Source organism: Perognathus longimembris, chromosome 24, assembly GCF_023159225.1.
Source record: "Perognathus longimembris pacificus isolate PPM17 chromosome 24, ASM2315922v1, whole genome shotgun sequence".
Lineage (NCBI taxonomy): Eukaryota > Metazoa > Chordata > Mammalia > Rodentia > Heteromyidae > Perognathus > Perognathus longimembris.
The window spans coordinates 34,463,318-34,534,755 of record NC_063184.1 but is presented as its reverse complement, the minus strand read 5'-3'; the positions used below and the strand labels follow the sequence as shown (position 1 = coordinate 34,534,755).

At 51.9% G+C, this 71,438-nt stretch overlaps 1 protein-coding gene across 1 annotated transcript; it reads left to right on the top strand.

Moving 5' to 3' along the window:
• The first annotated feature begins 15,008 nt into the window (after nt 1-15,008).
• Nucleotides 15,009-62,477, top strand: Pcdh10 (protocadherin 10). Its single transcript, XM_048333561.1, is given in 8 exon segments — nt 15,009-15,224; nt 15,226-15,810; nt 15,812-17,140; nt 17,143-17,772; nt 19,287-19,345; nt 19,851-19,957; nt 26,899-27,204; nt 62,348-62,477. Coding segments are annotated over 8 exon segments (3,306 nt in total). The 3' UTR covers nt 62,422-62,477.
• The last annotated feature ends 8,961 nt before the right edge of the window (nt 62,478-71,438 follow it).

The following is a 71,438-nucleotide window of genomic DNA, read 5'->3' as shown; positions in this document are numbered from 1 at the left end:
CCCACGGGACAATGCGGGCATATTCATTCTACTTCCCACCTCTGTCTGAGGAGGAGAACACACACTGGAAAGCGGCCGTGAGTTCCAGAACAGGACCGGGCAGCGCACATCTGAGAGCCGATTCCCATTCCAAAGCAAGGAGACCGATTTGGAGACGCGCATGCATTTCAAATCCAAGAGCTACTGGAATGTTCAAAACGAGAAACAACGCTAAGAAGGAAACCATCCTAGCATGGGCAGGAGGGAGCATCCTGCTCATGCGTTTACAAATTAAGCCTTCCCGGATTTACACCTTAAGTCTTAGCTGAACATCCAAACATCCACTAAGATTCCTTCTATGGATGCCATCATTTCCAAGACTTAATTACACAATACATTGTCTTAGGCAAAAAACACAAACAGGAACTGGAAAAATCTCAGTTTTTGCCAGCAATCAGCGTCTTACACCAATAACAGCCTAGCTACTTGGGAGACTGAGATACAGATTCTGGCTTGTGGTCTACGGTTCAAAGCCACGCAAGGGAGAAACACTGATGACACTCATCTGCAAAATAACCCCCAAAATAAAAAACAAAAAATGTAAAAAGCCAGGCTGGCGTTGTGGCTCAGGGGAAGTTCAGCAGCCAAGCAAACAAACCAAGAATACACAAGGCCCCAAGTTCAGACCTTCAGCTAAAAATACCCATTAGTAAGTATGAAACTTGACTAAATACAAACTTCTTTCATTCATTTTGTTCTGCTCTTTCATAACAACAGAGTTGACATTGACGCCAGATGTGGTGAGTCGCACAGGCTTCCATAAAATATGACAGAGAGAGAGAGAGAGAGAGAGAGAGAGAGAGAGAGGAAGGCTGCGTTGGTGAGTCGTTCTGGGGTGAAGAGAACTGAATCAAGAGCGAAGGGAGAAATGCAAATGAGAAAAGGAAATTCTCTGGGTCAATTAGCACAGGGCAGACTCCCTCACACTTTTACGAGTAAGAATTCTTCTGAGGATACAAATGGGCTAATTAAATAGGTAACCCTGTGTTTCTTAATTACTTCACTTCTCCCATTAAGATACTATATTAAATTTAACAATCTTTTTACGGAAACCGAGGCGCACAGCCTAAATTTACATGATGAAACTAAGTCAGCAGCACAATGCTTACATAATTCTACATGCTTTCTACATGTGTGTAGAACTCGTGATGTACAGAGGTAAAATGGGCCACGTGTGATTTCTTTCAAACATTCAGAAGCATTATAATATAGTTACCAATGCATTCATCCACTCATTGAAAACCTATAGATAATAACATTTAAAATACAGGCTAGTGGCAAAGCAGGTATGGTAAAAACTCTAGATTTAATAAATGGGTAAATTAAAACATTAAATTGAATATAATTTGTAGCCCTGTAATATACCTAGCAACAACTGAAAATGAGATAGTGCCTACCGAATAATTTTCTTCGCGAAACAACTTCCAAACTAATTAATCACGGCCATCACCCGTCACCTCTCGTGCCGTGGCCGCGCGTGCGTGTGGTCAGCCACGTGTGAGTGGGTGGAGATGGTCCTCGGGGGCTCACGGGGCCCCCAGGCTCCACGGAGTCACCTCGAGCGCCGTGGCCGCGCGTGCGTGTGGTCAGCCACGTGTGAGTGGGTGGAGATGGTCCTCGGGGGCTCACGAGGTCTCCAGGCTCCACGGAGTCACCTCGCGAGTCGTGGCCGCGCGTGCGTGTGGTCAGCCACGTGTGAGTGGGTGGAGATGGTCCTCGGGGGCTCACGAGGTCCCAGGCTCCACGGAGTCACCTCGAGCGCCGTGGCCGCGCGTGCGTGTGGTCAGCCACGTGTGAGTGGGTGGAGATGGTCCTCGGGGGCTCACGGGGCCCCTAGGCTCCACGGAGTCACCTCGCCGACGGCCAGGGCTCCAGCGCTACCCAGGCAGCCCCGAACTGCGCTTCGCCCTCTCAACACTTGCCGTAACCTATCCCGGCCTCGCCCTGCTTCCCGTCTGAGCCGGGGTCTACCGCTGCACCTGCAGGGACGGACACAGGGGCAGGCCTGGCCCCCGGTCCCCGGGACCAGAGAATACTTCTATCCAGACACCCACCCACGAGAGACTCACACAGCCTCTCAGATACCTTATTCCCTGTCTTTCCCTGATAATACGCGAGCTAATAAATGCATGAAGAAGGTAAGTAAGCAAATAAGCGGGCGGGGGGGGAGGGGGAGAAGGGGGGCAGCTGACATGAGTGAAACTTGAGCAGGACAGCGTTTCAGAGAGCCTGCAGCGAGCACTGAGCACCGAGGCGGCTCCCCCGGCCCTGCGTAGACATGGCTCGCCCCCTCGCAAATCGGTTTCCTGGCCCCCGGTGGATAGTAAGGTTTGTTAGGTGGACTAGGAATCCGGGACAGAGCCCCCAGGCCCCGGCCTCCCTCCCCCCCCACCAAGAACCCGCACACTTCCTCTCCCTGGGAGAGAGCATCCTTCCTTATCGTTCTATTTGCTTGGATCTATAAAGCCCGGTGAGTCAGAGGGACTTCCGTGTCCTGCAAAAGAGGGACGTCTCAGCAAGCTGATTTTAATACATTTGGTGGGGGGGGGGGGCTGACCTTTCCTGTGGAAATGGGGCGGCCAGAAGCACAGCACCTGCTTCAGGCCAGAGAGGCTCACTCTCCCCAGACCGCGGACTCGGGAGCTACAACGTGTAAATCACCTGCCAAGAGAACCATTAAGCAGGGCTTCACACAGTCCTCCTCCGCCCAAGAGGCCGGGGCAGGATCCATCCTAGCCGATTTCCAGCTTGAGTTTAAAGAAACGCAGCATCTATTCACCTGAACCCAACAAAACACAGTAGCCACTCGCCTGTAGTCCCCAAGGGCCTGGGGCTAGGGAGGCCATTCAGGATTTCCAGTGGCTAGAGAGCCCTAGCTTATCAAATAAAACAACAAAGTTCATTCAAAAGTGCTTATAAGACAAACACACCTTGAGAGTCTGTCTTTAGTTGCCTCAGGAGAAAAAGTGAAAAAAGGAGCTTGGAGGCATAATGGCAATCTGGACTTAAGTCTGTTTTTCTTTTTCTGTTAGAATCAGTCATGTTTATGCATCCACTAGTGTTAATAACCAAATGGCCCAAAGCAATTGGCCAGCATGTATGGGAACTTCCACAAGAGTACTGAGTAATTCAGAAAGCTGGAAGAAAGGAATCTGCAGGCTTCCAACACAGAGAAATGATCATTGTTTGGGGAGTTGGATATATTTATCCCAATTTACACATCATGCTATGTAAATATGTGACATGGTACCTCACCCATCTTTATGATTTTTTTTATGCCTTTAGGTTCTGCTAAAACTAAATTTCAATGAAAAATGCAAATAAAGGAATATCTGTTTCAAAGTTGCACGTTGCAGATGAGCTAGTAGCTGAATACAGTGTTTCCAGAGAACTTTGAGATGCGAGAAGTCCCCTAAGCCGGCGCCGTGGGCCGTCCATGCCTGGGCTGGCCCCGCGGTGGCCTCTCTCCGGTGTTCCCTCATCCAGAGTGGAGGTGGGCAGACCCCAGAGTCTCTGACAGTCACTGCCTTGAACAAATTCCCTCTTGAACAAACTCACATCTTAATAGTAACCGGTCAGTGACTGTAGCGCTCTTTCTAATATATCTATACCCAGCGATGCTCTCATCATGTTTTCAAAATAAGCAGGAGATGAAAACGCCTCTCAAGAGCACACTCTCCGCGGAGTGGGCGTTTTTGCCTCCCTGGTGCTAACACTCCCGGGATAGGTTTGAAAAGGGCTGGAATGGAAGTTAGCTCAAAGAGCTGTGCCCCAAATTCTCACCAGCTAGAGAAGTAACTCGGCGGTGGGCCAGGGGTCCAATCCTCAGGACCAGAAGATCAAATCATGGATAAAAGGAATGGAAGCACTGAGCAACAAAGATCTCTTTCCGCTACCTGCAGTAAACACACAGGATTTAGCTGTGTATACTGCCACCTACAACCCAGAGAAATATCACACCTTCCTCTGAGAGCAGAGAAAGGAACTCGCAGCCGTCCCTGCACACAGAAAGAATGCAGCAGCTGGAGAACACACGCCCACTACTGAACACACATCCTTAAAGCAAGAGCCTCTACTTTTACTTTATTGATTTTATTCACAGTTATCAGACTCTAAAAGAATTGGATAACTGATTACGTTTTGGTTTTTCCATTAAAAATTGCATAACATGCGTATTTGAAGAATATATATATAATATAGAATGTATATATATATATATATTTGAAAACTCTTTGTATGCAAATGCATGCATATATCGATTAGCCCTGTATATTACTTAATTTAAGTGCAAAAAATAAATTGAATTGTCATTTCAACCTGCAACCTAATAACTAAATCAGATCTCAGGCTGCGAAGCAGACTCTTATTTAAATCTGAAAATATTATGTGAACCATAAATACGCTAGCTAAGCTGAGGACACGAACTTCAAAAGGGAAAGGATTGAAACCTTTCTTTCTTTTATAGAGAGCCATCCTTCCAAAACAATAATGAATTTCTCCGCTCAGAGGAGCATAACTCAGCTGTATCACAGAAAATAGTGATAAGGGTTCAAGCTCCAGAAAAACCACGCTAAAGATCAACAGACTTCCTTTTAAATAAAGTCGAGTGTCGAAAGTTCCATATCCACTCATCTTTCACCTTCCTGAGATAAATGTATGTATATATGTATAAGTTCTAGAATAAATATACCAAATCAGGAAAAAAACTAATGTAGTAATACAAAAATGAAACATTGTAAGAAAATTCCAATGTGAATTTTTGTAAAAAAAAAAAGTTTCAAAATAGTTTTTTCAGTTTACAAACAAACTTGTCAAGGCCAGGTCACATTTTGGTAACAACAGATATCAGAGTAAAAAAAAAAACAACAAAAAACAATTCACTTAACTCCACTGTGACCATGAGAATCCGCTCACGATGGACCAACTCTGACGTGCGTAAAGCTCTTTCTGGCTTTCCTAGTGTCTCAACACGAAGAACTAGGGTTTGAATCAGTTCTCTCAGTGAACATACCTTGAAACAATGACAGTCATCCTTCCTCCTCCACTCCCCACAGCGTCAGAGAGGACTTACGTTCTAAGACAGGTGGTCTGCCAAGTGCCGTCTTTGCATTTCCTCTCCGGAGCCCCACCACAAACAGCAGCACCACAGCTGGAGGAGCCACCTCGAGTCTCTCTCGCTGGAGACCCAGGGCAGGCTGCCCTCCCTTGTAGTGCAGGCGTCTGTCGGGGGTGAAGCTGAGCGGCTGAGCTTGTCCACCCGCCGTCCCCGGGGGAGAGGAGGTGGAGAGGCGCCGGGCGGAGACTACAGGCAGCAGAGGCGGGTGGTGGGCGGACGCTGGGCGCTGGTTGACAGTTGCCAGCACTGCTGGGCCGGCTCTCTTCTCTCAGCCCCAGGGACGGCAGCTCCGCCCCCGCCCCCCGCCCCCCTGGCTGGCTCCCAGCTCTGAGCGTGCTCGCCTTGGGGCGTGCTCAGTCCTCCCACTGCGAGGTGGCCTTGGAGAGCCTGGCAGGCCTGTGCTACGCCTTCTGTGTTCATATTTCAAGAGTCGTCAAATGCTGGGCCGCCTCGGAGCAGGAGTCTGGAGAGACATTCTTTTCCCCCCTAACTAGTTGCGAGGGGGGTGGGTGTCTCTTAAGACGCGTGTAATGATCTCTGCGGAACTTTCCACATCGGGTTGGAGTTTCTTCTACGTAACCGCAATGCAAAGACAAATGCACATTATGAACCCCATAGCTGGAAGAGGTGAGCAGAGCAGCACAGAGTCCCTCCAAGTACTGACGATGGTAGACAAGGCCGGGCCCCGGGCACATGGTTACTAAGGCCTGGGACACCGGCAAGCACCCCGCGTTCTGAGAACCAACAGCCCACCGACAACTCTCACGCCACTGAACGCGGTTAGACAGCGCAGCCACCTGCCGCCCGCCCCCCCCCCCCCCCGAAAGGCCACCGGGATCTGGTTAAAGTGCACAGCATTGGGTAGGTAGACGGTTGGTGTTGTCAGCCTCATGAGAATAAGTCGAGCTCCGTGTCTTGAGGAATTTCCCCAGCCTTTGAGTAAAGACGCCTCCTCTATCGGGCGGGTTGTGAAACGGTGGCGGTCTCGTCCGGGATTCACATCTGTTTTCCACTCTCTCCCTGGGCCTCTCACCCGGGGGTGCCGGTTACCCACACCAGGGACCAGGGCGGCTCTGTCTCTCTCTCCCCCCCGCCCCCTCCCCCACTTGTGCGAGATGCTGATGACAATGTGGGTGCCAGCCGCCCCACCCCGCACCCCAAGCTCAGGCCCGGAGAGTCCAACCAAGTCCCCCTATCCCAAGCAATGGAGGTCCCGCACTACTTATTCCTCAAATTGCCAACGTCAGCGCCCGTCAGATTGGATGGAGGAATATCTCATGACAAGTATTATATGAAGGAATTGGAAGAAAAGAAAAGAAAATGAAAGTACTTTTTTTGTACTTTATTCCTGAAATGTTCTCATTCCTGTCACCCCAGCTACTCAGGAGGCCGAGGCCTGGAGGATACGAACCCCGACAGAGCAGCTCACACCCGGCTGCCTTCCCACCACCAGCAACACGGGGCTGGAGGCCTAGCTCACGTGGAAGAACATCAGCAGAGCCTGCCTGAGGCCCTGAGTTCAAACCAGGAAAAGGAAAACGGAAACACAAAGCGCGTAAGCAAATCAAAGAACTACCCTCCCATGTCCTCCTATCAGAATGACTTATCAATGAGCTTTATCTGATTAATTAGTGTAACCAACAAAGCTTTCACATTAGGTACAAGAATAAAATATCCAAACAATATGATTAGGCAAAGAGTACAATACTCATCATTCTGGTGTGTAGCTTACACTCAATTAGTTCGGTTTGGTTCACTTCCCACTTGCATCTAGCCTTCAAAATCACATTCCAGTTTCTCATGAAGAGAGGACAATGCAGTATTATTTTTTGTATCTCTTGGTAAATAGTTTGTGCTGGACAAAGGAAATATGATTATCAGGAGCGATGAGTCAAGGGTTTCTCAGTCGATAGCCGTCTAACCTCTTTATTTGACGTGGGTACATTAGAAACATCCTGACGTGTGTGTGGCCAGTCAACATTGAGTGAGACTCCCCGCCCATCCCCGGCATTTTAGTTTGCGACTCACAATCACTGGCTGGAGGTAAATCACTGCAGCCTAACAGGTGTGCAAATCTATGCCACAGCTTCAAAGAAATGCAGTGGTTTCTCCCACCACAAAGATCCAGAGAAACACAACTGCTTATTCCAGTTCTGCATGCTCCCCAAGTTTCTGTTCCTCATCATGTTTGCTTCATCTCCAGCTACAGCTGAGTGACACTGGACATGGGACCAGAATGTACGGATTAACCTCGGACTTCGTGGAGGTTTACCGTATACCACTCCTTATATTCCTGAGGGCCATGGGATTTTTCTTGTCGCTCATTAACCACGGAGGCACTAATGAAAAGTTTGCTTGTATTACCTAAATAGGACGACACGATCATATTCCTTCAGTGACCTGTTCTCAAAGTCACAACTCGGTTGTCCGGGGCCTCCTTCCGTTTCCATCCCACCGGGAACCCAACCCCCTCCCCCCAATAAAAATCCAACACTGCAAACACACCTCGAATCCCTAAGTAAACTACTTGGCTCCCGAGGAACAGTGAAGGAGAGATCGGTATGACACACGAATTCCACGTAACAAAATACGTTTTCTCTTTTAAAGTAAGACCGATTCAGAAAAGGGATTAACAATAGCATGGTTCTCTGTTAAAAGGGGGCACAAGGGTTTTCCCCTTGCTCTTCAGCTCTGATAAAAATAAATAAAACACGACATTGCAGCTGCAGGCCCCCCCTCCCCAGTGGGTCCCCCACCCCCGCTGCGGGCTTGGGGGGTGGAGGAGGTCGACTGTGGTCCTGGGTGTGAGACTCACGTGTTCTAGGGACTTCCACGCTCCCTTGGGAAAGTCTACGCGCCAGGTCCGCTCCTCCAGCCCAAGGAAGAGACGGCTGCTCAGAGCGGCACGGCTAATTGTGCTCACACGTGTGTCCACACTTGCCTAACCACCCAGCGCATTCACGGAGGAGTGTGTGAGCTAGATCTAGCAGGGGGAAGCACTCCTCCTTTGTCTCTCGGGCCCTGGCGTGCGTCACTTGATAGAAGTTCCCCCCAGCCTTTCCATTTCTTCACAAAGGGTACAAATCGCTCTTCCTGACACACGAGTGAAATTCCACCCTGTGTACATACCACATTTCCTTGATCTGCTTGTCCGTCTGTGCTGTCTCCACACATGGTGAACAGTGCCGGGACACGGTCACCTTTCCTTCAAGTCTTTGTCCCCCATAAAGTTCCACCGTGGCTCAGTTCAAAATAACATGCCACCCGATTTTAGGAAGAACGAACCCAGTGCTTCTGCAGGTCCTAAATGGACTGACCAGCAGGCATAGATAAACCCCATGGTCTAAGCTCCTCCGATGGTCCACTGAATGGATGGATACGCGAAGTCTCACAGTGAGCAGAGGGGCGCACGGAGAATACCGAAGGACCCGCGTTTCAGCTCGGAGGAAGCCCAGTTGGTGATGCCCGTCAGCTGTGGCCACGGTTTTGCTGTCCCGTCTACCATGTGGGGATAATGTTTACAGAGATGCAAAGGTCAAATGTCACAGCAGGGATTCGCTGCCAGCACACAAGAGCTGCGGATGCTATTAGTGTGGCTTTACTAAAATAGGTTCGAATTGTGACGAAAGAAGAGATCTTAGAGTACGGCAACGCGACCTACGTGGATGAACACCGCGGGCGCCCCGTTTCCTGAAGGAAGCAGTGTCAGCCACAGGCGGAGAGTAGGCTCACAGGAGGGTGTGTCTCCTGGGCCCCCATCGATCCCAGTCACCCCGCCAATGCAGTTCTAGCACTAAGGGCCGCTCTAAAGCCCCATCTGACATTCTGTTCCTTAGTGACCATCTCCAATAATAATGTGTCCAGACGCTGTAGACTAGAGCTGCCTGGTTTGTCACCTCAGTCACAATTTGGGTAATCTCATTCTGTTTATGAAACCAAAGGAGCTTCCCCCAAGAAAACAATTTACGCTTGACTGACAAACACTCGCGCCACCCTGATTTCGTAGTACTGACAAGAACTCAAGGGCTGGGGATATGGCCTAGTGGCAAGAGTGCTTGCCTTGTATACATGCGGCCCTGGGTTCGATTCCCCAGCGCCACATATACAGAAAACGGCCAGAAGTGGCGCTGTGGCTCAAGTGGTAGAGTGCTAGCCTTGAGCAAAAAGAAGCCAGGCACAGTGCTCAGGCCCTGAGTCCAAGGCCCAGGACTGGCCAAAAAAAAAAAAAAAGAACTCAAGCCACTAAGGGATCAAAGAGAGAGAGGGAGGATCGAGAGAAAATTATGTGGAAGGGAAAGAGTGGGAGAGAGGAGGGGGGAAAGAAGGGGGAAAGAGAGAGAGAGCGAGCTCTTTCTGGACAACTTCTCCATTACTCATATAAACGTGGTCAGGAGTTGTCATTAATTCGGAACTCGTTCTCCATCGACCACAGCGTCTGAATCTTCACTTTCTGCCCGGGGTCTCAACACTGAATCCCACATACCCCCAATAGCAGGGCAGCTGGCTTCTCCAATGCTTGCCGTTCTCATTTACTATCCCAATCACAGCTCTGATTTCAGCAATCCTACCCGCCACACTTCCAAAGCAGAAGCCCGATGCAGCGCATGTTTGTCGATTTCCTTTCCTATGAAAAGGGAGAACGAAGATGAGGTCTAATAATGTGACTCCGGAGGCCTCTGGGTGACAAGCGTGTGCCTGTGGCTGAGTACGCAACACTGACTCCATCCAGAAGTGTGTGCGACACCAAAAGGGCCCCCTGAAAATGTGGCACATCCGAAGGAGGGGAATGACAGAGGTGACCAGCTGTCCTAACACAGGGAACAATTTTTTTTTTCCTAACTCAAAACACAAGCATTGCCTGAATCTCTGAATTATTTTCCTGTGATTTCAGAGAGCCATGGATCCGTTTTGGTCTCCTAAGCCCTCCCTAAGACCCAAAATGCATGGTCTTTGTAGTTACCTAAGTGTAGCTCAAGTACACTGTGGAATACAATAATGTCCTGAAAAACACAAGCCAAAGCAAGTAAGAAGAGGTAAAGGGTCAGACTTTGCTGCTTCCAATGTAGTGGAAGGAAGGTAGTTTTGATCTTCACAGAGGCCATGAAACCAAATATATATATATACATACATATATATATATATTTGCACAGCATAAGATGGCATGGAACTTCTGAGGGAGAAAAGGCTCAGTCTGTAGCACCCCGGAGCTCCTGTGTTCACGCAAGGCCAGGACCACTGCTCTACCTGTGCACAGCAGGCAGAGGCTTGGCCTAATTTTGAAACATTCCTGGACCTCTTATTGATCAAAGTCACTTATGGAAAGGAGGAGCGCTTCGTATCTGAACCGAAACGGTATTATTAGAAAATGATACCGTGAGCATCGCGATGTATAATTCATGCTGCTTTCATTTGCTCAGACCATTGTAAAAATCCATAAATCACTTTCTTGTTCACGTACTGCTTAAGTGCAGTTTGTCATTTTATATTAGAGGGGTTGCTTCGGCCCAAGGAGGGCTTTTAATTCGCTGTTTAGAGTTTAACAAAACCCTGGCCCTGCCGCATCCCTGGAAAGACGCGGGAGCAGGGCTGGGTCCGCCAGCCAGCAGTGGCTGAACCAGAGAGGAGGACGTTTCTACTGCTGTGTGCAGACAGGGATGCTTGGAGGCACAGTAAGTACTGGAACCAGGACAGGCTACTCTCTGAGTGCTTGGAGGCACAGTAAGTACTGGAACCAGGACAGGCTACTCTCTGAGTGCTTGGAGGCACAGTCCTAGCACCAGGACCGGCTGTTGGGTGGGAGGTTCAAAGCATTGGGGGGAGTAGAGCCAGTCACCGGTCTCCCTCCCTGTGGCATGGGTCCAAGGCTCCCCGAAGCCGGGTTACCCCAGCGCAGGGCTAAGCCCTCTCCTGGGCCCCGGAGGATGCGCCCCTCTGGTCCTCAGCCTGCAGGGTTGGCCAGGAGGCGGAGCCCTCCGCCCAGGGCCAGGCCAAGGCTGGGATGTGAAACATTCCCTGTGGAGAAATGAAGGTTTCCTGCCGTGCTTCACACCACAACTCACTTCCCGTCCAGGCACGCCACGCGGCAGCAGGAGAAGGGTCCACAGACGGCGGGCTCCGGAGTCACGTCAAGTCACTGCCAACACTCATCTGTCCAAAGGCCGGCCGGCCAACTTTCCCCTCTGGCCCTTTCCAGAAAGGCGCGGGGGAGAGGGGCACCCCCACACCAGCTTTGTAAAACACAGGGGGGCCTTGGCGCCCCCCAATCCTGCTGATACCCCAGTTCGCACCCCTCCTGGGCTGGGGCAGGAGAGGGGCGAGCATGGCTGAGCCTAGGCTCACTCCAGTCAGTTCCCAAGCAGGCGGACAGGGCCGCGGGGAGGCGCTGGGGCCCCGTGCCTGGGCACGCGTGGGTGCGCATGGGCGCACGGGTGTTTCCGGGGCGTGGGTTCTGCCCCCTTGGCCCCGAGGGGAAGTTTGGACCTGCAACGGCCACAGCGCCTTAAAAACCCAGCTCCGAGGTTCCGCGCGGGGTCCTGCGTGGCAGACGGGTGGGGCGGGGGGGGGGGGGGGCAGGCCGGTCCCTGCCCGGATCTAACGGCGGCTCCCGGTAAGGCGATCCGGTGGTCCCGGGAGGGCAGAGGCTCCGGCTCGGGTCTTGTCCGCCTGTCTGGAAGCCCTGCCCGCCACCGATGGGCTCCCACCCGCCCACCCGAGCGCCTGCCCACGGCGGCCCCGCCCTCGGAGCCGGTGCGGCGGGAGCCGGCTGCTGTGCGCCGGCGCGGCCGCCTGGGGGCGCGCGGAGCCCGCGTTTGCCGGGAGCGCAGCCGTTCACCCGCCGCCCCGGAGCCGGGAAGCCGCCGCCCGCCCGCGGGGGTCGCGGTGCGGAGGCCGGGCGGTGCGGGGCCGGTGGGCCCCTCCGCGTCCCGCCGCCGCCGCCAACGTCCAGCGGCGGCTCCCGCCCCGAGCCCGGGGGCCTCGCGGGCACCGGCCGCCCCGAGGGGGCTGCACGCCTCGGGGGCACGCGCGCACGCCCCGCGGACGCGCACAACAGCGCGGGCACGCACCGGTGCACACGTGCCCGCGTGTGCGCGCGCCGGGCCCGAACGCCCCGAGGCACAGGTGGGGACCCCAGTGCCAGTCCTACCTGCCCGGCTCCGGACTCCGCCGAGTCAGCGGGAAAGCCGCCCCCTCCCGCCCCACCCACCCCACCCCCGGCCGCGGGGTCCCCGGCCCCCGATCCCCAGGTCCGCGCCGCGCTCCGCCAAACCACCCCCCAAAGGGCGCGGGGCGGGGCGTGCAGGGCGGGCGGGGGGCACGAGCGGGGAGAAGGGCCTGGTTGCGTTCTCGTGTGGGTGCAGAACCACGCGGCTCCCCGCGATCCCGCGCCCGCGATCCGGCCTCCCCGCGCCCGCCCCGCCGGCCCCCCGCACGGGGGCCATTGGCATTCACCCCCATGCGCGCGCGCACGGACACACACGCGCGCTCGCGTGCTCCCCACATCCATGCACACACGTGCGCACGGGCACGCGCGCACCACGCTCGCACACACACGCACGCGCGCACACACGCACACACACGCACGCGCGCACCCGTGGGGAATTATGCAGAGCACAGCACGCGGCTGTCTGCAGCCGGCCTACCGGGTCTCCCGGGCCCGGCGCCCCCCGCGAGGCCTGGCGCCCAGGCCCGGCTCCCGCGGCTTCGCGGAGGGGGGGGGGGGCGCACGGGGCGGGGGGGTCGCCGAGCCCAGGCAGAGAGGGCGGGCAGCCCCCGGCTGTGCACACACGGGGTTCCGCGCCCGGACGCCGGGGGGCGCGTGCACTGCGCCTTCCCCCCCCCCCCCGCCCGGGCCGCGCGATCGCGGGCGCCCCCCAGGGCTGGCCGACCCCGGATGGACAAGCATCCATCAGGGTGCTGTGGGGCTTGCGAGACGGAACTCAGATTTTCAGGGGGGGGGAGGGCGGCGGGGGGAGAAAAACGAAACCCAAACAGCCACGGCTGCCGCCCACAGAGCGAGGCCGGGGCCTGGGGGCGCAGGGATGGGGCGCCCGGGGGGAGAAGCTGCGGTGAGCGCGCGCGGGGGGCGCTGCGGGCAGGGCGCGGGGCCGGGGGGAGGGCGGTAGGGAGGGGGGAGGGCTCTCACGCAGGCGCCCCGGGCTTTGGCGAGTGCACTCCCATTTCCAAGTAGGGTTCCCCAAAGAGTTAATCTTTCAGGTGAGCATCTGTGGGTGCCCGCGTGAGCAGGGGCGCCGGGAGGCATCTGCAGTGCGCCCGGTCGGTGCACACTCGTCCCTGCCGGGCACCCCGCCCCCCCCCACGCGGCGCCCCCCCTTCCAGGCGCTGCACCCCGTTCTCGCACCCACCCAACCCCCCCCCCCCCCCGCACACCCCGGCCGGACCCTCCCGCGAGTGCCCCGCTCGGCGGACACACGCCGGCATTCTCCGCCGGGTCTGCGTGCGGGCGATCCCCGCCGGCGTCCCGCTCCGGGGCCACCCCGCGCACCCGGGGAGCCCCGGGCAACTTTTTCCCTCCGGGGAGATGGGTCTCCATCGCCGGGCGGGGAAGCTACCTGGGAGGGAAAACCCGGGCGCCCGGCCGGGAACCCCGCTCCGTGGAGACGGCGCCTCGGGGCCCGCCCGGTGTTTTCGCCTTGGCTGACGCAAACGGGGGAACCTCGATTCCCCGCGCGTCCCCCGCGGCTGGGGACCGGGAACTTTCCGCGGCCGAGTCCCCAGCCGGCGCCGGGGGTGGGGAGGGGGGGGCGGGGAGGGACGGACCGCGATCCTCCGGCTCGGGCGCTCACCCGGGCCCGGAGGGCGGGCCGCCCGGGCTCCGGGTCCGCCCCCGCCCCGCCCCGCCCCGCCCGGCCGCGGGTGACGCGCGCGAGTGGCGGCCGCGCCGGCCAATGGGCGGCGGCGCGGGTGGGCGGCGCTCGGAGGCCATTGGTTGGCAGAACGAGGGCGCTGCGCAAAAACAGCGAAGCGGAGCGCTCGGAGCTCAGACACCGCCGGCCGGCCGCGATCCGGCTGCGGGCCACCAGCGGACCACCGGCGGGCCAGCGGCGGCGGGCGGGCGGGCGGCCGAGGGCCCCGGCGCGGGAGCCCGGGCGGCCTCGGGACACGGACGCCTTCCCACGCTCCGCCGGGAGGTCGGGGACGCCGCGGCCGCGGACAGCCGGCCACCCCACGCCGAGCGAGAGCGAGCGAGCGAGCGAGCGAGCGGACCCCGAGATGCCCGGGGGGGCGCGGGGCGCGCGCGCGCGTGCCCCCGGCGAACCGAGGAGGATGAAAGTTTGATGCGGCAGAGCCGGCCCCGGGGATCCGGCCCGGTTCACCCCCGATCTTCCGACCCTCCCGCCGGGGCCAGCCGCGGGCATTGGGAGGCATGGTCGGCGGTGGCAGCCTCGTCCCCGCCGCCGCCGCCGCCGCCGCCGCCTCCTCCTCGTCGTCGCCCTCCTCCTCCTCCTCCTCTTCGTCTTCCTCCCCGCAGCCGGGCAGCGCGCAGACACCCCGCGATCCGGTCCGCGGGGCGCCGGGGCTGACGGCGGGGCCCAGGACGATGGAGGCGCCGCGGTTCCCCTGACCGCCCGGGGGAGGGAGGCTCGGCGGCTCGGCGCGGCGCCGGGCACCGCGGCCCCGCTCCCGGCGCTGCCATTGGAGGCGCCGGGCGGCCCGGGGAAGCGCGGGCGCGCGGCGGCGGCGGCGGCGGGGACGGGGATCGCCTCCCCCGGGGAGCGGCGCGGCGCGGCGCCCGCCCGCCCGCAGCCCTAGCCCGCGTCTCGGGGCCCGTTCCCCCGCGGCCCGCCCTCCCCGCTCCCCCCCGCCCCCCGCGGCGGCGGCGGCGGCCTCGGAGATGCGCGTCCCGCGCGCCCTGCTCGCCCTGGCGTGGATGGCGGCCGGGGTGGCGTCCCAGCTGCACTACACGGTGCAGGAGGAGCAGGAGCATGGCGCGTTCGTGGGCAACATCGCGGAGGACCTGGGCCTGGACATCACCAAACTCTCGGCCCGCCGCTTCCAGACGGTGCCCAACTCGCGGAGCCCGTACCTGGACGTGAACCTGGAGACGGGCCGTGCTGTACGTGAACGAGAAGATCGACCGCGAGCAGATCTGCCGCCAGAGCCCGGCGTGCGTGCTGCACCTGGAGGTCTTCCTGGAGAACCCGCTGGAGCTGTTCCGCGTGGAGATCGAGGTGCTGGACATCAACGACAACCCGCCGGCCTTCCCGGAGCCCGACCTGACGCTGGAGATCTCGGAGAGCGCCACGCCGGGCACGCGCTTCCCGCTGGAGAGCGCCTTCGACCCGGACGTGGGCACCAACGCGCTGCGCGACTACCAGATCACGCCCAACAGCTACTTCTCGCTGGACGTGCAGACGCAGGGCGACGGCGGCCGCTTCGCCGAGCTGGTGCTGGAGAAGCCGCTGGACCGCGAGCAGCAGGCGGTGCACCGCTACGTGCTCACCGCGGTGGACGGGGGCGGCGGGGGCGGCGGCGGCGGCGGGGAGGGCGCGCCGGGCGGCGGGGACGGGGACGGCGGGGACGGGGACGGCGGCGCGGGCGGCCCGGGCCCCCAGGCGCCCCAGCCGCCGCCGCAGCCGCAGCGCACCGGCACGGCCCTGCTCACCATCCGCGTGCTGGACTCCAACGACAACGTGCCCCGCCTTCGACCAGCCCGTGTACACCGTGTCCCTGCCCGAGAACTCGCCGCCCGGCACGCTGGTGCTGCAGCTGAACGCCAGCGACCCCGACGAGGGCGCCAACGGCGAGGTGGTGTACGCCTTCAGCAGCCACGCGTCGGCCCGCGCGCGCGAGCTGTTCGGGCTGTCGCCGCGCACCGGGCGGCTGGAGGTGAGCGGGGAGCTGGACTACGAGGAGAGCCCGGTGCAGCAGGTGTACGTGCAGGCCAAGGACCTGGGCCCCAACGCCGTGCCCGCGCACTGCAAGGTGCTGGTGCGCGTGCTGGACGCCAACGACAACGCGCCCGAGATCAGCTTCAGCACGGTGCAGGAGGCCGTGAGCGAGGGCGCGGCGCCGGGCACCGTGGTGGCCCTGTTCAGCGTGGCCGACCGCGACGCGGACGAGAACGGGCGCGTGCGCTGCGAGCTGCTGGGCGACGCGCCCTTCCTGCTCAAGCCCTCCTTCCAGAACTACTACACGCTGGTGACGGCCGCGCCGCTCGACCGCGAGGCCGGCGACGCCTACACGCTCACCGTGGTGGCGCGCGACGGCGGCGCGCCCGCGCTGGCCACCAGCCGCTCCATCCGCGTGCGGGTGGCCGACGTGAACGACAACGCGCCGCGCTTCACCCAGCCGCTCTACGACGTGCACGTCACGGAGAACAACGTGCCCGGCGCCTACATCTACGCCGTGAGCGCCACGGACCGCGACGAGGGCGCCAACGCGCGCCTGGCCTACGCCATCCTGGAGAGCCAGATCCAGGGCATGAGCGTGGCCACCTACGTGTCGGTGAACGCCGAGAACGGCTACCTGTACGCGCTGCGCTCCTTCGACTACGAGCAGCTCAAGGCCTTCAGCTTCCAGGTGGAGGCGCGCGACGCGGGCAGCCCGCAGGCGCTGGCGGGCAACGCCACCGTGCGCATCCTGGTGGTGGACCAGAACGACAACGCGCCCGCCATCGTGGCGCCGCTGCCGGGCCGCAACGGGACCCCCGCGCGCGAGGCGCTGCCGCGCTCGGCCGAGCCGGGCTACCTGGTGACGCGCGTGGCGGCCGTGGACGCGGACGACGGCGACAACGCGCGCCTCACCTACAGCCTGCTGCGGGGCAACGAGCTCAACCTCTTCCGCCTGGACTGGCGCACGGGGGAGCTGCGCACGGCGCGCCGCGTGCCGGCCAAGCGCGACCCGCAGCGGCCCTTCGAGCTGGTGGTGGAGGTGCGCGACCACGGCCAGCCGCCGCTCTCCTCCACCGCCGCGCTCGAGGTGCGCCTGGTGGACGGCGCGCCCGACGCGGCGGCGGCGGCGGCGGGGGCCCGGGCGGCGCGGGGGGCGCGGGGGCCGGGGAGCCGGCGCGGGGCCCGGGGCGCGCGGGCGGCGCCGGGGAGAGCGCGCTGGACCTGACGCTCATCCTCATCATCGCGCTGGGCTCCGTGTCCTTCGTCTTCCTGCTGGCCATGATCGTGCTGGCCGTGCGCTGCCGCAAGGACAAGAAGCTCAGCGTGCGCTCCTGCCTGGCGGCCGACGGCGCCGCCGGCTGCGCCTGCTGCTGCTGCGCCTGCTGCGGGCCCGGGGCCGCCGCCGCCGCCGCCGCCTCCTCCCCGGGCGGCCGCTGCTGCTGCGGCCGCCAGGCCCGCGCGCGCAAGAAGAAGCTGAGCAAGGCGGACATCATGCTGGTGCCCAGCGCCGCCGCGCCGGGCCACGCGCCGCCCGCGCCCGCCGACGAGCCCGGGGCCTTCGGCGCCCACCACCACGCGCAGAACTACTGCTACCAGGTCTGCCTGACCCCCGAGTCCGCCAAGACCGACCTCATGTTCCTCAAGCCCTGCAGCCCCGCGCGCGCCGCCGCCGACGCCGAGCGCGGCCCCTGCGCGGCCCTGGTGGCCGGCTACGCCGACCCGCAGCCCGACCTGCTGGCCAACGGCGGCCTGCTCTCCACCGAGGTAAGCCGCCCGCCGCCCGCCGACCGCGCCGGGCCCGGGGACGGGGAGGGGGGCGGGGCGGGGAGGTCCGCGGGCTTGTGTGTGTGAGCGCACCGGGTAAGGGGGGGGCGGGGTCCCCACCACCCCTCCTCCTCCTCCTCCGGCCCCGTAGGGTGCAGGTTAACCTGTGCTTGAACCCTGACCTAGCATCTGTTTTCACCTCTCCCTCCCCCGGGTGCTTTGCCACCCCAGGGGAGCCCCCTTTTGCCCATCCTCCCTCCCAACCTCCCGGCGAAGTCCCAGCCCTCGGGGAGTGAAAGCAAACCTTGTGCCGGGGAGGGGAGGGGCCGGGAGGAGGGGGGGAGGAGCGGGGAGGAGGGGCGGGGGCGGGGGCGGGGCCCCAGCCTGGAGCCGGCCCAGGTCTTTTCCATCCCAGGCCTCGGTGAAGTTGCTTCTGGGTTGCTGTGGTTACCCAGCTCCCGGTGGCCCGGGCCAGGGAGCCCTAGGTGGCCGGACCAGGCCCAGCCATCCGGACTGGAGGGCGCGCCTTGGGGAGCCGGTTCTGATCTCCCTTTCCCCTGAGCTGGGCTTGCAAAAGCAGCCCTGGCTGGGTCTGCACCGCCTTCAGCGAGGCCCTGGAGGCCCGCGGCCCACACGGTGTGAATTTGAATGAAGTCCTTTTGGCAGCGTCCCCTGCCCGAGTAGAGGACAGCAGAGCTGGAAACAATGACCATCTTAAATGCCCCTGCCCGCCCGGGCTAGTGTCACATGCCTGCCACTGCTCAGGAGAAAGCAGCCCCGTTGGCCTTCTGCACTGGAGAGCAGGGCTTGTTAAGATGGAGGAGCAGCGCAGCTGGGTGGCAGGGAAAGGGTGGAGAGCAGGGCTTGTTCGTGTAAAGCAGAGTTTGGACCAGAGAGAGTTCAAGGCAGGCTGGGGGGCTTAGAGGGAGAAGGCGGGTTGGGGGCAGGACTGAGCCCAGCCTGGACAGCTCCTGGCTTCCTCTGAGTCTTACCTATTACTCATTGATTTCCTGAAGGTTTGTACAGCTCGTTTGTATCGTAAGCACATTTGGAAAATAAACATCAGGGTTATTCCACAATACAGCCAACCTTATTATTATTATTATTTTGGCTTATTGAGCATGCTGTTTTTCTCGGGTTAACCAGCATGCACTTAAACACGTGTGAGGCCACTGACCGAAGGGCCGGAGGATATTGTTAGGTTGACGCTGTTTTTCTAAGAGTTTATGGACCTCCGCTACCAGGGCTTTTGCATTCTCCCTTAAAACACACTCACACACACACACATACACGCTGACCAACGTTTGAAAGAAACTTCACAACTGGCTGGAAGAAAGGGGGAGCATGCACATCTCTACCCGTGTGTACACATGGCCCCCCACGCTCGTCCTCAGAGCACTGGTGTGCTCCTTAGCACACCAAACCACGTCCACTGAACGTAGCTCCCAGCCACGCAGGCCACGGTGACCTGGACCTTTGACATTCAGATGCTCTTGGCTTCCTCTCTTCCCTAGACGAAGCACCAGCGGGCGGAGCTCAGCTATCTAGTGGACAGACCCCGCCGCGTGAACAGGTAAGCGAGCGCCCCTCTCCGTTCCTGGCTCAGGGTGCAGGCGTTCACAGCCCGACAGAAGCAGGCACGCGCGGGAGTATTCCCCCACCCTAAAAGAGGAGGCGCGTACAGCGTTCTAAGTTAGGGGAGGGAAGCTGTAGCGCAAAATACTTGAAAATAAGCCCAGACACCAATGGTGAGGCCATCGGGCTCCTAGGCCGCACGCTGGAAAGAGGAGTGTTTTGTGAAAAGGCAGATTGCGGAATGTGTGCTAGCTGGAACCCCCTGGCAGCGCCCGGCCGTTTCTGGAACTTCCCGCGTGACAGTTCCGCCCGTGCTCTAGGAGCGAGGTGCAGGCGCCACGTCCCCCTCGGGCCGGGGGTCCGAGCAGCAGGCCCAGGCCGCCGGGGGGGGGGGGCCCCCACGCGGGGACGGGGCTCCGACCACGTGCAGCGCCCGTCTGCGGCCATGGGGTGGCAGGAGAAGATCCCCACGGTCTCCTCTCACCCCGGTCTCCTCCCCGCAGCTCGGCCTTCCAGGAAGCGGACATCGTGAGCTCCAAGGACAGTGGCCACGGAGACAGCGAGCAGGGCGACAGTGACCACGACGCCACCAACCGCGGCCAGTCAGCCGGTGAGTGGCCGCCCCGCGGCCCCGAGGTGGGCTTTCCCGGCGTCGGCCTTCCGGAACGTCCGGGAAGGTTCCGGCTCCGGGCCGGTGGCTCTAGATCTGTCCGAGAGGAGGGCGCGGGGCTCGACCCTGCGCTGAGCCACGAGGGGCCTCTTGCCCATGCGATGGTCTGGGCCACCGGGGGAGCCCCCGTCGGGTTCATCTATCCAGGAAGTTTGTTTGTCGGTGGAGTTGCCTGACCTGCGCAGGGTCACGGGGTCATAGAGGACGGGAGACTGGAACCCAGACCCGAGGCCCTCCAGAGCCAGGCAGAGGGGACAGCGGGTTTGCTGACGGGCGTTAGGAGCAGGGTTTCTGACCCCAGGTGTCTGGGCTTCCTGACGTCAAAGCCCTTCCTAGAACGGGTGCTGTGTGTTTGTCTGTTGAAGGACCCCGCATTTCCCCCGTCTTTTCCTTGGGGCGTGGGGCCGTCGGGAGTGGCCCCCCGTGCGTGTGTCCGTGGGAGAGGAGCCGCGCCGGGCCGCACGGCCTTTGTCTCGTTTCCACCTCGTTTTTCCCGGGTGAGCTCAGTCTGGCCGCGCACGAGGTCTTGCCCGCGTGATCACTGATGCTATTATCAGTGGCGACTTAGAAGGCAGAAACTATTCTCCTTGAAGTGGCAACGACTCCCCGGGGCCTCGGTTCCCCTCCGCGTGGGTTGCACGTGGTCCGTGCGGGGCTGGGGTTTTTGCTCGGGTTTTGAGTGTGCGTGGCACATGGGGGGGGGGGTGGAGGCCAGCCACGCCCGTGTGTGCACCCACGCCGGGCTGGGCTCTGCTCGGCTCACCTAGGGGTTGAGTTTATGAATCTCCTGCCCCAGGCCTCCCTGCCCCGGGGGGTGCTGCGTGGTGGTGGTGGGGGGGGGGGGCTAGGTGCCCCGTGGAAGGGCGGGGCCCACCTTGCTCCGGTCTGGAGGTGGATCCACCTTCCCGGCGGCGCTCGGGGGCGGGGGGGGGTGCGTGTCGTGCCCTGGGAAGCCGGGCGGGAGGCAGGGAGGGAGAGAGCCTGTGCTGCTGAAGGCTCCCTTTATCCGGCGCGCAGTCATTAACATGCAGACCTAATGAGGCCCGCGAGCTGCCAAGAGTGCCGGAGGTCCCTGCCCTGGCGCGCTCCGCGCCGGCCGAGCAGAGAGAGAGAGGTCTATTCACACCCCGACCGCACACCAGACCCTGGCAGCCCGCTACGCCGCCGCACAAAGCCCCTTTCATTTTTCGGGGCCCTATTTGTGGTATATGATTTATTGTTCCCTTTAAAAAAAAAAACTGTACATTTAGCATGGACGGCGCCTATTCTCTTCTGCCCTCTCCTGTAACTGTCAGCCCTTTGAAAGTTCCCAGGCGGAGTGTTTGATATAAAGAGAGCATGGAGGCATGTTTCTTTGGATGCATTTAGTCCTTGCCTGCTGCCTTTCAATTTTTTTTTTTTCTGTAGCACTATAGTCTCAATAAACATTTCAATTAGTTTAGTCCCTTCGACATAATGAGCCATAATAAACTGCCGGAGGAAAGGGAGAGGATGCGCATTTGCATAAAAGGCTGAATTTGGAAGACAGATGAGGCCTCCTCCTTACCTCTGTCTTCCAGAGCTATCTCCCTTCCCAGGCTCCTGGTGGCCATTTGCTTTCAAAGTCTCTGAGATGCCAGTGCATTTGAATGCGTTCTGCAAAGCAAGGCAGTTTATTTTCCTATTCAAACGTTATTCTTCCCCCCCCCCCCCCCCGCCGCATGTCTTAAGTCCTTGGACACAGGAAAGCATTGCAGAAGGACCAGAGCTCTTCTTTATTTCAGTCAGCGCAGGGTGGCCACGTAGCTCTGGGCCCAGACATCACTGTTTCCGCGTCGCCGTGCAGGACTTACGGGGAGGGGTGATGGCGCGTTTGCGTGCGGAATTGATCTCGGGGCTAACACTTAATTTTGTGGTCAGAACAGTCGGCAGTGTTTTCTATTTTGTATTTACTTGTCTATTTATTATTGTCCAAAGTGATGTAAGGGAGGGATCCAGCCTCCTGCGTAAGGAAGTTTGCTTTTGCTAAGTATAAGTCCTAACTGCTTTTCATTTGGGAACCTTTGTTAGAACTTAGTGATGTATAAATTCCATAACAAGCAGCTATACTGTTTGGAAAAAAAAATAACTTACTTCAACAAATCTGTTGCTTGGCTTCGTTGGTAACATCAGATCATAGTTATCCTCTAAATTTTCAAAGTGAGGTACTAGCGTACAACTATGCTCTGTTGGTTCCTCCCTAGACATTTGAAGGCCTAGCCACGTGAGGCCGAATGAGCAAATCCCACTCTGCAGCCCGGGCGGGAGAGTGACGCTATCGGGGAGACTGATGGGAGGGAGAAACTGTCCAGCGTGCCCTCTCTCCATGTCTGACTCCCCCCCCTCGCCCTGTGTGGGTGGGTGTCCGCCCCTGTGAAGTTCCCTTCCCTCCTCCCTCTCGCCCGCTAGCTCTCCGGTGTGCTCGTCTTCTAGGGACCCCAGGCACGTGCTCCTTTGGGAAGCCTGGTTGTTGGGTACTCCTCCTCTCCCGTCCGGCCCCTCGGGGTCCCCCGTCTTGTTCAAGACCACCGGGAGCTCCTCAGTGTCCCCAGAGTCCCAGCCGGGCCCGACACGGGCGCCTGTCCACCTCACCGGGTGCCACGTGCCCCGGTGAGCTATTGGTCCCACGTGGGAGGAGGCCCACCTCGCAATTCATTTTGAAGCTGCTTGTTTTTAAATACTGTGATCTTTTAAAACCTACGGGCTGAAGAGGGCCATCGCCGCAGGGGACGGAGTCACGGATGCCCCGCCGAACACTGCTGGCTCCCCGTGGGAAGGGTGGGTGTCCTCCGGCTGTGTCGGCTCTGCCTTCTTAGGAGATGCGTAGGCTGCCCCTCGTCAAAACGCGGCTGGCGGTGAGTTTAGAATCCGGGGCCCTGAGCGGTCCGCGGTGGGGAGCGTCGCTCTTGCCCGCCTTGGACTGCGTCGGCCCTCACCAGGACAGACAGACATCCACGCCCACGCTCCACTAAGAATTGGCAGACCGGCGAGTCAGCTTGATAGGTAAAGCCAGCCCAGACCAGCGGTGTACACAGAGCCCCTCTCGGGTGGGTGGTGAGTCTCTGGGCTACACTTGGATCACGTGAGGAGACTTCTCATTGCAGTGAATATGTAAGGGAAAAATGGAGAACACGGTGAAGTTTTACAGGGGATGGGGAAGGACAACATCTTCACACACTTTACTTTTTTGTTAATGAAAATATGGTCCCCGAGTGATGTTTTGGTTTTTTTTTTTCTAGGCGTGTAGCATGAGAAAGAAGTATACACATAGTTTGTATTATTAATATCACCAGGGACCAACACACGTTGGATACAGTTGTGATATTTTTTGAAATCACAACTTGTTTTCCATACAACTCCCCATTTCTGACTACAAGGGACAAGTTATAAAAACATGTATTTTGAAATTTGTCTAGCTATACTCTCATAGCCAGACCATCTGTCATATCCGCTGTCAGGCTTTGCAATACAGATTATTTCTGAGAAGCAGAAAAATAAATAAATAGTGGAAACAGAAGATTTCAAATCAAATATATGTTGAGATAGTTCTTAGTTTTTTGGGTTTTTTTTTACCCAACTTTCAAAAGAAGGTCTGGCCTACATTTTTTTTGACTCTCTAAACATTGCACAGGTTCAATACTAAGGGAATTGGAAAGAGAAAAAAAAAAGAATCTAGTTAACTCATTAAATGTTGAACCCTCTGTGGGACCACGAGTGAGGTTTTCAGAGCCAAGGCGGCGTTAGGGCTCCTCACATCTCAAGGTAAGCTCACGTGCTGTGTGATGCAATCCTGTTTACACCGCTGAAGTCAAACGCGCCTCTCTTAACTCGGTAATCACAGGGGTAGTATACTTAACGAGAGGCTCATGACAACTGATAAAAGAATAAGGCACTGAATTCGTAAACTGCTCTGTTGAACGGCAGCTCCTTTGTACAACTACTCAAAGATAATAAAAGCATTTTAGGAAGGAAGAATGACAGGCACCCAGAGTCCGGACCGGGCCAGCACGGTGATGGAGCCCTCCTCCGACTGTCTCTCTGAATGACCAGTGGGGGAGAAAAAAAAAACAAACCACTCAGCTCATTTCTTGCTACTTATTTGAAGCCTATTGATTGATATGTTTTTTTTCATTTTCATATGTACGTCTGACTTTTTTCCTCATGCAAGCAGATCTACTTGCTTGATCGATAAAACTTGTGAAGCAGCAGGCACGATTCCAGCAGCCTCGCTTCCGCGTCCGTTAGGAGAAGCTGCGTAGATCTTCCATGGTGAAGAATTAACCCACAAATTAATCAAATGCACGTTGTGGAGGTCATTTCCCTTTTGCCACAAGGCATCGTTTTTCGGCAAAAACCTTCATCTTCTTAACTATTTGTTTTACAAGTTGTGTAACGTACATTTTCTTTGTACAGAATCTCAGATTCCGCGAGCTTTCCTGCCTGGCCTAAGGAAATTCTCACTAGTCTTTAGTAATTAATTGAGAGACGGGGGAAAAAAAAACACATATGTGAAAGAAAAAATTAAAATTCAAAACTGGAGGCTCCCCATACGTAGAAGTAAAATCGGAAGAATCTGATACTTCATGAAGCAGAATCTTTTTATTAGCCTAGTAGTTTAATAAAACATTCTGTAGGAGACTATGGGATTGAGAGTTAGAAGAACACGTGGGCAAAGGCAGCAGGTGTGAAAGACGATGCGTGGTGTTGTTCTGCATAGGATATAAATCAGGCATGTGAAGAAAACGTGTATTAACTGCAAATTGTGCACCACGATCTTCTCAAGACTCAAGACAAGCCTTGTGACTTCAGTGCTACCAGGTCTTCAGGTTTTATATCTTGTGCTTACTTTGTAAGTAAGGAAATTGCTGGTAATAGTTTTCCTCACTCTTTAAATACTAAACAGCTTCTTCTACAATAATAATAATAATAAGGATTCACTAGAGTGCTAGCGGCTCACACCTCTCAAGAGGCTGAGACGTGCTGGGCGTGGATAGAGGCTAACCCCGGCAGAAAAGTCCCTGAGAGTCTTATATTTAGTAAGCAGATATAGGAGAAGTGGAGGCGTGGCTCAAGTGCCAACCTTCAAAAGCTAAGGGAAAAAGCTAAGGGACTACAGCACTCACGCCCTGAGGTCAAGCTTTCATACCAGCTCAACAACAACAGCAACAACAACAAAAGTTTATAGCTTACTTACAGTAAAATATGAAAATAAAACTAACAGGTCTCTCCCTGTGTCAGACACATTATCAATACCTATTCTCTTTTGAACCTCTTTCCTTTTTGCAGAAAGAGGGCTAAGGCCTGAACTTCATTCTTGGTGTCTTTCAAAATGTTGATGCATTCATCCCATGCTGTTCTTAATCCCAGCTTCAGCTCACGTTTTGCTCTTCAACAGTTCACTGCTCAGCAATTTATTTCCAGGCTTAGGCATGACAATTACCAATGGAATGTTATAATCAAAGTCAGACTCAGCATTGTACACAGTTTAACTTAAAATAAAAAGTTGTTCTATCATGAGCTAGACATACTAGGGACTGGGTATCACTTTTTGAGAAATAATTTATGTAATTGGTTATTCATAAATCTGAAACTATTAACGTAAATGCAGAAAGCATACATTTGAGAAGTATTTATGCATACACTGTTAACACATACAAACACATATAAATCTAAACATCACATAATACCGTTGGAAATTTAGGCATAGCTTTCTTTGAGGGCTCCTGCTATTCATGGTAGTTATAGAAATAATAATGAATTGGGTTTGCTAGATACATACTGCCCTCTGGTCCAAAAAATACAGTTTTTCTTGATTTTGGATTTGATGGTTTATCTGTAGAGGTTGGTGATGTCAGTGACTTCAGACCAATATTATTTTAAAGCCTGTTACGACAGCTGGAAATACAGTGAGATGCCGTTTCTGTGTTACTGTGCTGTGTTTCATATAAAAGTAAATATCACATAGTCGGGCACCAATAGCTCAAGACTGTAATCCTAGCTCGTCAGGAGGCTGGGATGGAAGCCAGCCCAGGCAGGAAAGTCGGTGAGAATCTTATCTCCAATAAACTGTTCAGAAAAAGCCAGAAGTGGTGCTGTGGCTCAAGTGGTAGAGCGCTAACCTGGAGCACAAAGAGGCTCAGGGACAGAGCCCTACATCCTGAGTTCAAGCTGCAAGACCAGTCCTTTAAAAAAAAAAAAAAAACCCTCAAACAATGTTGTGCAGTACTAAAAAAAGTCCAGTGCCTTGCTTAAGGAACTGGAAGAGCTTTCTTCACCGTGACCGGGTCACACGGGACACTTTTGTTTGTCTAAGCAACACACGGAGAAGTGAGGCTGTCCCTGGGAGCCCTGGTATTGTGGAATCCTGAAGGGCTTCGTGTGCACGCGGAAGGCTCGCTGTTTACAGGATGAGAAGTCAGCTGTTTGTCAATACTATCTGCTCGGGCCTCGGATTGCTTTGGGTTACCTTGATCTTTCTAATGAGGCCATTTGTTCCGGCGTTGTCTAAGGTGCTGAGCAATAACTGATTTGTAATAATGCGGGCTTCCAGAGTGCCGATAGGAGCTACTGTGAGAAAGCCAGTTGCTGGAAGCCTAGACGGCTCCATCCTCGCGGCTCGGCCCCGAGCGGCTCCTTCTCCCCATCGCGGCCTTGGCCCGCCGCGTTTCCCACGGGGTCCCGGGTCCCCTCCTGTTCTGGCTCCGGCCTTGGGGGAGCCCCAGCAGAGGCATCCTTGCTGCTGCCTGGCACCCCTCCTGTGGAGGCTCCGCTCCGCTCCCCTCCCCTCCCTCCCTCCGCCCGGCCGGCCGCCCCATCGGTGAGGCCCGGCCCCGCGGTGAGCCCGTGTCTTGTGTTCCCCACAGGCATGGACCTCTTCTCCAACTGCACGGAGGAGTGCAAGGCCCTGGGCCACTCGGACCGGTGCTGGATGCCGTCCTTCGTCCCCTCCGACGGGCGCCAGGCCGCCGACTACCGCAGCAACCTGCACGTGCCGGGCATGGACTCTGTGCCGGACACCGAGGTGTTTGAGGCTCCCGAAGCCCAGCCGGGGCCCGAGCGCTCCTTCTCCACCTTCGGCAAGGAGAAGGCCCTGCACAGCACCCTGGAGAGGAAGGAGCTGGACGGCCTGCTGTCCAACACACGAGCGCCTTACAAACCACCCTATCTGAGTAAGTGTGGCCCCAGCGCCCTCGGGGGGGGGGGGTGCTTGCCGTCCTGGGGGCAGGCGGCTCCAGCTGGTTCTCGGGAGCAGGATAAGATGGCGTTGGGCGGGGCAGATGGACAGTGTCGGCGGGAGAACCCTTTCCTGTATGATCAGGGCCTTGCCCGGTGGACGGCGCGAGGCGACGCCGAACCTCGCTGCGCGTGTCGCGCTCGTCCCTGGGGCGTGGCGCCCCGCGTCGCGTCGCTGTGGGCCTCCGAGGGTTAACGTGAGCAGAAGGTCCTGCGTCCCCAGAGGTGGCATTGTCCTGGCCGACGCGAGGTGGCCTTCTGACCTGACGGTCACTGTGCCCGCCCCCGGGGGTGTCGGAGGCGACAGGCGGCGTCGCGAGAGCAGCGAGGCCGTGGCTGGGCCCTCCGCGGCCCTCCATGCGGCGTGGGGAGCGCCGGCGGAGGCCTGGCGCTGGCCCTGCCGTGGCTCGAGCCAGGGCATCCTCCTCGCCGCCAGGCCCTGGCGGGGGCTCTGGGTTCTCGCAGCAGTAGTGAGACCCTGCTCTGAAGGAGGATGGTTCTAGATCACCGCTATTGAGGATCCAAGTACCGTGAGAGTCGAGGCAGAGCTCCCCCGAAGATTGTGGTAAAGAAATGCCCCCCATTGGTCCTCTCCCACCCAAGAGGCCTCTCCTCTAAGTGCACAGATCAGTAGGACGGGTAATGCCAAGCCTGTGCTCACCCCAAAAATAATCCTGGAAGAAGGCCAGACTCCTGGTAACTCCACCAGAGATGCCTCTTCCCTACTATTGAAAATCCATCTTCCACGACGTGTTCCTTCATGGGGGGAAATACATACATACATACGTATATATGTGGGGACCACAAGCTAGAACTGGCAGGCGACACCTGTGTGGCTGCTTTTGTGACTCAGAATAGGAAGGGAAGTTTGCTATAGAAAACCTTTAAGGAAAGGAAAGGCCAGGACTTCACTTCTGGGGTTAGGCACGGTCACCACATGGCCGGGGAGGGCGGGGTCCGGGTTGTAGTCAGAACTCCAGTCCTGCGGGCTTGATGAGGAGAGACAGGTGAGGGATCCCCAGACGCTAGGTCGTGCTGGCAACAGCGATCACGGGTATTTACGGAAGAATGTGCTTAGCTTCTCAAGTGATTTACAGACACTATTTTCACGGCATGCTATAGTACTTTTTCACTTCAGAACCAACTAATTTTGACTGCCTGTATATCAGTGGTACTTGCTCAGCCTTCTTCAAGTTATAGTCTGCCACGGGGGTACAAGCAAATGATGAAGATGTAATTTGGTCATTGATGTCTTCAGTCATTCACACTCAGGGAGGAGCCCAGGCAGCCTCAAATCAAAGCTTTCCAAGTGAGGCTAGCAACGACGCCGCCTTTCTCTCTTAAACTGGTGCCTGGACTCCAAATGTTATTTGTTATTGCAAATAAACCTCTCCCCAAATTTTAGTAGCTTAATGAAATGTTACCTCACTTACTCGCAAGAACATGTGTTGGAGGAAGGCAACGGCCATCCACTGAAGGCCAAAAGTAACAAGGTGCTCAGAAGGGATTGAAACTTAAATTTTCCGATGATGGAAATGCTTGCTTGCCGCACCTGTCCTCAGGGAAATGGACATCAGATACAGGCGAGAACCCGTTGGCCCTCTTGGGCTTTCAGAGAGTCCCAGTTTGGGTAATTATTCTTACATGTAGGGCTGTAATTCTGGAAACCGTTTCATCCACTGACTAGCTATCCTTTCTAATGCAAGTGAGGGTGATGGTCATTGTTAATAAGATCAACGATCGTTCTTCTTCCCCCTTTGTGGAAATCCCCCCCCCATGTGTTGAGAACCCAGAATGTTTCCATAGCATCCTGATGTCAGGATTAAGGGTCATGCTAGCAGCCTCAAGAATTTCTTCCCTGTCACGGCAGGCCGGTGCAGGCTCTTTTGTAGGCTGTCAGGCAGGATATGGTGGGAAATCTACCTTTCTATAATGGTATCTTGTATTATTACCATTATTCATTTGAACCAGTTCACATGGCTTATCATTTTATGTTGGGGTTAACACTTGCATGACAAGCAGAAACGGGCTAGTTTACACTTAAGTTAGTGTTAGCTCTTCTTACAAGTTTAATTGTGTTTCATGTCACTTCAGGTCTATGCAGTTATCATTAGAATTACTTCTTTGCCCTGATTTCACAGGAGTACTGAATTTTATTGTTAACTAGAACAAACCAGAAGCCAGAGTCATTTTTCCTCTCGTTCATACAAGTGATGGTTTTTAATATTGTGTCATTTATCATCAGGAATGGAAATACTCTCATCTTCTAAATTGAAAAGCACATCCCTTATGTAATTAAAGAAGCTAAAAATTGACACCAATTACTTGCTTTTAATCAGAATGTTTAAATAATTATTGAGGTTGCTCTTCTACTTTTGCTAAATGTGCATTTAGTTTTTATCATGAACATAATGTACATTTTGATGTTAGGAAAAGTAGATGTATATTTAGCTAATTTTGCAAAACTCTAAAAAAGCCTAATGAAGCTATGACTGTAATTTATACAGTAATGATGCAGAAATGGTGCTATAGTTAAAATATTAATTAGACCATCATCTCTACTTGTCTAACTCCCAACGTCTCTACCTGAGTTAAAATTAAAAATAATAAATTGTCTTATACAAAAATCGTGACATATGCACATATAAAAGTGTACTCAGTACCCCACGTGCTGGCTCACCCCTGTAATCCCAGCAGCTCCGGAGGGGAGGGTCTGGAGCCTGGCTGTGGGGAACCATCCTACAATCCCAGCTATTTGGTGGGCAGAGGTCAGGAGGATCATGGCTGGGATCCAGCTCAGCCCGGGTTGAGTGAGACCCCCATCTCCACGACGCGGGGCGTGCTGGCTCACACCTACGCCCCAGGCTTGCGGAGAAGGACCAGTAGGAAGCCGGAGGTCGGACACGGCCTGCACGAAAGCCGAAGACCTTCCCTGAAAACTTAGAAAACAGCACAAAGGGCTGGCGGCATGGCTCAGGGAGTAGAGAACTTACCTAGCAAGTCGAAGACCCCAAGTTCAAATGCTGGAACTGACCCCAGGATTATGCCTTAAAAAAAAAATGCCCCTCAGTGCAGTCATTGGGCCCTATGGTCAATGTGTAAGAAATGATCCCTGAAGAGGGTTCCTAGTGTGCTCTGAAGACGTGAACTGTTTTACAATTAAGCGTCAAGTCTGGCCCGGTTACCAGTACTCTCTGAGTTACTTAGGAGCACTCTTTGTTAGTGTTGCCGTTTCATCTGCTTCATCAAGGACACGTGGAGAGATTAGAGTGATAAATGGCACTAGGTGGGCTTCCTCCTGTATCCCCACCACCATACTGAGACCACCGGAAAAAAGTTAATTGTCGCCAATGTTCACCTTTAATTTTTATTAGAGTGACCTAATCACCTTAACATCATTTTTAAGTTTAATGAAAATCGACAGTTGTTTTTAACTGCTTTAAACTATAATTCTAAGCCTGAGACAAAAAATAGCATTAAAAATAGCATTGCATTCCTATCATCTAGATTCCAATTAGAAATTATGGGCCTCTTACATTTGAACTTTAGAACTATGGACATCTTTGCAAAGAGAAATTGTATCATGTGTTAAAAAGCCTGGAAATCCTCAGCAAATTAGAAACATACAAGAAGAACGTAATTGATAGACTTGTTTATGTGCTTAGAAAACCCCAAATATCAGACAACAGCGAGGCCTTTTGCAGGTCATTGCCCTGTATTGTTTCAGCTTTGCCATTTCAACAGCTTCTGCTCACTCTCCGTCCAGTTTCAGTAAGTCTAAACCCCTCATGAATCAAGCCATAAAGCTTGCTTACTTGGAAATTTGCTGATTTTTCCCCCAATAAACAAACATAACCAATCCCTTCATTCTGGAAACAATCAGGAGATAATCAGTGTTATTTTATCTGAAATATACTTGTGACTAAACTTTTATTCAAAGTGTCGTCCAATGATAAACTATTTTGAGTAGAGCAAAAATAGCAGTATCAGGATGACTAAATGATTTCTAAGCCCATGGAATTTTCTAGAATCCTCAGACTAGAGGGAACCATTTATGGGACAGTGCTGGTAACTTCATGTCAGGCCACCCTGATGTCAAACATTTGGAATCTTTATTTAATCCGTGGCTGGAGGTTAATCCTACATCTCCCCGTCAACTTTGTTTGGGGAGAAATCTTGCAGGCATCTGTCTGTGTGACAAGGAGCAAGTCTGTCTTGATTGGAATTGTAGGGCATTCTTTGTTTGGTAACACATTGCTCCCCATCTCCTCATTATCTCAGTCTGCCTTCGGTCAGAGTTTTCTAATGTAGGAACTCAATCCTGTGGGAAGAGCGTTTATGGGACTCCACGTACAATTGCGGCTGATGTTGATACGCGCTGCTCACGCGCACCTCTGCCTGGGTTCCTCTCTGCTTGGTGTCTTTCCTCCTTTACCTCCAGACTCCTGAGCCCAAGTTTCCAACTCTCCTAGTGTGTCTCATTGGCGGCAGATCTCCCTGTCTTGGAATCACACTAGTCATTCCCCGTTTCCACTAACTTCCTGTATTCAGGGCTTATGATTAAATCTCTTACCATCAAAGTGGTTTACTCACCTCAGCCCCATGAGCAGGAAACAGGACAGCAGGCACGGGAGCTCACGCTCCCTGTAACCACATCTGGGATTTCATGTGCGGCGTGTTGTATTCTAATGTGGTTCTCTGAGAAATGGCAATCTATTCGCCGTCCCCATCATCCCTCCATTAGCTGATGTCGGCGCTTGCCGGGAGCCCCTTGTAACTCTAGTTACAGAAGATAATGCGATTTTATTTTTGTTTCTTCTTTACTTGCTGGTTAATGATCTATCTCAACTAATATGATTTGAGGTGAAAGCTATAAAAATCTAACAAGAGGCAGCCAGCCAGCAGAGCGGTTCATTCCCTGTCGGCGCACCCACCCGTTGGTGCTGGCATTCGTTTGGCACTGACTTTTAGCTCGTATCCTGTCCGATCTGGGCTCCTGAATGGTTTGAAATTAGTTAGTGACATCCTCGGCGTTCTGTCCTCTGGGTGGAAGAGGATTCCACGGTTTCTATAGCCGACAGACCTACCTTCACCGTCCCCTGCAGGAGGCTGTGTTCATGGGACACAAGACTGAACGGGCCGCCTTTCGGCCATGTGGGCAAGGCTTATCGAAGCCTCGGCATTCCGGAAACAGACCGTACACGGCCCTTATGAAAGAAGAGGATGATGTACCAGAACATCCTCACTGATGATACACTTTGCCAAGACTTGCTCCCTCTGTGCTGTTCTTGGTTCCCGGATACGCTTGCTGGTTGGCATGTTTAGACTCCTGCCTGACGATGCGCACTGCGCACAGCGCCGTAGGTGCCAGTGGACGTGCGGACAGACTTCTAGAACTCTCTGGGTTCTTACCTTAGAGCGAGGCTGTCCGCACTCACCCTTTCCTCCATGCGTGTTCCCCACCCCAGGCCCATGCTCACACATGTTCTGATACCAGCAAGCAAACTTCCATGCTTACAAAATAGTATTTATTTTTTTTTTGAGGTCACTATTCCCTTCTCAGTGGCATGACTTCTCAATGGGGTTCCACATTTCTTAATATTAACTGATTTATGCCGTAGCATTTTCGTTTCTTCCCTCTGTGACCCCTGAGAGTGAGGCTCGTTTCTGTACTGTCTTTGTCAGAGCCTCACGCTGAGTCTCGTATCACATGCTTTTATGGAGGTAACAGCTATCTAAGTTCTCCTCCAGCCAGATGCTTTTGTGTCTTACTGAATTCCCACATAGGTGTTATCTATCTACATGGCTCTCAATTATCATTCTGAGTTGATGTAAGTATGCTCAGACAAAATACTGTCATTGAAAAGTATAGTCTTGTGCAGTGGCTCACGTCTGTAATCCTAGCTACTCGGGAGCCTGAGATCTGGTCACAGTTCAAAGCCAGCCGAGGCAGGAAAGTGTGTGAGACTCCTATCTCCAGTTAACCCCCAGAAAAAACAGAAGTGGAGCTTTGTCCCAGGTGGAAGAGGTCCAGCTTTGAGCACCAAAGCACAAGGACAGTGCCCAGACCCTGAGCTCAGTCCAAGGATGAGCACATACACACGCGCGCGCGCGCACACACACACACACGTACATAAACACAAACAGTACAAAGAGAATACGACACATACAAGGTGTGCCTTCTATTTAATATCTTACTGTTTTCTAATAGGTAGAGCTATTGACTATAGGAGGGAAAGATATTTCACACATATTCTTCACTCCCTTGAGTTCACATTCAGCAGTTTAAATGAGAGCCTAGCTACTTCCTTTTATATTACAAAGCATTCATTTGACTGAGTTAGCATTTAGCATGTTAATTTTACATACTTCGTTTTATATTTCAGAGCATTTCCATCCTCTTTCTTGTTTTGTACATTGGAAGTAAGCACATGCCAGCAATTTTCCATCACAAGAGCCCTACAACAGAAGATTATCAATTAAAATATAAGTAGGATTATTCAATGGAAAGGAATATCTACTTGGGAATTTCTCCTGCCTCATCACACTGAAGAATTGAAATTGAGTCAAAATACAGATGTGATAACTCATAAAGATACTGTAATGAGTCTGGAATATGCAACCTGAATTGCTTATAAATCTGATTAAACATTATTCAATACTCAATGTGCTAGTTTTTATTTTATTTTTTTGTGGCTGGGGCACTGAGTCTGCTAAAATACTTTTTAGAGGAATTATATAGTATCGTTTACATAAAGCAGGTTGGAAACCATTTTGGACTGCGATATTCATTATTTAAGGTTAAATCAAATAAGTGAATGAGCTCTAAAGTCAGTGTACTGTGACTTGTTTAAATGGTTATGTACAGAACAAATAAAATTCAAGTTTCACAGCAGGCCCAAGAAGCCTTTCTCAGTCCTTCAGAGCTTCAGCTCCCTCCATGTAGGTCAGGAGAGGACGTTCAAGGTCGCAGAGTCACAGGATGCAGTTACTACCTGTGCATGGTGTGCTCAAATTATGAGGCAGAAGCAGAAGAAGTTACCTGTCTGAATCTGAAGTTGGTGCATTACATATTGCATATTCAGTATCATCCTATCTGTTAGATAGCAATTCACTTAGCCACGTTCTTTTTTTGGAGATGCGTTTCTTAGCTATATAAAGTATATTAGTGAAATGGCTAAGGATATAATAATATTTAACCTTAACTTGGATCATATTCATATACATGTATTTGTTTCATATAATATATAAGAGTGCTAACCTAAACGATTAATTGATAGCTTTGATCCTTTGAGTTCAACAAGTGACTATCTTTCTATGTTCTACTTTCATGAATCAGTCGTATGAATATACTTACACATGTGCCCCATACAGAAACATGATAGTTTAGTCTAGTGTCTGCAAATAGCTACATCCATAATTCTCAGAGGAAGAACATACTGATCAAGTATGAGATTAAGTATGTTTATTTAACGTATGGCTACTTTGTCATCGGACTTTATGAGCTTCACCACACAAAGCTTGCAGATAGAGAGGTGATGAAATCTATTTCAGTCCTTTCTTTGTTATTGAAGGTTGGAGTCTCACTTCTACAGGGGGGCAGAGTAGCCAGGTCACTAGCAAAGTAGCCAGATTTCTGGTCCTATGTTATGTGTTTCAAGGAAGAAGAACTGTGCAAGGAAAGAAATGTGGTTACTATCGCTTCTTCCTCATTACCCAGACTGAGATTAGCTATCATTTTATTCTAGATTGGGGTATTTCTGGTGTTAGATATTTAATTACCATTTGCCTTACACAAACTAGAAATGTAGCTTTAGTTCATCAGCGGGTTATTTTACATTTCATATAATATATGCCAATAACTGCAGTTGGGCTGAAAACTAAATAGCCCTTTAATCTATAAAAGCATATTTGTAATTGTTTGGGGGGGAGGGTCATGATTTGTAAATAAGTGTCTTTTAAAAACACCTGCACGCACATAGAAGTCGTCCATAGAGGAGTAAAATTAGTTGCAGAGATAGGTTCTCTGGTTTTAATTTTATATCCCTCTGGGTAAGGAAATGGCACAGTGGGATTCTCAGCCCCTCCTTTAAGTCTGTCCTTCCATTTGCTTCTTGACAGGAGACACAGCGCTTCAAAAGCAGGGTACTGGTCCAGGAAATTCTCCCCTATACCACATGGCTCTGTTCTCTGAAGTGCGTCCATCACGTACAGGTTTAACTTAAAGGGTGGTAGGCAGGAGAGGTCCCCCAAATGTAACGCCCAGTATGTCGTTTGTCTCTGGTTGTGTATGATACGCTCAGAAAATGTGTAGAAAAGGTAGTGGGCTGGCCCAGTAGAGAGCCCTTGTGAGGCTTGTTTTCTGTAGAATTACACATCCGACGGCTATGCTGGAGATAGGTAATGAAGATATGTTTTGGTAGCTTTGCATTGGTTCCTGGTTTATCTCAATCCTTTTAATAAAAGTAATAGTTATGAAAGATATTACATAGCATCTCTAGAGTCCTATATTAAGTTGTGATTTAAAATATTTTACCATGGTGTGCTGATCCAGCACAGAGTGAGAGAGAGAAAGAGAGAGAGAGAGAGAGAGAGAGACACTAGCACACTGCATGCTTCATGCTTTACATTTTCTCCATCCAAACATTGTCACCACGTCCCTGGATCTTAGATGTTTCAAACTCTCAGAAATCCCATGGTTACATTTATTAATACTTCATCTTGTATTCCTTGAGGTTTATTTATTTTTAAGGTTTATTTCAACACACAAGAATGATCTTCTCTCTTTGAAAATCATTTCATAATCATTCACTGTTTACTTATTGTAAAAAAAAATTCCTCTATCTTTCTCACTATTTGCTTACAATTTGCTTGGTTCGTGGTTGCAGCTGCTTCAGATGCAGCTACAATTTTTGGTTTTGGTTTGTTTCTTTTCCTGCAAACTTTCTCAAGCTATCCTATGTATATAGATGGCCACGGAAATAGCTGGAGAAATTTTCTCGAAATTGGAGCATGGAGATTATGGGTGATGAAGACATTTCAGGGTACTGTGTCTGGCAGCGAAGCCTGAGAAGTGTCTCCTGAAGTCTGTCCTTCCGCCCGCTCAGTGTCCACAGCCCTAGGAGTTAGTGGGATATTGGTCTCTAACTAGAAATTATTTTGTCTGCTTTCAAACTTTTGTGTGGCTGCAATCACTGAAATAAAGGAAGTGTTTTGAGCTCCTTTAAAATGTAACAGCCAGGTATCTCTCTGGTAATATTAGAAAAGAGAAGCCATCGTAGAACAGAATATATAGACATGCATAAGCTACGGAGACATCTGAGTTAGTAGGTGTGCTGTTTTGCTGTGATTTTCTGTAGTGTGTGTGTGTGTGTGTGCGCACTGTATCCAGGAATAGCCCATTCGCCAAGCTTAAAACTTGTCTTTTCTTAATGATAGAAACACTATCTTTGGTTGACTTAGTTGTTTTAGGATTAAAAAAAAAAAAGATAGTGAAACGTGTTTCTATTACCTTGAGTACTAAAAGAATGGAAAGATGGCTTGCCATCCATGAGCCTGTCTTGGTTGTTTGAGCCCAAAGTAGGACATGGTGGGGAATGTGACCTTGATACTCACAAGGAGACTTTAAATAAAGAGATTAACATTTTCGAAATCAGCACATCTAAAAGGCGTTAAAAAATAAAAAAGATGGAGGGACTGTGAAGGGAGCAGAAAAGAGGAGAGGTGATGTAATCCACTTCAAGCACCAACAAATGCCACCGGAAGGGGACAAAGCGTCTGCCTCCGGAGATCCTCGTCTCTTAGACACCGCGGGAGCTGAGGTCTGAGCGTTTGCCTCCCCCCCCCCCCCCGCCCTCTTTCTGGTTCTGGTTCTCCAGGGCTAGGGAGACATGGTACCCAGAATCTCTTCGCTCTGCCCTGGCCCGGGCTCTGGGGGTGTTGGGGTCACCTGTTCAGGCCCCAGGGCACTGCACACCCAACGCTGCTTTTCTGAAGCCGGCCCCACAATTGGGGGGACCCAGGGCATCTGACCCGTTGGTGGGCCTGGCGTTGGTAGCCCTGTGTTCTGCCCCTGCCGTCCTTTCCCGGGTCTCCAGGGACCACGGCTGCGCGTTCTCCCTTCAGGATTTTGAAGAGAAAAACTTATCAGTTTCTGAAAGTCTTTTGTCACAGCTCATGGATTGAATACAATGTCCAGGGCAGCAACTAAGAAGCCACAGCCTTAGGAAGCGCTGTGGTAACGTGTGCAGAGGACAGAAGCTGAGCCTTCCGAATGCTACTCTACAGAAAGAGGCACGCAAGGCCGCCAGATACCGAGTGTAAGAAAGTCCCACGCCACCACGGGAAGATGGCCGGATCATTCGTAACGCAGACACGTGTGCGGGGCTTTGAAACGCCTGGCTCTGTCAAGGGTTGGCCCTTTCATGACAAATTTGGCTTATTTCTCTCAGAATGAGAATTTCTCTCTCTTTTTTTTTAAAATCTGCTGCCGAGTTTCAAGAAAAGCCCACATTGTCAGAATGACACAGGTCAGGGGTAAGTGATGCCACCGTTGTCTGTGTTTCAGGTCATTTTACCCGTGCCGTCTTTACAGCACGTAGTTCATGCTTTCTTCTGCATTTTTGTCATACGCAATATGCAGACCGTGTGTCCCGCGTGGAGGTGTTCACGTTTGGACTGATAGACATATCGGAGAATCTGTTAAGGGGTAGCTTTGTCTTGGTGATGAGGAAGCTTAAGTTACTTAGGAAGTTTAGAAAAAAAATAGAGTGAGGAGGTAAATAATCGAATACAGAATTATCTTAGCAACATATGAATGCTAAATTTAATGATAACAGTGTGCTACGCATTCCACACGCACAGCTTGTGCATGTGACGAAAGGAAATGATACATTAAAATTACCAACCCCCTTAGTGGTTACTAACGCTCTGTACTCATCGAAGACACATTGTGGAGAAGGACTATGAGGAGGCGCCGGCTGTAGTTAAAAAAAAAATTCTGAAAATAACTGAATATATTATGTATTTGTACGTCAGTTCATAACTACATGATCCTGCTAATTTTAAAAGGCCGTAGGACTGCTTGGAAGTAGACCGTTGCAGACTTGCTTTCTGTTGATAAAATGGAGTAAAGATTGATTCCTTAGAGCTTGAATTATGCTGAAGATTTTGGTGTCTTACACGGCTAAATCTCACAAATGGTGTGGATAGTTATTGATGAATTGGAATGACAAAATACTTAGTCACTCCGATTACTGGGATTAAAACGGCGGCTCCGGTTTGTCCTGTTGTTAGGCGGTAGTTGGTAGTCTTCCCTCACAATTATAAAATTCAGGCTTTAATTTATGGACACGATCTTGGCTCAGCTCTTCACTTTGTCATAATTCTCCGTAGAAATTACGTTTCCCCAGTGCTGGTAGCACGTCTGCGTCTGCCCACGGTGGAGGAAGGGAGAGTAGCTTCCTTCTCCATTACAGTTGCTGAGTTCTGTTGTTTTGAGTTTCACTTTACATGTAGGCACATTTTCTGACGTTTGAAAGGCTTTCGCGCTTTTCTTCCTGCTGTAACTTTGGAAGGTTGTCAGTTGACGCTATTATTTTAGGAAGCGCTGTTTATTATAGAGGACCCTCTTCGAATAGTGTAAACCTGAAAGAATTGTGAAAAACAGCCATTTCCCGCGCCCGCGCGAGGTCTCCCAGCGGCCGCGCGGGTGGAACGGTGGCCCGGCCCCGAGCGACTCTGGCTTTTTCTCTGAGTTCCGTGTTGCCGGACCTGGGACGGCACTGGACGGATGTTCTCCAGGCCTGGTGGTGTAAGAGGGAATGGCCAGTGCGCGTGAACTCACCGCACCCCGGTGTGTCGGCGCGACCCTTAGCGTGGCGTGCAGGGTGAAACACGACTCCCGCACCGCGGCACCCCTCCCTACGCCCTCCCGAGAGATCTCGCGGGAGCGTCAGCACTGCTGCGAGGACACTGGCTGAGACAGCAGGAGAGGTGGGGGGCTCCCTGCGTGGCCGGCGTGGCCCTGAGCTCTCCAAGGGAGCCGTTGAGGAACCATGCCGCCTGCCCGTGCCCAGTCAGTCTCCGCTGCCGTGGGTCACCTGAACACGTGCCCGGGCATTTCCTATAATCACCCTTTCCTTCTCTTCCCAAACCTCCTGCCCACCGCCAGCCTTCCTCTCAGGGAGATGTTCACAAACCTGTATCCGCACCAGCCAGTGTGTACTACAGTACGTGACCTTTGCAGCCGGCTCACCTGGTTGAATTGAGACATTCTTAAGGAACACCTGAAAAATTCCCCACTTCAAATGCTTTCAGAATAGGTCTTCCCAAGCGTTCTCCGCTCGGGCTTTATTTATTATAACCTCGCAGCTCTTCTTGCTAGAAGATGTGTTTGTTTATTTATTTATAGTGTCTATTTATTTTTTCCCATTTTTTTGGACTTCTGGCTGCAGAGGGTGTACCAGATGTTGGTAGTTTGAGTGTGGGAGTATTTGAATGTTTGAGTGATGTTTGTAGTTACCCCAGGAGAGATGGGGTCGGGTGAGGAGACCTCTGTGCTTTGAGGCAGCCGACCCTCTTTTGAAAGGTTCTACTGTGTGATCAACCTTACTAATTTACCATCTGTAACGGAGATTTGCAAATACTCATTGTGGAGATCACGTTGCTTGACATGCTGAGGTCCAGTTACCCCGGTCCAGGAAAGTACTGACTCCATGTCAAAGGCAACAGTGTATTCAGTTAAAACCACAGCAGTGACATCGGTCTAAGTATGGAGAAAGCTAAAGTTCTGGGCTTCATTGATTTAATTATGCTCTCTTCCTCTTCAACTCCCAGAGAAAAACCAGACTCCTGTGCTTTCCCACAGTGCATCAGTATTTTACATCCACAGTAAAATAGTGCTGTAAAGTAGCTCTCTTTCGCAGAGCACATTTAAAAAACGCAGTAGCTTATTTTTCTTCTCTTTCCATACACGAAGTCGACACAGGACAGATGTCAGGACAAGTCGTGTCTGGTGGGAGGAAAGGCTGAGCTTCTTTAGTTTCGTGGCAGTGCTAGTCACTGAGTGCAGTCGCAACTGGAAACACCACAGGCCCACGGAGCGCAATCGACAGCCCCATTTCCCTGACCGCGTGGGTTCACAGAGGGAACGTGCTTGTGTAACAAACAGCGAAGGGAATCTGACACAGAATACTCATACTTGGAACAGCAGATTTCAGACAGAAACACAGGATGTTTGAGGGCGGTGGCAGAAGAAGAGATTTGTCAGCGCACTTCAGCCTTGTCGCATCGATATCTGCGCAGTGAGACCCTCCCCCTGGCGGACCACTGCACTTGCCCTTCGGGGTGACCTCCGGCCTCCTTTCCACAAGGCGGTCCTAGCCCTAAGATCTCTTGCCGTACTGCGCGAGAGAAATGGGTGCCCTCAGTTCTCCAAGCGGCGAAAATGGGGAAAACTGAGAGACCTCACAGGTACCTGTGTCTGTGATAGACCAGTGGGTACGACTAGCAGCCCAGAGGTGTTCTTGGTCCTCTCTTTCTTCCTAAATGAAGTCTTATGGGATATACCATATCCTCTCAGCCTGATGTCTATATTCTTGAACCTTTGTCTTCCAGTATCACACCTACCAAATACTCTCAGAACCCACTAGAAAGCCACCTCCAGCTGACGACGTTTCTCTCTGCTTATAGCTTATTCTCACGATTTTATATATTCTACTCTGAAAACATCATCATTTTGTCTGAATCACGCGGTGCCTGACAAATAAACTCAGGCACCCAAATCTTTTTCAGGAGTCACAGTGTTCTCGTTTTCTACAACCACTTCTTATAGGACAAAGCCTCCTCATTTTTCTTAGAAACAGATCAACCTCCCTGCGCTTAGCGGTGCCGTCTACAACCCCGAAATGAACGGGATGTTAAAACAGACGTCACTGTATTGATGTGAAAGACGGTTGTGAGAGGAATGGCCAGTGTCTACCACTGCCAATTCTTTCCCCTTCTCAGAATCCACTTTTCTTTCAGTGGCTCCGTGTGGGTTGAGATTGTTTTCATCTTATTATCAAAGGAGCAAGAGATGTGTCAGAACAGGCTTCACTCGGTGATGCTTATTAGAATGGAGTGCGTTCGGTGATCACCTGAAAGGCTCCCCCAGCATTCCGATACCTTTTCCTGAGGGAGTCCAGGACCCGTGTGCGTGTTAGGGATTGGAAGGACAAAATGGAAGACGGAGAGTAAGCAGTGTGTGTGTAGAATGAGTGTGCGAGCTTGCTGGAGCTGGGAGACGAAGCCAGAGGCAGAGTGGATGTTTCCGGGAGTCGCATTTCGAGTTGCGTGCTTGCACTCAGAGCGCATTTCGCCTCAGTCGGTAGGAGTGGCGCGGAAGTCGCACCGTTGTAACGCACTTTTCTGATATAAATCCAACTAAATCTTCTCGCGCGATGTGAGCGTTCTTACAGCTCGGGAACGGTGGGAAGCGGAGAGAAAGACGTGTTGCTGAGAGTTGCCAGCACCACATCCAAGGCGAGCGCGCAGAGCCAGGTTCTGGAGCCGCTCTAAGTCGAGGGTGGGTGCTTGTAGCTAAGTCACTCCTGGGGTCCTGAGTTGGTGAAGTCAGGACGGGCTTGGGAGCGGTTTAGCCAGGGGAGCGGTGTTGTCTAGCTGGCAGTGGTGTGATTGCCAGCGTCACGCATTGTGACCACAAGCAGAGTGCCTGTTGGACAGTGAAAAACGGAGGGAAGGTTTAGGCGAAGGCATGTGACTCTTAAACACCAGCCACGCGATTTGAAATGTCATCGTTAAGAGAATTCTTTCGTCTTGGGGAATTCGGTGAGTAGCAGACCAGAACTTCACCGAGGAAGATTTACTGAAGAGTCGCTAGGAAAGACTGCAACCGGAGGCAGACTCTCCCTCTCAGTTGTAATGTGAATTTAGTATTCCTCCCTGATCTCTAGCTTCCTAATCTTTCCTTCTTCAAAAGTCCCGGAAAGAAATACCGAGTGATCTTCTGCGAATTTCAAGCATTTCTGGCCGCGGGTGTGACCCCAGGCCCAGCGACTGGACTAGAATCACGTTTGCACGTGGCTCCTTTCCCTTCCTTTCCTTGCACAATTCTCCCTGGCGCAGAGCTGGCCCCGGGGACGCCGGGAAGTCCCGGTGCCTGTGCATTTCTGTGTGCTGCCTGCCTTCTGCCACTTCCTGTGAAGTCAGCTCGTTCCTTTCCACGCCTTCGTCCTGCCCCCCACCCCCCGCCCCCCGCGTCCCAGCCCTGTGCACCGGCGTGGTCCTCTCCCTCGCCCTCAAGAGACACGCACCTTCCCACCAGACCAGAGACGACGTCTGGGGACGTGGGGCCTGCTGAGTTCAATCCGCACGAGTGCGGTCTGTAAAATCGGCAGGATCTCTTGAGAGCAGAGCCGTGCGGGCACTGTAAAGTCTTTTGTCCGGATGTCTGGGTGGAACAGGGTGAACCGGCCGGTGCCTGTAGACTCGGGAGTCAGTCCACAGAGCCTGTGAAAGCAGCCAAGAGCCCGGTGCTCCTCTTCAAGCGCCGGGCCCGCCAGCCTTCTACCCTGGCTCAGACACGTGTGTTAATCATAGTCGTCTCTGAAAACCAAGATTACAAACAAAGACAATACAATTTAAAATTTCTAGACCTAAGGAATCTTTGTTAGTTTCCACTGTCTTTTAAATTCCAGTCATTTTCGTGTTTCTCTTCTGGCTGTAACTAACCCGAATCTTCTTCCTTCCTGATGATCCTGACTCTCTTCCACAACTTCTTACACCCGGGCTTCACCAACAACAGCCAGGAGCTCCTTGAGCTGACTGCGGCCTAGCGTTTGTAAACATCCGTGCAAAAAGGAATTCTCACGCCGATTAATGAGAGATTAAGTCTCACAGACTTTCCTACTGGGGCTGGCTTCGAACCCTGACTGCCCTGATCTCAGCCTCCCGAATAGCTAGGATAGCAGTCATGAGCCACGGGTGCCCAGCTTAGGGAGTCTTATTTACAATGAAAACTGAAATATATGCTTAGGCTTGAGCTGTGAAACGGGTATTTTAAAATACGTTTGCATCAGAAAGAATATCTGTGCTGTGTGTTTCTCACACACATTAAAAAAAAAAAGAATTCACTACAAAAGCAGCTCAGATGTAACTGCCACGCGTGCTGCATCGTGCGTAAGTGCTAAGCGTGTGGCTGTGCGTGATCACCGTTGGTCATCCCGTGTAAATTCACCTTCTGGACGCTCAGGTGTGCTTCGTTGGGCTGTTGCGTCTGGCCCTGGGTGGGGAAGGAGGCGGAGAAGGCTCGGGAGGGGAGGGAGGGGTCGTTCTTACAGGGCGACCCCACGTCCCAGGGCAAGAGGCTCCCGGCCGGCCGAGGCGATGAATGCTGCCCCCCGTGCCTCGGTGGGGCTGGCTGTCCTGAGATCAGGACCGACGAATTCCACCCATCAGCGTAGCCGCGTGACTCCCCGGCCGGGGGTGGGGGTGGGGGTGGGGGTGGAGTACCCCTTGCCTGTCTGCAGTCCCACGCCTCCCGGGGGGGGGGGGCCCTGTGTAAGACTGGAAGGCCCCACGGGCCCACCGGTCCTCCCCGGTCAGCATCCACCGCCTTCCAGCCCGGCCCCGCGCTGTCCGTCCCAGGGCGGCGTGATCTCCCCGGGAGACCAATCACGGCGTCCGTGAAGCCACCGGGGCCCACGTCAGGAGTGGGTGCGGCAGGGCTGTGCTCGGTGCCGTTTTAGAAACGGTCACTCGGGATAGAGCGCGTTACAGATGTTTGACTTACTGTGCTGGAGCACTTCCTACTTCCCCATGTTTTTAATTTCCTGGGATAATAACGATTACGTTATTTCGAATCCTTAGCCCCTGCTTATTGATAAGCAAGCTGGTTTCAGTGAATAAATTAGACACACAGGGGAGAGTTGGAGGGTTGATTTTTTTTCTTTTTCTTTTTACCTTGCTTGAACCCGTGTTTGTCTTACATGTCAGGAATGGGAGGGTGCTTGGCTCCAGCAGGCCTCTGGGGGTGCAGAAATCTCCCTGTTTGCTAGGATGTCATCCCCCCTCCCCCCCCCCTCGTTGGGCATTTTCCACACCTCTTCTTTGAAATCTTACACTAATTTTAACCTCCAAGAGAAGTCACTAGCAGTAACGTTTTAACATGCTGTATTGGAGAATCTATTTGAGATGTGAGTGTCAAAACCCAGTAAATATCATCAGCTCCTCAATTTTCAAGAGAAGCCATTTATTTTTTTAAAAGAACAGAATGCCATCTGGTTGGAATTACACCTGGACAAAATGCTGGGTTTTGACCTGTGCAAATGAAATAATTCTTCAAGATTACTGGAGTGAAAAAACAAAAACCAAAAAAGATTACTGGAGTGAGATGTAAGTAAGGATACTTATTGTAAATAGAAATCATGACAGCTTCATGTATTTCTGAAAAAAAAATAAAATTTTATTAAAATATTCCAGAAAAAAATTCAATAAGAAAAAAAATCACATCCAAAATAATTCTTCTTCTGATCTTTATTTCAAGAGGATAATAGGTTAATGGATTTTGCCCAACAGAAACAAGAAAAGCAGCCCCGAATTGGGTCATGCCGTCTCCTTCCCTCCTTCCCTCCCTCCCCCTTCCCCGTCCCCTCTCTTCTTTCTCTGCTGGAAAAGCAAGTTTCCAACGTACAATTCTGACATTTCTCTGTAAAACCCCACACAAACAGAACGCCCTAACCTTCCTCAAGAACTGTTTTTGTGTGCAACTTCCATAGTCTAGCTGTGGTGCAAGCAGTTCTTACCTCTCGGTCACTGTGCGTTTTGGAGACCTCATTCGAGCCAGTCCAAAGGAATTATCTCAGGGGTACTACCAGTAATTTCCGTCATCGTTCAGAGCCCTCTCCGCTAGTGTGATAGAATCGGACCTCCGTGTTAATAAGACAAACACCATTGCCTTGCCGTCCTGCCTCTGCCCTACTGGCGATCGCAGAGGAGCCTGACGCCGGGGCTGTCACCTACAGAGCAGCTGGCCCTGGGGACCCGCGAGTGCACGTTCTGCCACTGTTATTCAAAGGTAGCTGTCTTGCGCACACACGCGCGCGCACACGCACACGCGCGGGGAGGAACGTCCAGTGCCTGCGAGGCCTCGCCCGCCCGGGCGCCGGGGGTGTTCGCCCCCCGGGCCCTCGGTGCGACTCGAGCCGCGCACTCGCGGTCCCGCAGAAGGCTCTGTTTTTGAGGCTTCGAAAGTCTCTCCGTCGCGGTGAAATTTGCTTTAGAAATAAACACTGAAAAGCGGCCCATCCCGAAGTCTCCGCTGTGCTCCGTCTGGGGCTCTGCCCGGCAGATGGGGGGGGGGGGGGCCTGCGTGGAGAGGGCTTGGGAGATTATCAGATACATTGCCCGCAGCGCACGCCGCCCGGCAGCCAAGTCGTGGAAATGGCTCGGCTTCACTGTAACTCACATCTCTAAATTGGCATCAGGTCTCTGCCGTGGAAACACACACACACACACACACACACACACACACACACACACACAGAAATGTCACCCGAACCTTTGGAGCGTTGGCCGTTGCCAGCCACGGTGGGTGGCCAGAACAAAAATACCTACGGAAAAAAAAAAAAAATACCGTTCTCGAACGTGGTTCTCTGTTTCTCTCCAAAATGGTCCATTTTACTCCTGCACGACGGGGCAATTCTTTGGTAGGAAAGTCTCCTTACCCATTTTGTTTTCTTTTAAAAACTATCATAGAGTTATATTTCAGCTGCATCAGTAATGATTGCTAACTATTTATTTATAAAGGCATGTCGCGGGCTGGGGACAGGGCCTAGTGGCAAGAGCGCTCGCCTCGTATACATGAAGCCCTGGGTTCGATTCCCCAGCACCACATATACAGAAAACGGCCAGAAGTGGCGCTGTGGCTCAAGTGGCAGAGTGCTAGCCTTGAGCAAAAGGAAGCCAGGGACGGTGCTCAGGCACTGAGTCCAAGGCCCAGGACTGGAAAAATAAAAACACAACAAAAAATAGTATAGAATAGTAAAAAATCAAGTAAGCATTCACGTGTATGCAGTATTTAAACTTTGCTATAGGGCCCGGAGCTTGCAGCCCACACCTGCAATCCTAGCTACTCAAGAGGCTGATAGACGGTTTAAAGCCCGCCCCAAGTGGAAAGATCTCAAGGTGCTTATCTCCAAGTAACCGGCGGAAAGCTGAAAGTGGAGGTTTGGCTCAAGTAGTAGAGCACCAGACTTTCGACAAAGCCAATCCAGAACACATTGCGAGATGGCTTCATTTTTTGGTGTTTTTTTTTTTTTTTTTACAGTTCATAATATGCTTCAGCATGTTATGACGTCTTTTCCCTAAAAAAATCCACTTGTAATGTTTTTTGTGAGACAAAACCATAGGTGTAATCATGCCAATGGTGAACAATATCTATTAAAATCAAATGCAAAGCTGTTCCAGTGTTAGGCGGCTCGCCTTCTCGTAGAGCAGCTTCTCCGACAGGTGAATGCCGCTGGACCTTGGTGGCTGTGGAGTTGAATAGAAAACACAGCCTTCAGAGGCATGCGAGTGGAATCCTCAAAGAGGAAGGCAAGGAACAGTTCAAAGCACTAGTGATTCAGCGGGACCGATTTCTAAGGGAGACATACTGTTGTTAAACTGTCTTTAAGTTTAGCAAACGCTTCTGCACAAAGAACAGAGGGAAGGGCCTGGCGAAGTCTACGGGGCTGGAGGCTCAGATTCCTCCGCGTCTGGAGCACTTTGCATATTAAAGAAAAGCATCCCAACTGTGCAGCTCGTTAAAGGCTGAATGGCAGAGCAGGTGGGTCACTGATCTCAGCCTCTGGAAATTTTCCCCTGCAGTGGAGTCTCAGTGATTGGAAACACGCGAAGGCTCTTCTTCCTCCCGGTGACAGAACAGATTAGATTACTTCACAAGCGTAAATGATGACTTTATCTCCCACGGTTTATGCTGTCTCAGGGCACAGAGAATATCTCGTGTTCCATGTGGATGCATTAAATTTTAATTGTCATCTTAATGTATTATATAATTATTTTTCACCAGACAATTGCCTTAGTACAAACGAATGTATCAGCCCCGATGTTTTTGCAATTAGTTTGTAGCATGTCACCTAGTTCTCCTTCATCATTAAACAGTCTAACACAAATCTTAATTGGTTTAAATGCTCTAATATTCTCCACAGCTTAGTACCACACTTTGCAAATTATAAAAAAAAAACCAAAGGATTCTTCAACACAGAGAAAAATGCATACCATTGAACAAGTCATTAAAAAAATTATCAGCCAAGTTATAAGGATGTAGGTTGTTGTTTTCTAGTAAGCCATCTTTTCCATAGAATATATGTTTCCATCTACACTACCAAGGTCAGGCAAGTTTTCTGAAATCTGGCCTTTCCAGGGAAGAAATAGAATTTGACAAGGAATAAAAGCAATCTCTTTCTTATTGTGTTTGATTAGATTGAAAAGAAAACCTTTACCCAGTAGCTGGTGGCCACTCTCTACCAGTGTTGGTGCCCACTGAGGGAAATGAATGTCTCCGTGGGATGGCAAGGAAGAGCAGGGCTTAGCTTCCTCGAGTTTGCGTTTGTGATTCTGGGCGAAGGTGGGGCCCCGCGGGATGCACGCGTGGGGATGAAATCCACAGGTGCATCCTCCCGGTGTCAGGAAGCCGGGGGCACGATGGAGACCCGACGCGTCCTTCAAGGACGCTCCCCTCTGTCCACACCGGACTCCGACGCTTTCCTAGAAAACAGATGGCAGGGCCCCGTGTGTGTGCACGGAGACCGTTCTTCACCTGGGTGAGATCAGCTCTGCCCCCCCAGCCCAGCCTCTGGCCTTCGACTTCGGTTTTTGTGCTTCTCCACGCGGAGTTGACAGGAGCTTCAGTGGGGACGGGGTGATTCTGTTTCTCAGACGAGTCTGAAATCGGTGGACTTGCAAAGAAAACCAATGCCGGCCCAAACCCTGTGCAGTAATGAAAGAAAGCAGGGCCCTTAAGTCTGGGCGTATATTGAAGATATTTAATACAGAATGTGCTAAACTTCTGTGTTCCTGTAACTGAAAATCATTTAAACCACGTAGCTATTTTTAAACGCTAAATCAAATCGACGCATGGTGTCTAGATTAATAACCTTCCCCATAAGCACTTTCTTAACCCAATAAGATAAAGTATGTTCCTAATTTAAAGGTTTGGCAAGTTGAGCAGTTTCGGCATTTATTGAAGAGGCAGCTTCCTGATAGAGGATTTCCCTCATACAGTGACTTATTTTGTAGGTTGAGGACAGGTTAATCCTAAATTCCTTTGTACTTGAAGTAGGAAGGTGTTGTTACTCATAAATTAGAAAAGACTTCAGCCTAAAGCAGGACTTCCCCAGCTTGTGCTGCAAACAGTAATGGCATTTGTGAAATTACCTTATTTCTCAGTTGCCCCGGGGGCGGAAAACAGATTTTCCAAAAGTGATTAATAATAGTTCTTTTCACCCACTGAAGTGTCCAGTCACTTACTTTGGTCACCATAGTTACTTGTTGCAATTTATTGTGTAAACTCGAACTTGTGTGGTTTCGTTAGACAACTTGACTGAATCATGTCCCATTCAACTTCTAATAATACAGTTGAGATAAATGTAGACAATACGATTTGACCGACGTATATGATGCTACGGCTTGCTATGGTAGACGTCAGCTTAATGTATGCATAAATTTAAATGTTATGAAGCACATGCCAAGTTAACCCCAGCTTATTCTAAAGACTCGTTCTAGAAATGGGAGGGCCACTTACATCTTTTTTTTTTTTTCTAAATTCTGTGCATACATTAGTAATCTAGGTATTGACTTGCAGGCAAGTGGAAAGAATCTAAACCCCCCAGACATGGCTCGACCAAATCACACATGTCCCACGGAAAACTGATGCATGCCAATATCGAAATCTAACGTTTAGAAGGCTCCGGCAGTGGACTGGCTACGCGGCCGGGGAAAGGCCTGAGCCGGCTGGGGGGCGGGGAGCGAGAGGCGGCCTGCTTCCCAAGGCAGCGGCTTCTCCAACGGGAATGTGCCGTTCTAAACTCCCAACGTCAACCACCTTCTTCTTAGAGTATTTTTTTTTGTCTTCTTTCTTTTTCACAGCACGGAAAAGGATATGCTAGTCAAATTCTACAGAACTTACCCGAAGCAGCATGATTTGCACAAAGTCAACCAACAAAAGCATCAACTTTTCAGCTCCATTATCTTGGCCTTCCACTTAGCTGTGTGTTACTGAGGCCAGACCTGCGGCGGAGGCGTCTCAGCAGGCCTGGGAAATGAGTTGAAAATGTGCAGAACTGTAGGAACTTGCGAGGCAACGCGGCGTTGCCTCCCGTCAGTGTGTGCCTGTTTACACCGCGATCTCTCTGTCTCTCCAGACGTCACTGAGCCCTTGCGATGTTTATACTCACCATGAGAAGCCAGTCATAAAGGAAATGTGTGCATTAGAAATGCAATATCACTGTTTTAAACTTGACTGTTTTATATTATTTTTGTGTGTGTGTGATCGAGTGTTCCCCCAAACGATTCCAACTTTACAAAAGAGATAGTAGTTGCGTTCTTTTCACCTGTGGGTTATATATATAAATATAAATATATATATATTAAAAAATGTTGTACTCTAAAGACCCGCAAAATATCAAAGACATTCTGTAGTTTATACACCGTGTTGCGAAATGTTTACTGTACTATTTCAAAGCTTCTAAATAAATATCAAATATATATATTATATTATATAACTTTCCTAAAATGTGGTACAAATCAGTTGGTTTTTAAATGGATTCATACTGTACACATCATACACTAAAAGTAAAAAGGTAATTCAGGGTCCCAAAGATAAAGTTTCTGAGAAAAACAAATCCTTAAGAGTTTCCTCCCAGTTTCATATCTGACTCAGTCCTGTTTTTCCTTGTTTAAAAGAAAATGGAGCTCTAAGCTACAAAATTTTGTCAAGAACTCATACTGAATTTTCAATGCCAAAGATACAGCTTTCAATGTTATCAGAGGGAACACTGGATGTGTACTATGGAATTATCTCGCAGTCTCCATGAATCCCATTCTATTTCTATGGCTTCGAATTTAGCATCACTTTAAAGCTTTTTATAAAGAATCTATGAATTCACCTGTGTTTGTTGTTCAGGAAAAAAAAAACTAGGTGTCTGTACATTTTCGTGGTGTAAAATATGTAATTGAAGATTACTATTTTTAGTCCTAAGTCATATAATTCACACAGAGTTTTATTTTCCATAGTTTTCCATAGTTTTGTGACTCCTAACCACCCATGAGTACAAAATCTATTTATAACTCTATATGGATATATAGAGATGCATAATCTAGATATTGAAGTGGTAAAGAATGAGTGTAAACTATAAAGAATCTCTAAATTTAAGATAAATAAATTTGGAGGTAGACACTTGGCACATGATCGTTTCCGTATTATCTGTGCGACAGCTTTATGGCCTAAGTGTAGTCATTCTTTCATTAATGAGAAAATTCTTCATGAGTCAGTGTTGAAAAGTTAAACTTGCCTTTGATGTCTTTGTCAACAAGACGAATGATTAAATTCAGTAAGATGGATTTTCCTTTCTGTTACAAATCTTCCTCTTTTTTTTTATCTTTGCTTATATTGAATCACGAGAGAGGGAAATACCAGACATTGTGACATAACCAAACAAATCTCCAAGTCATGCCTGCCTCTGTCTGAGGCAGCCTTCAACGTATGTTGATACATTTGCACAGCCCAAATTACAGATCTGTGTTCAAATTCTAATCTTAATTTTTATCTGGTCTTATAGTTAGTGATAGTTGAAGCTGTAGGTACTAGAGGTATATGTGCAGAGTGAGGTCGTGGTAACACATATTTGGATGTTATCAAATTAGATAAAACATGTCAGATTCTCAATCAGTGTTTACATCAAAATAATGTATGTAATATTATAATTCTTTGGGGATCCTTCTGAGAAGAAGCCCCAGGTGTGAGGCAGAAGGAACTTCCCTTGACTCAGTGTAGCAGGAATGTGTTCTCAGACTCTTAGCTTTTACTACATTAATATTTTGAATGGCAAAGTATTCTATAAGAGAACATTTGTATATAATTTAATTGGAAAAGTCTGTTCTAATCACTTTTACACAGGAAACTTAGGTTCTTGTTAAGATCTCAGATTCAAATCCTTTGCGCATCATCTTACAACCATGCGGCTAAATTATCATCCATGTTCTTACTAATGCGTCAATAGTAAGGTTATTCTCACTTCAAATAGAGTACATGCTAATTCACTTGGTTTAAAAAAAAATCTTTGATTAGTTAGCCTTTTGTACCATTGTATGTAGTCTCCCTAAACCAAGATTTTATATATTATATTTGTGTTACCTACTTTTATATATCATAGCAACTGCTTGTTGTCATTTACATTTCATTTTGTAAATTGTATCATTGTTCTACAAAAGCATAAATAAGCATTTTACCCAATTTGAGGGGCAAAAATTATTTATATTTAAAATATCAAGTTATTAGATCACAAATCAACTATTGTATCCGGCGTCAATGAGAAGTTGTAAGTAAAGATACCATGTAAATTTGACTGTAGTAAGAGAGTCTACAATATGAAACACACAACCAGCCAAACACGAAGTTTTCCAAGTAAAATTTACCTTGTCTTTCAAGGAATTCTAATGTAGACTTTTTGCTTCTCTTGACCGTGCTAATATCTGATCTACCATAATTTTTACACATGTATGTAGAAGAAAGGTAATAGTCATAGAAAGTGTTTTATCCATAAACTACTTCATGAAAGAACAAAAATGACATTTACTCCTTTTTTTAACATCATTCGTTTTAGAGCAGTAAAAGTCAAAAATAATTTTCCTGTGGAAATAGTGTCTGAAGCTTGCAAGGGTATGTCAAATGACAATTTTTTAGAAATACTTCATCCACACGTGCAGTTTTAAACTTCAACCGTGAGCGTAGTTTCGTGAAATAATTTAAAATCAAAGACTGCATCACCGTTTTTTGAAATATCGCACAAGCATAACCATCTCTTCTTAGAGGAAGGTAAGGAAGTATGTTTTATTTTTAGGCGATATTAAATGCAATGCCTTTATCAAACCTTGCGAACCAAGAACCCTATGCGAGGGTTAAAATGATAAATTATCTGGCTTCACTTCAACATACTGTTCTAAGCTGCCGTCAGACACACGCCACTCCCGGAGACCCCTCGCTTCTCTAGTAAGAGAGAAGAGTGTTCGGAATCCCGAACCTGAGTGTCACGGCAGGCCTTCGGGCGCACCGTTCCACCTCCCAGAACGTTTGCGCTGGCGATGAGTTGACCCTGAATACTGCTTCTCAGCCTGAACACGGCCAGTGTTGAGCAGGACGAAGATAGATTTGTGTTGGGACTGCCACTGGCATCTTTTCTGTCATTGTCTGTGGCTTTCCTCCCCTCCTATTTCTATGTGTGCTAGTAATGCCCAAGGAACTAAAGACACAAAAGCTTAAGACATTGGTATACGTGGTAATTTTTTTCTGAAAAAAAAATCTTATATTTTTCATATAGCGATTTCTTGGGTTCTTTATCTTTTTCAGGTCTAATTTTTTAGTGATAAAGGCTTCGCACTTAATATCCTTTACACGTTCCTTTTTGACAAGGAAAAACAGAAAATGACAAAATTCCATATTTTTTACACATGGAGTAGGTAAGATTATTTTATATATTGTTAGTACTTCAACGAATATCCCTCTGCTACATCAATCAAATACTTAGAAAGTAACTTGGGAGCCTGTTCGGTAGACGATGTTTTTAAGAAAACTTGGCTTAGGTTTTAGATGATAGCTTTCTGTCGGGATTCTAGAAGACGGATTCCGCCAGAGTATTGCAGGCAATAATAACACTTAAATGCTAATATCGTTAGTGTGCATGCGTGTATTTCTAATCACTGTTATTTTTTAAGCATTTGTAAAATTAGAAAAAAATTAATTTCTTGGAAACTCGTCGCAGGCTTAGATTGAGACTTTACTCTGCAGATATTTTTGAGTTGCGTGGAGACGCTGCATTAGGTATGCCAGAAATATTAAATTTTTACTTGAGAGTCAACTCAAAAATGTCTGAGTGATCAAATTCATACTCATGCATCTGGACCTGATAGAAGCAGGGAATTTCCGCTCTCAACACAAGTTTCTGAGATAGTCATCTGTGAGTGAAAACAGGGTATTAGTATAAAAGAAGAGTTGCAATTTTAACTATAGTGTTTGTAACTGTGAATGTGGTAATAATACATTAGTAAAACGAGTGTAAATGTAATATATTATTTTATATTGGTGTACATATGGAAATAAATAAAACTAGGATACATCATTTTCTCCATGCATGGGTCTTCCACTGACGCCAAGGGGAGCATTGAACAAAAAAATCAGTGGCAGATACGGCCCTACGTATTTTTTTTAAAAATTAAGCTACTTAGTGATCTGAGCCTGGGCATACCAGGCCAAAGGGACATCTGTTTGGAACCGAGTGTGGTTGAAAGCAGTGTGTTCAGGACTTGAGAGAAGTTCGCTCCACTTCTGCTTTTCTTTTGAACCTCACCCCATCTCGCAGGATTCTCATGGTTTCACGAGGAATCCTTGGAGCTCATGCTTTTTCTCCTCCATGGTGCTGTGTGTTTTAGACTTTTTACTTGTAGTGCTGTGGGCCAGGAGTCTGTAAACATTCACAGCGAGGTGTACTCACGACAGGAGTGCCTTCAAGACACAAAAGGAAGACCCTTCGTGGCAAACCTCAGAAGCCTGCCCTTGCACGTCGGCAGTGGATAGAAACTGCAGCAATACACGGGGGTCTTCTTTTGAATGATGTCATGTGAGTTAAAGGCGTCCATATTTATTTTAGTCTGGCGCTGGGTTTGCTCCATGGAGGTCAAGTTAGAAGACGCTGCAGAGTTGAAGCAGGTGCGTCCCGTCCATGTCTGGAACTGTTTCCTTGGGTTCCGAGTGCGGGAAGTAGTGCAGACAAGCTCAGGTCATAGGACAGGGGCCCAGGACAAGGCGTTCCTGTTGCTTGGCACACGGAGCGTGGTCGGGGATCGAGCGGATTGGTTATTGGCTCGGCAGTTCTCCCTCCCCGGCTCTGGGGATGTCTTCCTGACTCTTTGGTCCTTTGTGGGCCTCATGGCATGGACGATTCCACTCCAGCGAGATGATGAGTTGTGGAGCCACACTTAAACTTGACTGGTGACAGAGTCGAGTCTTGACCACCCGCGGAGAACGTGAGAGGCGATGGCCGTGCCCACCTCCGAGAAAATTCTAGTTCATTTTTATGTTGGAGCCAGAGACGTGCCAGGAAAACATGAAGTATAACCAGATGGCCCAGCAATGAAGCGTTGGACAAATTAGGGTAAAAGTCCGTCAGTGGATCACAGGATCAATTCAGGGCACACAGATCAAACACGCAAAATAAAAAGGGGGTGAATGCAACAGAGAAGAGTAGGTAGAAAAGTATCAAAACTCTCCAGGTACGAGGCAGTAGCCCTGGGCGACACTTTCGCATGCCCGCGTGACAGAGGTCACAGGGCGAATCGTCTCGCGAATCGCTTCCCTGGTCACGGCAGAGCACCGTCCCGCGCGTGCTCGGTTCCAGGCCCGGGGTTCTCGAGTGCTGTGGAAGGCCGGGGGGGGGGACAGCTTTCGTGACGAAGCTGCTCCATTAGGGATTCCTAGCCTTTACCTTCGTAAAACGTAGATCAGTACCATCACTGCAGGATCTTGCTGAGGATCCGGGGGACCGATGCTTGTGAGAGGCGTCGGGCGGTCCTAGCCCCAGGGTGGTACGCACCGTTATTTCCCCTCACTTCCCCTTTGGACTCGTTAGCGAACCCCAAGTGTCTGCAGATGCGGTGGGCCCTTAGCTCCCAACGGCAGACTCGCGTCGCATCACTGCTAACCATCCAGATAAGGGGGTTTGCCTTTCCCACACCCTCGTCCGCTCACTCACCCCTGTCTCTCCATTTACCTGGGAAATGGAGTCCGGAAAACCCAATCCACACCTCGCGGAACTCCAGAGTCTCCTGCAGTACCCTCTTACAGTGCTCACGCCCCCCCCCCCTGCATTCCTATTATAGGAAAAGTAATCACCTGCGATTGCACAGGGGCAATCAAACTGCCTTTCTTCATTCCAATGTCCTCTCTAAACATCGTGACGCAAGTGTTTGTCGGAAATAGAGCGCGTTTGAAAGAATCCTGTTTTTTTTCACGCAATCATCCTTTTTCATTTCTGTTCGTTTTGGAATTTGGTTTAGGCTGTGTTGAATCTGCTCAACACTGGTGTGTGCGGTGGTTCAAACGCTGGGTGTTGCGCCTTGGCTTGGCAAAAGGTATTCCCTAGAACTGCGTAACGTATTCCTACAATTTCCATCGTTCTTTTGATTGATGATAGGTTCTATTTTTAAATTTAGGCTTCAATTAGGCTTTAAGGCTTTTCCATTAAGAGTATGGTGGTTTATAGTAATCCGTAACCAAGGTAGTGTTTGTACTTAAAGAAGCTCTCCTGAGGGTAGCATCGTGTCTTGTAGCGGCAGGCACTCTTGGTGTTGTTCAGTTTTACTCACTTATTTTCCTCTGAGAACAACTGACACTCTCTGGGCAGCCCCCCCAGATCGCGGTGGGGTGGACCCCACCCCGCCACGGTCACGAGGCTGAAGGCTTGCATCCCTGGATCAGGAAAGTTAGAAAGAACACACGTGCGGCCCTTGTGAACCCTAGAAGTCGAAAACCGCATGTCAGTCGGGAGGGGAGCGAGGGTATGGGGTGCCTCATTCTTAGTCGTCTTCTCCCGGGTGGAGGAGAGAGTTCCCTGGGAAGATGCTTCTCTCAGGGTTGAGAGGTCTGTGTGTGAGTGTGTGTGTGTGTGTGTATGTGTGTGTGTGTGTGTGAGAGAGAGAGACATGGGAGAGAGATGTTAACTAGCGCATTAAGGATGAGTGGAGAGACGCACTTAGCTCGTGGATCAGCAGCACCCATCCGCCACGCCCTCCTCGGTTACCAGGGCGCCCGGCTAGGAAGCAGCACCTTCCCTCAGCACCGCAGAGGGGCCTAGTGTGTAGAGAGGCTGCCTAGACTCATCTCACTTCAATTGTACTGAACTGCAAAATATGTAAATAATTCCACGTAAGGTTAGAATTTTTTTTTGTACTAGTACCAAACGGCAGTGTTGGCCCTGCGTTTTCCCTTTTTTCTTGGTGTAATATTTGACGCTTATTATTGTTTAAATTTTATCTCGAGTTATCAGTTTTCATGAATTATGTCTCTTTGGCAATATCTAGAAACATCCAATTTGTAGGTTTTGAATATTTTTAGTTTTTCCTTCTATTCTTAATCTGAGCAAAAATAGGTTTGACCAATATCAAAAGACAAAGATTAAGTTAGTTCCTTTCTGATTTATTGTGATACGCACATCAAAATATATAAGATGAAGAAATACTAATAAAAATAAAAAACATAACAGTGCTAAAAACCTACTTTTCTTTCCTCTTCATTTGAATTCAAATTATGTTTTAACCAATAGCTCTATGCAAGGCATAATGGAAACCAGAAAACCTTGCTCAGCAGCTCACATCTGGAATCCTAGCTGCTGACAAGATGGGCCTAGGGAGTTGTGGTTTGAAATCAGGATGGAAAGGAAAGTTCTCTACATCCCATCTTCAAACTAAGCCGCAAAAAAGGGCTGAAGCCATGGTGTGAGTAGCAGAGTCTCAGCCCAGTGAGCATCAGGCCCCGAGTTCCAACCCCAGTGCTGACAAATGCACATACGTACACACACACGCGAGCACTCACAAGCACATTCACACACAGACACACACTCATACACACACATACACAAACATCCCAAGACTACTGACTACTAGCAATCGTACACCCTGGTTTCTTTTTAAAGTGAGCCTCCTCCTAATAACATCATCTCATTGCCAACCAGGTCTTGCGAATAGTCGGGTCCCTCACCTTACACATCAGGAGGGTGCTGGTCAGCTCACACATCTCACTTCAGTCTCGTTTTTAACTTCACCCTCGACTGCCAACCCGACCATGTGAGCGTTCCAGTGTGCATCTTGTTTATGCTTGAAATCCTAATGGTCAGCAGCATTCTAAACTAAGGGAGGACCATCGTCCAAACCCTCGCCGTGTACTTTAAGATTTCAGCCTTCTTTCTTTACCGCGAGTTCATCTGTAAGGATGAGTCTCATTTATAATACAAAATTACGTTAAACTTATCCTGAGCATCCCAGGAAAGTTGTGAATACCCGACTGTGGGCTTACATTGAAGCAAACTACTTTGATGTATTTTATTTATTCCCTGTAACATGTAAGGCTGACAGCAAACAGGCAAAATAGAGGTGAGGCCCCCAGGGCTCATTCCTGTGGTCCTAGCTGCTCGGGAGGCCCAGAGCTGAGGATCACAGCTTGAAGCCAGCCCAGGCGGGGGAGTCCCGGAGATTCTGATTGCTCTCCAGTTAAGTACCAAAAAAGAAAGAAAAAAAGAAAATCCAGAAGTGGAGCTGTGGCTCACGAGGTAGAATGCTAGCTAGCCTTGAGCAAAAAAGGCCCAGGGACAGTACCCAGGCTCGGAGTTCAAACCCCGGGCCCGGCGCTACAAAATTAAAAAGAAAAGGAAAAGAGAGCCCAAGCATCTCTCCTGAATTTGTTTCAAATAATTGGCCGACACATGGAAGGGAAAGGAGGCGGGCGAAGGGTTGATTTGTTGGGTGTCTGGCCAGTCTCCCGGTGGGGAGCAGACGGGGGCCTGGCCTCCTGTGGGTGCCCTGGGGTTCGGAGAATGGCCCACCGCGCCTGCAAACCCACACCTGCTGTCTCCTTCTCAAGGTGGGGGGGGTCTGAGGAGTGCTCCCAGGGACCCCCGAATTGTGGCCTCACCCGCCTGAGTGCTGCGTCTAAGATTCCCTCCTTCTCCTGTTCCTTCTCCTTCTCCTTCTTTGGTTATTCGCTTGTGTCTGCTTGCTTGTCACTTGCCCGGGAAGCTCTCAGGGACCCTGCTTCTCCACGCCGAGTCTCCCAGCCTGACTTTGCAAGCACTGGACTGGGTCAAGCCTGACAGCGCAGCTTGGCCGGTGGAAACTGGGAGACAGAAGGTTGAGGCCAGCCCAGGAGGCTACAATCAGGTGTATCAGACCCCTTCCCAACCCGTGGGTGGTGTGGTGGGGAGAGGGGGGAACCAAGAAGATTGTGCACGGCGGCACACGCGTGCCATTCCCAAGGACAAGGGGGAGAACACATTGGGAGGATCACAGAGCAGGCTGTCCGGGGCATAAGACCGCCCCCCCCCCAAGTGCCCAGTGAGAAAGGAGTCGACCGGCCCGGCCCTCAGCCCAGTGGGCCGTCCTTCGAAACCATGACCGCCGCCGTCAGCCCTTCCGATGCCCGCCCTGTCCTGACCCTGCCCCGCCGTTGTGTTCAAATTCCATCCATTGAGTCCCTAACCATGTCAGAGCCCCGGCTTTCAGGTCCTCTCCCAACCACCCCCCCCCCCCCCCGCCAGGCACAGAGTCCCCGAGAGGCCAGGCCGTGTGGAGGGGCCCAGGGCCCATCTGCAGGGGGATCAGGTGGGGTCCTCCCATCCACGCCCCCCCAGAATGAGGCGCACTGGGTCGGGGGGGGGACGATGTCTCCTCTGGGCTGTGGGTGGTCGTGCCTCCCTAGGGCCCCTCGGGGTCTGGAGCTCGCCAGCAAGCAGCACCGTCACGAAGAACATCCCAGACGCGCGGGCCCCGGGAGGGACTCCAACGCTGCTTCCCCGCCGTGCGTGGTTCCCTGTTGAGCCCGTGTGGACAGTGCCATCCACGAGGGGGGCTGAGGCAGGGGCCGCAGGGAACCGCCCTGAGCCGCTCCTAGGGCGTCCGGGGTGTCCTGATGGGGGCGGAGCCTCGGCTCCGAGGACCGCGGGGTCCCCCCCCCCCCCGCAGGGCCGGCCTGAGGCCCACCCACCCCACCCCGGTCCCTCTCGTAAAGCGGGCACCCCCTGTGGGGACCCATCTCCGCCCAGGCGGTAGGCACCTTGGAAACCCCGGACTTCCCGATCGCGAAAACTTTTCTGGCGCTCTTTGTTTTCATCAAGCTGTTGTTCCTTATTTCGTTTTTCTTAGTCTCTTGGAATCACTTCCATTGGGATATGGCTAGTCAGAGTTTTTTAAAATTTTCCTCCCCGCGTTCAGCACTTTAAAACCTACTTTCTGAAAGATTTTATTACGGGTACCGTGTGTTTTCCTCCCTACCTTTCACTGAGCTTTTTATCTCTTCCTTTTTTTTTTTTAACCCTAAACGAAGCTTTTCCTATTTAAAGTGATTACTTTCTAGACTTCTACTGAGCTTATAATTTCAGTATCGCTACTGTTATTTTTGATTCTGAGTAACTGTTGTAGGTAGTTCTCGCTAAAGCCATGTTCATGTATGTATTCATTCGCTTACTCACCTCAGCTTGTTTGGATCACCATTCGTTTTACATGTCAGCCTTTTCCAGAAGAGTGACTCTTTCTTGGACAAGGAACAGAGCGTTTCTGAGACGTCAGGCTGGGAGCCGTACTCAGTGGTAATCCGCTTACTTAGCATAGGGGGAGAGGCTCTGAGCTCCGTTGGTGGAACTGCAAAAAAGAAAAAGAAAGTTAACGTCATCCTTGACTGTCTCGTAAATGACTGCTCTGAAGCAAACTGCCTGAGAGGAGATGGGTGTGTATGTTTGTCCACAGAACTCCCGTTGATTATGTAGACGTCTTTTTTTTTCTTCTTGAGCAAGCTAGCTTCTCAGCAGCAAGACTGCTCAGATCTTCCGCCTCTCAGCGTAAGTCTGGGCACATGCATTTGGAAAATTAATTGGGAACAGAAGTCTGGGTGACTCCGGCTGCAAGATTTGCACACGATCCGCGCCTGCCGCCCTTCCATCTAGACTCTCTCTGTAGGAACCTCCTGAATCCACCCGTGACACGCGACCGGAAATGGCGGATCTCCTACAGGAGCGGCGAGAGGAGAACAGGAGTTCCAGACTTTGTAATCCTCATTTTTTAGATTTTTTTTTCAGTCCTCGTTGAGAGCTGCTATGCCCTATCCATTCCTGAGGCTTTAGAAGGTTCTGTAAAGCAAATCATTTTTCCTCATGCTTTTTCTTTCCAGATAAGGATGAAATGTATTTAGCACTAGCAAGTCAATTATAACCTATTTAGTCTGAAATGTCCCAAACAATGCTAACATTTCTTGTTGTTTAACGATTTGGCTTTTTTAACATAACCATCTGTAAGCTTTCCCTTTAGTTCTCTCTACATTTCATAGACATTTGGGGAGGAAGAAATAATAGTACATGAACTTAACTCGCCTTTACTTAAAAAACTGAAAAGGAACTTTGAACAAAATGTGCAAAACTCCTGTGTGTATGGGAGAAGACAGCACGACAAACCTGATATTCCTTTGCTGGGAGTCTGCCTGTGTGTCTCTCATGAATACATTCAAAAATATCGCTAGGGTTGTCCTGAGAAGTAAAAAGTAATATGCTTGAGAGTTAACCATGAAAATCTAAACGTAACATATGCTCATTTCTTTCATTACCTATCAGTAAATAAAAGCGCAGAATGCATAATTCAAGTGTCTCCAAAGGGAACGACTATAGTCATTTCTGCTTCTCTTGTATTCTGAAACGTTATCTTCATCTTGAAACCTAATGACAGTTCACGTCAATAATGTTGCAGTCCAGTGTGTGGCATACGTTGTTATTTTTATAGACTGCTCAGTCATTCTTCATACAACTGTCTTTAAGACGATAATTACTTATAAAAATATAATTTTGCAGCACATTTTTCTTCTTTTCACTACATTGGTTATTCACCACCTTATTCTACTTGAAGCAGTGCCTAAAATTAGTATCTAAATAGTAACAGGCAACTAGCAAGCTGCAGCGTTTGAGGTCAATTTAATTATACTGTGCATTACAGAAACTAGGCCATTTGGGTATTGCCTTTGCCACCAGAAATTGACACCTGGGTGTTAATGAGCTGGTAATTAAGAATTGGCACACCCCGACACTTGTACTGTTTTGGACTAGGATAGCCATATGCTTCAGATCTTGTGTGCTAAGTACTTGGTGAGCTGCAGAATTTACAAAATTTTGTTTGTGGGCTTTTCAAATGCTAATTTTTTCAGGAAAGAAAAACTCATTTTAGAACTGTTAATTTACAGACTGAAGTAACTTTTTCTCATCATCTCAAATGTATGCAACTTTCTCAATCTAATAACAGTGTAATTTGGAGAAGTGTATGTTAAAAGGTAAATGAAGGTGAACAATTTCTGTGGTGGTCTCCCTTTTAGTTTAAGATTGTTTATAGGACTTGTATTTGTGTGTGTGTGTGTGTGTGTGTGTGTGTGTGTGTGTCTTTGCCAGTCCTGGGGCTTGAACTCAGGGCCTGAGCACTGTCCCTGGCTTTTTTTTGCTCAAGGCTAGCACTCTGCCACTTGAGCCACAGCGCCACTCCCGGCTTTTTTTGTTTTATGTGGTGCTGAGGACTCGAACCCAGGGCTTCGAGCATGCTAGGCCAGCACTCTACCGCTAAGCCACACTCCCAGCCCCAGGGCTTGTATTGTTAAAAGTCTTTTGTAAGATGAACTAGTGGTTGATATCTACCCTTGGGCAAAAGAGCTCCGGGACAGCGCCCAGGCCCTGAGTTCAAGTTCCACGAACAACAACAACAAAAATAAATAAATTATTATGTCACACAAACAAGCAGACAGACTGAACACGCACACGCACACACACACGCACACACACACACACACACACACACACAGTAGACAGCTTCTATGAAGATACCCACCTCCTGGCTCCCACAATCACGTTGCAAGCAGGCCATCGAGCACTCTTCTAACTAAAGAAATCCTGGACCAGCTCACGGGGGCAGAAGGGAGGGGGCGAGACCTGAAATGGTTGAGATCGGCCCTTGTGTCTGGCTTAAGGAGCCCCTAACGTGCTCATTTCATTTCCCCCCTTGGGTTGCTTGCAGAGCTACTGTGGAAGCAGCTGTGTGGAGAGTCCGTGTGGAAAGGCACAGAGACCTCGACCCCACCCCAGGAGTGAGCCTGGAAGGGCACCCCAAAGCCGAGCCTGCCCCGAAGACGCCGCCCCCACCAACACCGAGACTAAAGCGACCTTCGCGACGACCCCGGCTAAGCACCACGAAACCTCTGAACCCCACAAACTGTGAGACAGACGTGCGGGGCACGGCGTTTAGCAACAGTAAATCGCAGTAGGATATATAAGGGGGAACCCCTTTGTCTGTGACAGTAATAGCAAGACTCGATTTCCTCCTGCCGTGATGTGGCTCTTTCCCCCAGCACTATGTGAAATGTACGTTTACTGTCTCTCCGCTTTCCTCTTCGTTTGTCAGCTCTTTAAAATTCCCTTCCCTCTCCACAATATCTCACCAGTTTCTGGATACACCTCTTGGTTAAAAAAAATAATAATAATAAAACTGTTCTCATCAGGTGCACCACGAATTAACGTTAGTGGATTTCAGCTGTGGGAATCACTTCTCATTTTCTTCCCTGAAAGTATTTGCTTTTCCACTCAACTCTGGGTAGGACACCGCGCCTTTTATATGCAGATTGTTCTAATTACACTTGGAAATGGCTCTGAATTCCCGTCGCTTAAATTGAGAACCAGAAAGGCCAAAAGTGACGTGGAGAATACAAAAGTGGGAGCACGTCGAGGTAAAACGAGAGGCCACCGTGAGCCGCGGCTGGCCCGGCTTTCCACCGTGACTGAGGGGTGCGGCTACCTGCAGGGCTGCCCCGGTGGCAGGAGTCCGCAGGGGCTGGCTCCTAACCGGGGGTGCGTTCTGCTCGCTCCTGACCACGGGGTGATTGAACAAGTGAAAGGCGAGCCATGCCATCTCAGAGAGCCTGTCCCCCGCCCCCCTTCTCCAGAGATGGCTCTGGGTCCCAAGGATGAGAAGGCGTGGTCCAAGCATGGAGGCAACCGCGCGGCCAGTCACGGGAGACCTGGCTCGCTAGACGTGAAGGTCACCTTTCAGGAAGGCCGCGGGCGATCTCCGTCCACGAGGGAAAGACGCGCGCGGGACGGTTCCGCCTGCCGGTGACAGTCACAGCCAGATGTGCACATCCTTTTCTGTCACCTCCAGGAGGACACAAGAAACGCAGGGCGTTTTTCCGTGCGAGAAACCTGAAATCATTAGGACATTTGTGGAGAATGGCTCCCAAAGCCCGCGGCTTCCGTGTGAGCATGCAACGGTTCCTAGAGGACCGCTGTCCCGACGGCCGGAGCTTCAGGCAAGGGCCCGTCCGTCCGGGAGCCATGCGGGGGTGCACGGCTCATGTGTCGGGGAGATGTCCCCTCCTGAGAGGGTCCCCCAGACACACGCGCACACCCCCCTCCCGAGGGCGGGAGAGAAACTGGTGACCGAGAGGGCCCTGGGGGTTGTTTAATGCAGAGATATTGAATAGGTCAGGCTGACGGGGGGAAGAGGGCGATCGTTTGTGTGTTTGTTTAACAAAATGTCCATTTGGGGAAAAGGCTGATTCCGGCAGCGTCAGGTAGCCGATGATGGCCATCGTGGTGTGTTGGACTTAAGGGTAGACAATCCTGCAGGGCTCCGCCGTTTGCAGAGCCCACCGTTTATGGATTCCTGAAGTCTGTATGGAAATAAGTGATGACAATTCAAACAGTAGCTGATAAACATGGTTGTTAACTAGATTTGGCACTGTACTCTGTTAAGAAATGTAACTATTTACTAAAAAGCTCTTGTTTTCTGAAATAAACTTGAAAAACATAAACTTGAAAAAAAAATCCAAAGGTTTCAAACATGTAAATACGCACGCACGCATATAGCTATTTGTCTGTCTGTCTGTCTGTCTCTCCACTCAGAGCCATTCTCCATTAGTGAGCATTACTGGGAATATATAGATAATATTTAGAGGATGTCACATCTGAAGGTTTTCAAAGAATGGCTCTTCTCTAGCTTTACTACAAAGCCTCATTTTATCTTCACACATTTTTTTTTTTTTAGTTCATTCGGAGACACAAGTTCGTTCTCAGAGCTAAGTCTGGGTGACGAATTGAATTCTGTATGCGATGGAGTCAAACAGAAGAAGGTCCCTTGTAATGGGAGACGCTTTCTCAATCAGAGTCACACCCTCCCCTGAGCTCAAGTTCTTGACGGCAATAAATGAGCAAAACAAAACCAACCACAAGAAAAAAGAAGCGTTCAATACTCTTAACCACCTGTTAATAAGCCTGCCATTATTATCTGCTAATTAGTCACTTCTGGGTGGTCTGCCAAGCAAGACAAGGCCTCTTTCTTTGTTGACAGTGGGGAAAAGCCCATTGGGTGTCCCTGTGACCCGAAACCGCGAATCAGACCAGGAAAGCGGCTAGGACTGGTCTCAAACCCGAGAGGAAACTCTAAACCAAGTGTGAGCGTGACTTTCCTCCTGTGACACACCCATAATGCTCTTCACACACACTCAAAGAGGATAGTAAGTCATTACCACATTTACAGGTACCGAGGTCCTGGGAAAAGCCTCCACCTCCTCAGTGACTGTACATCTCCGGAGTGTCGACTTGGAAGTGACCTCTGAGCTATGTCTTCCTCCTGTTGTTCTTTTCAGATTGAGTGGAGAAAAAGGATAGAATAAAGGACTTCATTGAATAATGTTTCATTGGGCGTTATCTGAAATGATATCCTCCAGGGCTGGGAATATGGCCTAGTGGTAGAGCGCTCGCCTCGTGTACATGAGGCCCTGGGTTCGATTCCCCAGCACCACATATATAGAAATGGCCAGGAGTGGCGCTGTGACTCAAGTGGCAGAGTGCTAGCCTTGAGCGGGAAGAAGCCAGGGACAGTGCTCAGGCCCGGAGTTCATGGCCTAGGACTGGCAAAAAAAAAAAAAAGAAATGATATCCTCCAGACAGAGGGCTAAGCAGGAGTGATTTTAGATACACGAATCCCGACACATGGGCCGGTGAGGTGACACTCAGCGGGACAATACTGTCAGCCAGCACAGAGTAGAATGTTGGCGTAAAGTCCAGTGCGGAGCCCTACAGCATCTCCTCCACCATCCCGACGGAATCCTGACTTCTCCCCGCTTGAAGATGGGAAGGAAGGGGCCGAGCCGAGTCGCTTCTCCCGTGTGCCTTGGATTCTGTCACTAGTGACTGAAATAACTACCCACGTTCAGCTTGTCGAGGACTCCCCTGCGGTTCCGGTGGTGGAAGGTCATTGTGGAAGGTCATTTTGGGTGGCGAGGAGCGGAGCTGGGAGCTGGGAGCACCCCCATGTCAGGCACAGGTCCCCCACCCGGCTCCTCCAGGGCCGGGGCTCCAGGTGCTGGGCTGCACGGGGAGCATTGGGAAGCCATCAATACCCAGTGCTGGAAAACACGGAGCACCAGCCCGGCTCCTCCTCGGACCTCCCGAGGCGGGCTGCAGCCCCCCAAGTTGACTCCACGCTGCTCTCCTCCGGGAGCCCTGAATCGCCTTTCTCCATTCTCCCCCCCCCCCCCACCCCAGTGACCTGCACACCAACCTGCCGACCGTAGGTTTGCACTCGCATTCTCCCGCGGATCCCCGTTCACACCCCCCAGGACGGACGCCCCAACGGGAGACGACGGGGGGGATGCCTTGGGATGTTCATTTGGGGGCAGACAGGTGAGACCCGAACCCGCAGCTCGCGGCCACGAGGGAGACCGCGCGGAAGCTGAGGCCCCAGCAGGCAAGACGCCGGGGTGGATTTTTCTGGAAAGCGCTTATTTGTAGAGAAATAGATGACAGTGCGGAGGAGAAGAGCGGGGCGATGGCGGGAGAGCCCTTGGTGACGGGGCGGGGGGCGGGTGGGAGGCCCCCGGGCTGGGCGGGTGGAGGGGGGCGGGGGGCGGGTGGGAGGCCCGTCGGCGCTGGCAGGGGTGAAGCAGGGGCGTGTCCTCCCTGCCCCGGGCGCGTGACCCCGTTGGCCTGTGAGACGGTGTCCGGGTGCAGGGGAGGGTCGCCGTGGCCGTCTGGGGCGCACCGTCGGGGGGGGGGGCACCCCGCGGTGAGCGGCGCGGGCGGCTGCGCTCGGCTGGGGAAAGCCGGCTCTGCGCCCCGCGCGTGGGCCGCGCGGTGTCCGGGTCCCGGAACCGCGGGGGTCGGCGTCGTCTCCACGCGGGGCTTCGCGCCGTCCCCCCCAGGGCTCGGGAGGCGCCCGGGGGCCGCTCGGTGGCGGCGGCCGCTCCGGGCGTGGGGGGGCGGGCCGCGTCACGGGAGAAGCCGCCCAGCCCCTCGTCCCCGCGTCCCGCGGCACCGCAGCGGCCACGGCCCGGGTCCCCGCGCGGCCGAACGCCCCTGCTCGCTGCGGCCTCGGAGCGCGGGGCGCTGTCAGAGCGCACACGCCGTGAAACCCGGACGTCCGCAGAGGGGGCTCGCGTGGACATGCCCCGTGGGGGGGCTCGCGTGGACATGCTCCGTGGGGGGCTCGCGTGGACATGCTCCACCGTGGAGGGGCTCGCGTGGACATGCTCCGTGGGGGGCTCGGGTGGACATGCTCCGCGGGGGGGCTCGCGTGGACATGCTCCGTGGGGGGCTCGCGTGGACATGCCCCGTGGGGGGCTCGCGTGGACATGCTCCACCGTGGAGGGGCTCGCGTGGACATGCTCCGTGGGGGGCTCGCGTGGACATGCTCCGTGGGGGGCTCGCGTGGACATGCTCCACCGTGGAGGGGCTCGCGTGGACATGCTCCACCGTGGAGGGGCTCGCGTGGACATGCTCCGTGGGGGGCTCGCGTGGACATGCCCCGTGGGGGGCTCGCGTGGACATGCCCCGTGGGGGGCTCGCGTGGACATGCTCCGCGGGGGGGCTCGCGTGGACATGCTCCGTGGGGGGCTCGCGTGGACATGCTCCACCGTGGAGGGGCTCGCGTGGACATGCTCCGTGGGGGGCTCGCGTGGACATGCTCCACCGTGGAGGGGCTCGGGTGGACATGCTCCGCGGGGGGGCTCGCGTGGACGCGAGGGGTCTCCGGGCGAGTTGCAAAGGTTGAGACCCTCCCCGCGCTCCCAGAGCCCCTTCCGGCCCCGCCCTCCCCGCGGCCATGTCCCCGAGGCACCGGGAAAGGCAGGCGGCCCCCGCCGGACCAGACCCGCCCAGGAGGGAGAGGAGAGGAAGAGACGGGAGAGGAAGGCGGGCGCGGGCCTCCGCCCTCCCTCGGCCTCCCCCGCCCCCCCAGCCCCGGAGCGCGTTGGACGGCGCTCCCGCGGGCCTCCGCCCTCCCTCGGCGTCCCCCGCCACCCCCAGCCCCGGAGCGCGTTGGACGGCGCGGGCCTCCGCCCTCCCGCGGCCTCCCCCGCCCCCCCCAGCCCCGGAGCGCGTTGGACGGCGCTCCCGCGGGCCTCCGCCCTCCCGCGGCCTCCCCCGCCCCCCCAGCCCCGGAGCGCGTTGGACGGCGCTCCCGTGGGCGCGGGCCTCGGCCCTCCCTCGGCCTCCTCCGCCCTCCCTCGGCCTCCCCCGCCCCCCCAGCCCCGGAGCGCGTTGGACGGCGCGGGCCTCCGCCCTCCCGCGGCCTCCCCCGCCCCCCCAGCCCCGGAGCGCGTTGGACGGCGCTCCCGTGGGCGCGGGCCTCGGCCCTCCCTCGGCCTCCTCCGCCCTCCCTCGGCCTCCCCCGCCCCCCCCAGCCCCGGAGCGCGTTGGACGGCGCGGGCCTCCGCCCTCCCGCGGCCTCCCCCGCCCCCCCAGCCCCGGAGCGCGTTGGACGGCGCTCCCGCGGGCCTCCGCCCTCCCGCGGCCTCCCCCGCCCCCCCAGCCCCGGAGCGCGTTGGACGGCGCTCCCGCGGGCCTCCGCCCTCCCGCGGCCTCCCCCGCCCCCCCAGCCCCGGAGCGCGTTGGACGGCGCTCCCGTGGGCGCGGGCCTCGGCCCTCCCTCGGCCTCCTCCGCCCTCCCTCGGCCTCCCCCGCCCCCCCAGCCCCGGAGCGCGTTGGACGGCGCGGGCCTCCGCCCTCCCGCGGCCTCCCCCGCCCCCCCAGCCCCGGAGCGCGTTGGACGGCGCTCCCGTGGGCGCGGGCCTCGGCCCTCCCTCGGCCTCCTCCGCCCTCCCTCGGCCTCCCCCGCCCCCCCAGCCCCGGAGCGCGTTGGACGGCGCGGGCCTCCGCCCTCCCGCGGCCTCCCCCGCCCCCCCAGCCCCGGAGCGCGTTGGACGGCGCTCCCGCGGGCCTCCGCCCTCCCTCGGCCTCCCCCGCCCCCCCAGCCCCGGAGCGCGTTGGACGGCGCTCCCGTGGGCGCGGGCCTCGGCCCTCCCTCGGCCTCCTCCGCCCTCCCTCGGCCTCCCCCGCCCCCAGCCCCGGAGCGCGTTGGACGGCGCCCCCGCGGGCGGAGCCCCTGCGCGCACCCAGCCCGCCCGCCGCCTCGTGCTTGTCATGGAGGACCGAGGAAGGAGGCTTTGCGCCAACCGTGCCGAGCGGCGGCCGTTCCCCGCCGTTCCCCGCCTCCGGCTCGCTCACACTGCGTCCCCAGGACGGCGTCGGGGGGCTGCCATCTCCCGATCGTCCGGGTCGTTGGGTAAACGTCATGTTCACTCCGAGGTGCGGAGTCCTCATCGTGTTTCCTGTCTCACGGATGTGAGGATTTAAAAAAAAATAAAAATAGATTGACTCCGCGGGGCTCGCTTTGCAACGTGTGAGCCGCAGATCTGTAAGCCTGCCATTGACATCCGGGGAAATCGCCCCCCTGATCGGCACGTTGGGGGTGCAATGGGGTGAGCGCGGACGGGGGGCTCCGGGGCGCGCGTCCCTGGGATTTCCCGACGGCCCGCCCAGCTGCACGTCCTGCTGGCGTTCACACACCTCGTCCAGAAGTTTCCTTCGCCATCATTCCTTTAAAATACAAAGCACTAATCCCAGTGAGAGTACCAGTAGCAATAACTTCCCTTATAGACCTAATAGATGCTTTAAATGAAGTTAGTAATACGCCACAGTTAATTAATTAAATTGTGTGCGACTCCCTGTGCCACATCGTTCAGTTTTTTTTTTAAATTATTGCTCCCAAACCTACCAAAGCATTGCATTATTTTCATTTTCTTCATTGAAACGCACGCCACACGCCTGAACACGCTGGCTGAGCACACTGTGCATGTCTATCCTATAAGCTCACATACTAATGTATTTTCAATGAAAAGGAGCTTTCCACAACTTTTGTGCAACTAATAATAAAATTTGCAACCCCGAGGTTCATTCCCAGGCTCCATGACACCTCCTACTGAATTATTTTGGAAGCCCGATCTTCGTCTCCTGCGTGTTTTCATCTGATCTTCTTACATTATCATTCTATAATTTGTTTCCAAAATAGCATGTGGAAATGGAGTGTTGATTTCTCCTTTACTAAACTATATTTTCATTATTTTTGAAGTAATGAAAACATTTCTATTTTTATGGAGTTCGCTGACAACACCTTTTCCCATTATTTTATTTTTAGCTGGCTAAGTTTAAACTTGACAGCGTGTCGTTTAAAATTCAAAGTGAAATAATCAGACCATTTTTCTTCCACTTGCCCTCTCACTTGAAGCTTCAGTTACTTCGACTGGATAATGAGATCAATAATGGCTAAATTTATACTCAGGAAGACCATCCTTGATGATATGTTTTTCCTTCCCAGAGGCTCCAGAGGTCGGCGCAAATGTGCAGGGAGGAACACCCACCACTCCCCGTAAGTGTCCGTCACAGTCTTTGAGGTCATTTTTCTTTCTTTCTTTCTCTTTTATGGAAGGAAATAACGATAAATCACACCCATCAGTTATAAAAGGTCATCTCTTCCTAAAACACACTATTATGCCACTTAAAGTCTAGATAGCTCTTGCACATGAACGGCCCGTGTTTTGCCACTTTCATATTAATGGGATCAATAAAAATAATGTGTAATAAGCCAGAAGCACACAGCTGATTTGGAAACACATTATTTCATTTCCCTACAAAACAATGCAGCGCGTATATACGCTCTTCTTTTCAGGCATGAGGGCTTCAACATCCATGTTCCCTGAGCAGAGAATTGACAGTTCCTGATAGACAGTCAATAATGACTCTGGCGTGGAAAATGCCTGCCGTGGCCCCCTCCCCGACCCCCAGGTTCTGGGAGAAGTCGCTTCTAGCACTGTGTTTCTAACGGGGGAAACTTGCCACCGCAGGTACAAACCTCAAGGCAGCATTAACGTGACGGAGCGCTTTCACCCATCAACGAGACTTAGCAGCGGTTTCGTGGCTATGAAGTGTTGTATTTAATTAGTCTACCAGCACAGTCGTGTAACATCTGCAGTCTCCCCGGTTGCATGGACGTGTCCCTCGGTGCCAGACTCGGCGTTGGCATGATTCCTCGTGCTCACCACCCAGGCCGTCTGAGACAGGGCTGTCTCCCTCCCCGGTTACCCCTCTAGAGGGGAGCCCAGTGTGTCCCCCGGAACTCTCCCATAGACTTAGGATTGTATATTCATTTAAATTTGTGTAAAGTATTATAGCACTTATTTTATGACGGTTTCATCTGAAATCGTTCACCCTCCCCTCCTCATTTCATAAGCCGCAACAAGACTTCCGTATCAGTCACAGAAAACAGCTACGTGGGGGGTTAAATATGTGCACAGTACATGTTGTTGCTTATGTTATTTACCTGAGAGTACATCACACAATGCCGCCATTTCTTGGGTGATTTTAGTTCATGGATACGGCAGATCTATAGCACTGAACTCTGGCTAATTTCTGCATGACAGAGCATAGCTCAACGATGATAACCGATTTCTTCCATCACTGTGCCCGGAACCTTTTCTGTTGTTTGGTTTTTCCTCTCTCCCTCACAGGGTTTGACTTCCCTAGACCCGTGCCTCATTACCAGCCCCAGCAACTTGAATCGCGTCCCATGTATTACTTATGCCACACAGAGAACTTCCAAAATTTGAATTATTCAAACTAAATATATTTATTCATAAATAAAAGATTTCATTTTTATTTAGGACTTACTTTGCGTAAATAATTTTTCCTTCCCGAGATAGAGATTTTTTTACATCACGTCTGGAAGAATTTGACCTTGGTTGTCAGGGAAGCAAAAATGAAAGTTTAACGTGGGGATT